This window comes from Entelurus aequoreus, linkage group LG20, assembly GCF_033978785.1.
Source record: "Entelurus aequoreus isolate RoL-2023_Sb linkage group LG20, RoL_Eaeq_v1.1, whole genome shotgun sequence".
In the NCBI taxonomy this organism is placed as follows: Eukaryota; Metazoa; Chordata; class Actinopteri; order Syngnathiformes; family Syngnathidae; genus Entelurus; species Entelurus aequoreus.
Genome location: NC_084750.1, coordinates 15,571,504 through 15,634,003, shown reverse-complemented (window position 1 = coordinate 15,634,003; position 62,500 = coordinate 15,571,504). Strand labels below are relative to the sequence as shown.

At 41.1% G+C, this 62,500-nt stretch overlaps 3 protein-coding genes across 6 annotated transcripts in view; 2 read left to right on the top strand and 1 right to left on the bottom strand.

Annotated features, from left to right (window-relative positions):
- The window catches only part of LOC133635950 (hyccin-like), a 95,074-nt gene extending 78,297 nt beyond the window's left edge, over positions 1-16,777 (top strand). For 2 of the 4 annotated variants that reach the window (XM_062029448.1, XM_062029449.1), the window contains one exon: positions 9,277-16,777. In XM_062029448.1, coding sequence (XP_061885432.1) covers positions 9,277-9,779 — 503 coding nt within the window. In that variant the 3' untranslated portion in view covers positions 9,780-16,777. The remainder of the gene's footprint in view (positions 1-9,276) is intronic. The other 2 variants (XM_062029451.1, XM_062029450.1) reach the window with 1 other exon arrangement.
- A 3,604-nt stretch (positions 16,778-20,381) lies between these two features.
- tomm7 (translocase of outer mitochondrial membrane 7 homolog (yeast)) lies at positions 20,382-29,704 on the top strand. Its single transcript, XM_062028825.1, has 3 exons — positions 20,382-20,554; positions 25,056-25,104; positions 29,085-29,704. Exons 1-3 carry the CDS (start codon positions 20,452-20,454, stop codon positions 29,098-29,100), a joined length of 168 nt encoding a protein of 55 aa, XP_061884809.1. The 5' UTR covers positions 20,382-20,451; the 3' UTR covers positions 29,101-29,704.
- Positions 29,705-35,526: 5,822 nt separating this feature from the next.
- On the bottom strand, positions 35,527-40,412 carry LOC133635598 (interleukin-6-like). Its single transcript, XM_062028823.1, has 5 exons — positions 40,351-40,412; positions 40,097-40,278; positions 39,922-40,020; positions 38,192-38,335; positions 35,527-35,941 (listed from the first exon to the last, which is right to left on the bottom strand). The coding sequence occupies exons 1-5, from the start codon at positions 40,364-40,366 to the stop codon at positions 35,723-35,725; spliced, it is 660 nt and encodes a 219-aa protein (XP_061884807.1). The 5' UTR covers positions 40,367-40,412; the 3' UTR covers positions 35,527-35,722.
- Between the last annotated feature and the right edge of the window lie 22,088 nt (positions 40,413-62,500).

Genomic DNA, 62,500 nt, shown 5'->3' with positions numbered 1-62,500 from the left:
AGGAGGTTTGTGTGTCTTTTGGGTGACTAATTCAACGCAATCACTTCCTTCACTCTTCCTTGGCTTGTACCCTTAGCCACTATCCTTCCCTGTCCTTGGAACAAAACCTGTGTCTTTGCCATTGAACCACTAAGCTAACCTTTGTGCTCAACCTGAAAATGTCTCACAGCAGGTGGCCATACACCAGGGGTCTCAAACTCAATTTACCTGGTGGGGGCAGGTAAATAATAGGATTTAAACCAGACCTGGGCAAAATACATGCGGCCAGAACATACCTAAGTGTCCTTAATTGAGCAATATTGAACTTGTTACTTAGAATAACCATCAAAGAAATAAAGCTATAACCATCTCACATATGAATCAATGTTTACTTCTATAGCCCTAAATCACGAGTGTCTCAAAGGGCTGCACAAGCCACAACATTATCGGCTCAGATCCCACATCAGGGCAAGAAAAAACTCAACCCAATGGGACAATGAGAAACCTTGGAGGGGACCGCAGATGTGGGGACCCCCGCCCCACTGGGCGACCGGTGCAATGGACGTCGAGTGGATCTAGCATAATATTGTGAGAGTCCAGTCCATAGTGGCTCTAACATAATAGTGTGAGAGTCCAGTCCATAGTGGATCTAACATAATAGTGTGAGAGTCCAGTCCATAGTGGATCTAACATAATAGTGTGAGAGTCCAGTCCATAGTGGATCTAACATAATAGTGTGAGAGTCCAGTCCATAGTGGATCTAACATAATCGTGTGAGAGTCCAGTCCATAGTGGATCTAACATAATAGTGTGAGAGTCCAGTCCATAGTGGATCTAACATAATAGTGAGAGTCCAGTCCATAGTGGATCTAGCATAATAGTGTAAGAGTCCAGTCCATAGTGGATCTAACATAATAGTGTGAGAGTCCAGTCCATAGTGGATCTAACATAATAGTGTGAGTCCAGTCCATAGTGGATCTAACATAATAGTGAGAGTCCAGTCCATAGTGTAACTAACATAATAGTGTAAGAGTCCAGTCCATAGTGGATATAACATAATAGTGAGAGTCCAGTCCATAGTGGATCTAACATAATAGTGTGAGAGTCCAGTCTATAGTGGATTTAACATAATAGTGAGAGTCCAGTCCATAGTGGATCTAACATAATAGTGAGAGTCCAGTCTATAGTGGATCTAACATAATAGTGAGAGTCCAGTCCATAGTGGATCTAACATAATAGTGGGAGTCCAGTCCATAGTGGGGCCAGCAGGAGATCATCTTGAGTGGAGACAGGTCAGCAGCGCAGAGATGTCCCCAACTGATGCACAGATGATTGGTCCACCCTGGGTCCCAACTTTGGACAGCTAGCGACTCATCTGTGGTCACAGAGCAGAAAAGAAACGGCAGATCAACTGGTCTAAATATACATACACGAGCCAACTAGTAGTACTACTTGTGGAGTATAATAAACATGTACTTTGAGTAACTATTCACAAAAAAATGCAGGGAGCTGGCATTACTACTGTAGCTCCCTTTTTCCCCAGCATGCTCTGTTGCACTTTGTTGTGAATATTCGCTTAAAGTACATTGCTTAGAGTTGATGTGTGTTTATTATTCCCCATAGTCGAACAGTAGTAATAGTTGCCCTATGTATGTTTGTTGTGCTTTCCTTTTTTGTTTGTTGACACCGCAGTTTAAGGTGGCCTCCGTGTATTTAACGCCGAGTTGGGGTGTGGGAGCTCTTAAATTTAGCGGCTACAATTTTAATGTTCCTGCAGGCTGTGAGTTTGAGACCCCTGCCATAAAGCATTTCTCCAGTTGTGGTGATGAATGCGCATGCGCCACCTGCTGGAATACTGTAGTACAACTCCCTGGTCATGCAGCCCATCAACACAAAATATTTGATCGTTAACATATTAATTATGGGTGTCCTGATCTGATATTAATCTAAATAACTTAGATAACAACTACAGTACAGTAATCCCTCCTTTATTGCATCCAGATATGACTTTAATAAATAAAGTTGGACTCATTAATTATACATTGAAAATGTTCGTAGCTTTAGCATAAAAAAAAAACCTGTTAACTACCTTCTAAATAATTTTTTCAACAATATGATAGTACTCCAGACATGAAATAACACCTTTCAATCCCCTTTACACTCTTTTAATGCTGGCTAAGGCTGAGCCAATCAGTGGCCAGAATTGTCAGGTTCAAACACTGATGACATCTATTAAACAGACAAGAAGCAAGGAATCATGCAGAGACAGCGTTCAATTTGGCTCAATGAGGAGAGACGTTTGGGGCTGCACACTCAGTTACAATCTCCCACCACGCTACTGTAAATAGAAAGACAGTTTGTGTGTTTTGTGTGTCCCGAAAACCGGCTACTTCGACACCGGATACTCTGCCGCCAGTGTGTGAGTGGCAGGAAGAAAAGCTCTGACCGGCACCACCTGCTAGGTTTGCGTGTAAACATCTACACCCCAAATATAAGACGACCAGCCTTTTTTTTTGGGTCAACGCTGTATAATCTCCTGAAAACCGGCTACTTCGACACCGGACACTTTGCTGCCAGTGTGTGCGTGGCAGGAAGAAAATCTCTGACCTGCGCCACCTGCTAGGTTTGCGTGTAAAAATCTACACCCCAAATATAAGACGACCAGCCTTTTTTTCGGGTCAACGCTGTATAAACTCTTGAAAACCGGCTACTTCGACACTGGACACTCTTCCGCCAGTGTGTGAGTGGCAGGAAGAAAAGCTCTGACCTGCGCCACCTGCTAGGTTTGCGTGTAAAAATCTACACCCCAAATATAAGACGACCAGCCTTTTTTTCGGGTCAACGCTGTATAATCTCCTGAAAACCGGCTACTTCGATACCGGACACTCTGCCGCCAGTGTGTGAGTGGCAGGAAGAAAAGCTCTGACCTGCGCCACCTGCTAGGTTTGCGTGTAAAAATCTACACCCCAAATATGACGACGACCAGCCTTTTTTTGGGTCAACGCTGTATAATCTCCCGAAAACCGGCTACTTCGACACCGGACACTCTGCCGCCAGTGTGTGAGTGGCAGGAAGAAAAGCTCTGACCTGCGGCACCTGCTAGGTTTGCGTGTAAAAATCTACACTCCAAATATAAGACGACCAGACTTTTTTTCGGGTCAACGCTGTATAATCTCCCGAAAACTGGCTACTTTGACACCGGACACTCTTCCGCCAGTGTGTGAGTGGCAGGAAGAAAAGCTCTGACCTGCGCCACCTGCTAGGTTTGCGTGTAAAAATCTACACTCCAAATATAAGACGACCAGCCTTTTTTCGGGTCAACGCTGTATAATCTCCCGAAAACCGGCTACTTTGACACCGGACACTCTTCCGCCAGTGTGTGAGTGGCAGGAAGAAAAGCTCTGACCTGCGCCACCTGCTAGGTTTGCGTGTAAAAATCTACACCCCAAATATAAGACGACCAGCCTTTTTTCGGGTCAACGCTGTATAATCTCTTGAAAACCAGCTACTTCGACACCGGATACTCTGCCGCCAGTGTGTGAGTGGCAGGAAGAAAAGCTCTGACCTGCGCCACCTGCTAGGTTTGCGTGTAAAAATCTACACCCCAAATATAACACGACCAGCCTTTTTTCGGGTCAACGCTGTATAATCTCTTGAAAACCGGCTACTTCGACACCGGATACTCTGCCGCCAGTGTGTGAGTGGCAGGAAGAAAAGCTCTGACCTGCGCCACCTGCTAGGTTTGCGTGTAAAAATCTACACCCCAAATATAAGACGACCAGCCTTTTTTTCGGGTCAACGCTGTATAATCGCTTGAAAACCGGCTACTTCGACACCGGATACTCTGCCGCCAGTGTATGAGTGGCAGGAAGAAAAGCTCTGACCTGCGCCACCTGCTAGGTTTGTGTGTAAAAATCTACACCCCAAATATAAGACGACCAGCCTTTTTTTCGGGTCAACGCTGTATAATCTGCCGAAAACCGGCTACTTCGACACCGGACACTTTGCCGCCAGTGTGGGACTGGCAGGAAGAAAAGCTCTGACCTGCGCCACCTGCTAGGTTTGCGTGTAAAAATCTGCACCCCAAATATAAGACGACCAGCCTTTTTTCGGGTCAACGCTGTATAATCTCTTGAAAACCGGCTACTTCGACACCGGATACTCTGCCGCCAGTGTGTGAGTGGCAGGAAGAAAAGCTCTGACCTGCGCCACCTGCTAGGTTTGCGTGTAAAAATTTACACCCCAAATATAAGACGACCAGCCTTTTTTCGGGTCAACGCTGTATAATCTCTTGAAAACCGGCTACTTCGACACCGGATACTCTGCCGCCAGTGTGTGAGTGGCAGGAAGAAAAGCTCTGACCTGCGCCACCTGCTAGGTTTGCGTGTAAAAATTTACACCCCAAATATAAGACGACCAGCCTTTTTTTCGGGTCAACGCTGTATAATCTCTTGAAAACCGGCTACTTCGACACCGGATACTCTGCCGCCAGTGTGTGAGTGGCAGGAAGAAAAGCTCTGACCTGCGCCACCTGCTAGGTTTGCATGTAAAAATCTACACCCCAAATATAAGACGACCAGCCTTTTTTCGGGTCAACGCTGTATAATCTCTTGAAAACCGGCTACTTCGACACTGGATACTCTGCCGCCAGTGTGTGAGTGGCAGGAAGAAAAGCTCTGACCTGCGCCACCTGCTAGGTTTGCGTGTAAAAATCTACACCCCAAATATAAGACGACCAGCCTTTTTTTCGGGTCAACGCTGTATAATCTCTTGAAAACCGGCTACTTCGACACCGGATACTCTGCCGCCAGTGTGTGAGTGGCAGGAAGAAAAGCTCTGACCTGCGCCACCTGCTAGGTTTGTGTGTAAAAATCTACACCCCAAATATAAGACGACCAGCCTTTTTTTCGGGTCAACGCTGTATAATCTCCCGAAAACCGGCTACTTCGACACCGGACACTTTGCCGCCAGTGTGGGACTGGCAGGAAGAAAAGCTCTGACCTGCGCCACCTGCTAGGTTTGCGTGTAAAAATCTGCACCCCAAATATAAGACGACCAGCCTTTTTTCGGGTCAACGCTGTATAATCTCTTGAAAACCGGCTACTTCGACACCGGATACTCTGCCGCCAGTGTGTGAGTGGCAGGAAGAAAAGCTCTGACCTGCACCACCTGCTAGGTTTGCGTGTAAAAATCTACACTGCAAATATAAGACGACCAGCCTTTTTTTCGGGTCAACGCTGTATAATCTCTTGAAAACCGGCTACTTCGACACCGGATACTCTGCCGCCAGTGTGTGAGTGGCAGGAAGAAAAGCTCTGACCTCCGCCACCTGCTAGGTTTGCGTGTAAAAATCTACACCCCAAATATAAGACGACCAGCCTTTTTTTCGGGTCAACGCTTTATAATCTCCCGGAAACCGGCTACTTCGACACCGGACACTTTGCCGCCAGTGTGTGAGTGGCAGGAAGAAAAGCTCTGACCTGCGCCACCTGCTAGGTTTGCGTGTAAAAACCTACACTCCAAATATAAGACGACCAGCCTTTTTTCGGGTCAACACTGTATAATCTCCCGAAAACCGGCTACTTCGACACCGGACACTCTGCCGCCAGTGTGTGAGTGGCAGGAAGAAAAGCTCTGACCTGCGCCACCTGCTAGGTTTGCGTGTAAAAATCTACACCCCAAATATAAGACGACCAGCCTTTTTTCGGGTCAACGCTGTATAATCTCTTGAAAATCGGCTACTTCGACACTGGACACTCTGCCGCCAGTGTGTGAGTGGCAGGAAGAAAACTCTGACCGGCGCCACCTGCTAGGTTTGCGTGTAAAAATCTACACTCCAAATATAAGACGACCAGCCTTTTTTTCGGGTCAACGCTGTATAATCTCCCGAAAACCGGCTACTTCGACACCGGACACTCTTCCGCCAGTGTGTGAGTGGCAGGAAGAAAAGCTCTGACCTGCGCCACCTGCTAGGTTTGCGTGTAAAAATCTACACTCCAAATATAGGACGACCAGCCTTTTTTCGGGTCAACGCTGTATAATATTCCGAAAACCGGCTACTTCGACACTGGACACTCTTCCGCCAGTGTGTGAGTGGCAGGAAGAAAAGCTCTGACCTGCGCCACCTGCTAGGTTTGCGTATAAAAATCTACACCCCAAATATAAGATGACCAGCCTTTTTTCGGGTCAACGCTGTATAATCTCCCGAAAACCGGCTACTTTGACACCGGACACTCTTCCGCCAGTGTGTGAGTGGCAGGAAGAAAAGCTCTGACCTGCGCCACCTGCTAGGTTTGCGTGTAAAAATCTACACCCCAAATATAAGACGACCAGCCTTTTTTTCGGGTCAACGCTGTATAATTTCCCGAAAACCGGCTACTTCGATACCGGACACTCTTCTGCCAGTGTGTGAGTGGCAGGAAGAAAAGCTCTGACCTGCGCCACCTGCTAGGTTTGCATGTAAAAATCTACACCCCAAATATAAGACGACCAGCCTTTTTTCGGGTCAACGCTGTATAATCTCTTGAAAACCGGCTACTTTGACACCGGACACTCTTCCGCCAGTGTGTGAGTGGCAGGAAGAAAAGCTCTGACCTGCGCCACCTGCTAGGTTTGCGTGTAAAAATCTACACCCCAAATATAAGACGACCAGCCTTTTTTCGGGTCAACGCTGTATAATCTCCCGAAAACCGGCTACTTCGACACCGGACACTCTTCCGCCAGTGTGTGAGTGGCAGGAAGAAAAGCTCTGACCTGCGGCACCTGCTAGGTTTGCGTGTAAAAATCTACACTCCAAATATAAGACGACCAGACTTTTTTTCGGGTCAACGCTGTATAATCTCCCGAAAACCGGCTACTTCGACACCGGACACTCTGCCGCCAGTGTGTAAGTGGCAGGAAGAAAAGCTCTGACCTGCGGCACCTGCTAGGTTTGCGTGTAAAAATCTACACTCCAAATATAAGACGACCAGCCTTTTTTCGGGTCAACGCTGTATAATCTCCCGAAAACCGGCTACTTCGACACCGGACACTCTTCCGCCAGTGTGTGAGTGGCAGGAAGAAAAGCTCTGACCTGCGCCACCTGCTAGGTTTGCGTGTAAAAATCTACACTCCAAATATAACACGACCAGCCTTTTTTCGGGTCAACGCTGTATAATCTTCCGAAAACCGGCTACTTTGACACTGGACACTCTTCCGCCAGTGTGTGAGTGGCAGGAAGAAAAGCTCTGACCTGCGCCACCTGCTAGGTTTGCCTGTAAAAATCTGCACCCCAAATATAAGACGACCAGCCTTTTTTCGGGTCAAACGCTGTATAATCTCTTGAAAACCGGCTACTTCGACACCGGACACGCTGCCGCCAGTGTGTGAGTGGCAGGAAGAAAAGCTCTGTGCTGCGCCACCTGCTAGGTTTGCGTGTAAAAATCTACACCCCAAATATAAGACGACCAGCCTTTTTTCGGGTCAACGCTGTATAATCTCCCGAAAACCGGCTACTTCGACACCGGACACTCTTCCGCCAGTGTGTGAGTGGCAGGAAGAAAAGCTCTGACCTGCGCCACCTGCTAGGTTTGCGTGTAAAAATCTACACCCCAAATATAAGACGACCAGCCTTTTTTCGGGTCAACGCTGTATAATCTCCCGAAAACCGGCTACTTTGACACCGGACACTCTTCCGCCAGTGTGTGAGTGGCAGGAAGAAAAGCTCTGACCTGCGCCACCTGCTAGGTTTGCGTGTAAAAATCTACACCCCAAATATAAGACGACCAGCCTTTTTTTCGGGTCAACGCTGTATAATCTCTTGAAAACCGGCTACTTCGACACCGGATACTCTGCCGCCAGTGTGTGAGTGGCAGGAAGAAAAGCTCTGACCTGCGCCACCTGCTAGGTTTGCGTGTAAAAATCTACACCCCAAATATAAGACGACCAGCCTTTTTTCGGGTCAACGCTGTATAATCTCCCGAAAACCGGCTACTTCGACACCGGACACTCTTCCGCCAGTGTGTGAGTGGCAGGAAGAAAAGCTCTGACCTGCGCCACCTGCTAGGTTTGCGTGTAAAAATCTACACTCCAAATATAACACGACCAGCCTTTTTTCGGGTCAACGCTGTATAATCTTCCGAAAACCGGCTACTTTGACACTGGACACTCTTCCGCCAGTGTGTGAGTGGCAGGAAGAAAAGCTCTGACCTGCGCCACCTGCTAGGTTTGCCTGTAAAAATCTGCACCCCAAATATAAGACGACCAGCCTTTTTTCGGGTCAAACGCTGTATAATCTCTTGAAAACCGGCTACTTCGACACCGGACACGCTGCCGCCAGTGTGTGAGTGGCAGGAAGAAAAGCTCTGTGCTGCGCCACCTGCTAGGTTTGCGTGTAAAAATCTACACCCCAAATATAAGACGACCAGCCTTTTTTCGGGTCAACGCTGTATAATCTCCCGAAAACCGGCTACTTCGACACCGGACACTCTTCCGCCAGTGTGTGAGTGGCAGGAAGAAAAGCTCTGACCTGCGCCACCTGCTAGGTTTGCGTGTAAAAATCTACACCCCAAATATAAGACGACCAGCCTTTTTTCGGGTCAACGCTGTATAATCTCCCGAAAACCGGCTATTTCGACACCGGACACTCTGCCGCCAGTGTGTGAGTGGCAGGAAGAAAAGCTCTGACCTGCGCCACCTGCTAGGTTTGCGTGTAAAAATCTACACTCCAAATATAAGACGACCAGCCTTTTTTCGGGTCAACGCTGTATAATCTCCCAAAAGCCGGCTACTTCGACACCGGATACTCTGCCGCCAGTGTGTGAGTGGCAGGAAGAAAAGCTCTGACCTGCGGCACCTGCTAGGTTTGCCTGTAAAAATCTGCACCCCAAATATAAGACAACCACTCTGGCACACCAGCTAAACATACCTAAGTGTGCTAAATCTAAAACATGACATTTGTCAATGTAAAAAAAGTATCAAATAATTAGTTTTATATTACGTATAGATACGAAGTTCCAAAGCCTATTAGAAGGTATCCAGTAACAAACGTGTCCGCATCACTCAACTTAATGCATCATGTGCTTGCTTGATTTAGTTAATTATGTCTATCATAAGGTTAGTGTTTTTTTACATGGCATTGTTCTGTGCCTTTTGTACCATTCCACACTACAAAATAAAAGTATGTGCTATGGTTTGTGTTGATATCGTATCGGATTAATATCAGATAAGTGAAAAAAAGCGACACCCCTGATATTAATATTGACAGCAGTCATTCTCTGCGTGTCCATGTTGTTAACCCCAGTGCTTGGCTCGCCACAGACGCAGTGGATCTGGGTTCCCCGGACGAGCTGATGGATATTTCCGAGGCGGACGAGGGGGTGTGGCCAGGCGGGGCGGGGCCCGACGTGAACCCGCCCACCATCACCATCAGCAACAGCGTGACCACGTTAAACCTGGGCGCCAAGGCCATGAAGAAGTGTCGTCTGGGCGGGCGCGGCAGCAAGGACAAAGAGGCCGGCCCCCCCGCCGGCGGCGGCCGGGCGGCCAGCGAGCACGCCGAGGTCTCCGCCAAGCGCCTCACGCTGACCTCCAGCCAGTCGGTGCCCAAGGCGGGGGCGCTCACCAACCTGACGCGCACCGCCAGCGCCGTATTCTCCCGCTCCTTTGAGCAGGTCGCCCCGCCCCCCAGTAACCACACTGCCTCAGAATCCGGCCACTATCCATGCAGTCTTCAAGAGGAAGGGATGGGGTACTTAAGTCCAGGTCCCAACCACACGCAGCGCTCTCCCAGCATCGGTGTGCACCTTGGCTCGGACCTTTGAGGTATTTTAACATGAACCTTTCCTAACCGACCCTGCCAGTCTACACACCTGGACCTGCCAGCCATGACCACTCCGAGGGACCAGGATCCTTGGCGAGGAACACTGTGGTGGTTTCTCTACGCAAACGGCGTCCATCCCAGACGTGTGTTCTCTGGGACAAAAAAAAAGCCACCTTGCAGCTTTCTCCGACTGGTCCGGTTGTCAGGATCAAATTGCACTCCTCACCTCGTCTAAATAGGTGCACTTGAAGGGGATCTGCCCTTTTTTTGGAATTTTGCCTATCATTCACAATCCTGAGGTAAGACCAGAACACATTTCTTTTTTCGATGCGTTCTAAATAGCTAATAAATGTCATCAAAAGTCCGCTTACAATGGAGCCTAGTGGACTCGCTCTATTCTGCCAACAAAGCCCTTAAAAAAACATCCAATTAAGGTTTTATATACACACTAAGTATATATGTTTAATAACATTTAATATTTACATATTTTGCTCATTCACGACATTCGCTTTTCCCCTCGGCAACATCACTGATTACTACTCACTGCCGACAAACATAATAAAACATCACTTACTGTACAATGTCTGCTCTCACTGGGATGCCAACTGATAGAATGTTGTCATATATAATCCTCGCAAAAAAACAGTAGGGTCTTTTCCTGTCTTTCTCGTCATTTCAGGGTCTAAATTGGCTGTCAAAGTGTACCAACTTGCATGTACGTCCTTCCGCTAGACATTATTTATGATCGAGAATAAACTTGGACAAGCGCGGACGCGAGAAAGCAGCTCACCAGTCCACGATGTCAACGGCGCCGCTATAAATAGTTTGTCTGCGTTAGAGCTTATAATAATATCACTAATACCCAGATAAATGGAGTATTATTGGCACTTTTTGATGAAACCTAATACAACATCACTTACTGTACAATGTCTGCTCTCACTGGGATGCCAACTGATAGAATTATGATTGAATATAATAATTGCAACAAAAAAAAACAGTAGGGTGAACCCTAGCGTCTTTTCCTGTCTTTCTCGCCATTTTCGGGTCTAAACTTGTCGGAATACGTCCTCGTCCTTCCACTATCCAGGTGAGAGACATTATTTATGAATTAGAATAAACTGTCACAAGTATTATTGCCGCTTTTTGGATGAAACATCATAAAACATCACTTACTGTACAATGTCTGCTCTCACTGGGATGCCAACTGATAGAATGTTGTCATATATAATCCTGGCAAAAAAACAGTAGGGTCTTTTCCTGTCTTTCTCATCATTTCCGGGTCTAAATTGGCTGTCAGAGTGTACCAACTTGCATGTACATCCTTCCGCTAGACATTATTTATGATCGAGAATAAACTTGGACAAGCGCGGACGCGAGAAAGCAGCTCACCAGCCGACGACGTCAACGCTGGCACACAAGCCGGTGATCACGGCGCCGCTATAAATAGTTTGTCTGCATTAGAGCTTATAATAATATCACTAATACCCAGATAAATGGAGTATTATTGGCACTTTTTGATTAAACCTAATACAACATCACTTACTGTACAATGTCTGCTCTCACTGGGATGCCAACTGATAGAATTATGATTGAATATAATAATTGCAACAAAAAAAAACAGTAGGGTGAACCCTAGCGTCTTTTCCTGTCTTTCTCGCCATTTTCGGGTCTAAACTTGTCGGAATACGTCCTCGTCCTTCCACTATCCAGGTGAGAGACATTATTTATGAATTAGAATAAACTGTCACAAGTATTATTGCCGCTTTTTGGATGAAACATCATAAAACATCACTTACTGTACAATGTCTGCTCTCACTGGGATGCCAACTGATAGAATGTTGTCATATATAATCCTGGCAAAAAAACAGTAGGGTCTTTTCCTGTCTTTCTCATCATTTCCGGGTCTAAATTGGCTGTCAGAGTGTACCAACTTGCATGTACATCCTTCCGCTAGACATTATTTATGATCGAGAATAAACTTGGACAAGCGCGGACGCGAGAAAGCAGCTCACCAGCCGACGACGTCAACGCTGGCACACAAGCCGGTGATCACGGCGCCGCTATAAATAGTTTGTCTGCGTTACAGCTTATAATAATATCACTAATACCCAGATAAATGGAGTATTATTGGCACTTTTTGATTAAACCTAATACAACATCACTTACTGTACAATGTCTGCTCTCACTGGGATGCCAACTGATAGAATTATGATTGAATATAATTGCAACAAAAAAAAACAGTAGGGTGAACCCTAGCGTCTTTTCCTGTCTTTCTCGCCATTTTCGGGTCTAAACTTGTCGGAATACGTCCTCGTCCTTCCACTATCCAGGTGAGAGACATTATTTATGAATTAGAATAAACTGTCACAAGTATTATTGCCGCTTTTTGGGTGAAACATCATAAAACATCACTTACTGTACAATGTCTGCTCTCACTGGGATGCCAACTGATAGAATGTTGTCATATATAATCCTGGCAAAAAAAACAGTAGGGTCTTTTCCTGTCTTTCTCGTCATTTCCGGGTCTAAATTGGCTGTCAGAGTGTACCAACTTGCATGTACATCCTTCCGCTAGACATTATTTATGATCGAGAATAAACTTGGACAAGCGCGGACGCGAGAAAGCAGCTCACCAGCCCACGATGTCAACGTTGGCACACAAGCCGGTGATCACGGCGCTGCTATAAATAGTTTGTCTGCGTTAGAGCTTATAATAATATCACTAATACCCAGATAAATGGGAGTATTATTGGCACTTTTTGATTAAACCTAATACAACATCACTTACTGTACAATGTCTGCTCTCACTGGGATGCCAACTGATAGAATTATGATTGAATATAATAATTGCAACAAAAAAAAAACAGTAGGGTGAACCCTAGCGTCTTTTCCTGTCTTTCTCGCCATTTTCAGGTCTAAACTGGCTGTCAAAGTGTACCAACTTGTCGGAATACGTCCTCGTCCTTCCACTATCCAGGTGAGAGACGTTATTTATGAATTAGAATAAACTGTCACGAGTATTATCGGCGCTTTTTGGATGAAACATCATAAAACATCACTTACTGTACAATGTCTGCTCTCACTGGGATGCCAACTGATAGAATGTTGTCATATATAATCCTGGCAAAAAAAACAGTAGGGTCTTTTCCTGTCTTTCTCGTCATTTCAGGGTCTAAATTGGCTGTCAAAGTGTACCAACTTGCATGTACATCCTTCCGCTAGACATTATTTATGATCGAGAATAAACTTGGACAAGCGCGGACGCGAGAAAGCAGCTCACCAGCCCACGATGTCAACGGCGCTGCTATAAATAGTTTGTCTGCGTTAGAGCTTATAATAATATCACTAATACCCAGATAAATGGAGTATTATTGGCACTTTTTGATTAAACCTAATACAACATCACTTACTGTACAATGTCTGCTCTCACTGGGATGCCAACTGATAGAATTATGATTGAATATAATAATTGCAACAAAAAAAACAATAGGGTGAACCCTAGCGTCTTTTCCTGTCTTTCTCGCCATTTTCGGGTCTAAACTGGCTGTCAAAGTGTACCAACTTGTCGCAATACGTCCTCGTCCTTCCGCTATCCAGGTGAGAGACATCATTTATGAATTAGAATAAACTGTCACAAGTATTATCGCCGCTTTTTGGATGAAACATCATAAAACATCACTTACTGTACAATGTCTGCTCTCACTGGGATGCCAACTGATAGAATGTTGTCATATATAATCCTGGCAAAAAAACAGTAGGGTCTTTTCCTGTCTTTCTCGTCATTTTCGGGTCTAAATTGGCTGTCAGAGTGTACCAACTTGCATGTACATCCTTCCGCTAGACATTATTTATGATCGAGAATAAACTTGGACAAGCGCGGACGCGAGAAAGCAGCTCACCAGTCGACGACGTCAACGTTGGCACACAAGCTGGTGATCACGGCGCCGCTATAAATAGTTTGTCTGCGTTACAGCTTATAATAATATCACTAATACCCAGATAAATGGAGTATTATTGGCACTTTTTGATGAAACCTAATACAACATCACTTACTGTACAATGTCTGCTCTCACTGGGATGCCAACTGATAGAATTATGATTGAATATAATAATTGCAAAAAAAAAACAGTAGGGTGGAACTGGAAATAAACACAAGACATATATATATACTCTATTAGCCACAACACAACCAGGCTTATATTTAATATGCCACAAATTAATCCCGCATAACAAACACCTCCCCCCTCCCGTCCATATAACCCGCCAATACAAATCAAACACCCACACAGCACACTCAATCCCACAGCCCAAAGTACCGTTCACCTCCGTAAAGTTCATACAGCACATATATTTCCCCAAAGTTACGTACGTGACATGCATAGCGGCACGCACGTACGGGCAAGCGATCAAATGTTTGGAAGCCGCAGCTGCGTACTCACGGTTCCGCGTCTGCGTATCCAACTCAAAGTCCTCCTGGTAAGAGTCTCTGTTGTCCCAGTTCTCCACATGCCAATGGTAAAGCTTGATTTTCATCTTTCGGGAATGTAAACAATGAAACACCGGCTGTGTTTGTGTTGCTGCAGCCAGCTGCAATACACCGCTTCCCACCTACAGCTTTCTTCTTTGCTGTCTCCATTGTTCATTGAACAAATTGCAAAAGATTCACCAACACAGATGTCCAGAATACTGTGGAATTTTGCGAGGAAAACAGTCTACTTAATAGCTGGCCACAATGCTGTCCCAAAATGTCCGCTACAATCCGTGACGTCATCATACCGAAACGTTTTCAGCAGGATATTTCGGCGGGAAATTTAAAATTGCACTTTACTAATCTAACCCGGCCGTATTGGCATGTGTTGCAATGTTAAGATTTCATCATTGATATATAAAGTGTCAGACTGCGTGCTCAGTAGTAGTGGCTTTCAGTAGGCCTTTAAAGTCATACCCAACAATTGCGACAACTTTTTACTGTCAACTGAGTTTCGTTTATTTAATGATTTCTGCTGAGGGTGTGCCTCTGCATTTTGTACAATGTCTGCTCTCACTGGGATGCCAACTGATAGAATTATGTCATATATAATCCTCGCAAAAAAACAGTAGGGTGGAACCGAGCGTCTTTTCCTGTCTTTCACGCCATTTTCGGGTCTAAACTGGCTGTCAAAGTGTACCAACTTGTCGCAATACGTCCTCGTCCTTCCGCTATCCAGGTGAGAGACATTATTTATGATCTAGAATAAACTGTCACAAGTATTATCGGCGCTTTTTGGATGAAACATCATAAAACATCACTTACTGTACAATGTCTGCTCTCACTGGGATGCCAATGTTGTCATATATAATCCTCGCAAAAAAAAACAGTAGGGTGGAACCGGAACCGGGCGTCTTTTCCTGTCTTTCTCGCCATTTTCGGGTCTAAACTGGCTGTCAAAGTGTACCAATTTGTCGCAATACGTCCTCGTCCTTCCGCTATCCAGGTGAGAGACATTATTTATGATCTAGAATGAACTTTCACAAGTGCGGACGCAGCTGAGATAGGCTCCAGCGACCCCGAAAGGGACAAGCGGTAGAAAATGGATGGATGGATGGATGGAAGTGCGGACGCGAGAAAGCCGCTCACCAGCCGATGACGTCAACGTTGGCACACAAGCCGGTGATCACGGCGCCGCTATAAATGGTTTGTCTGCGTTAGCGCTTATAATAACAATATCACTAATACTCTAAGTATTCAAGTTGTGAAATGTAAACACAGCAGCAAAAATGAGTGATTTTCATGATAAAGTACACAATCCCCATTGTTGATGAATGCCTTTTAATGTCGATCCCCTCTGGCTGACACTATTTATTTTTAGTCCCCCGGCTGACCAGCAACTAGCATTGTGGAGCAACTCCCCAGAGCTATTAATATTCACCTCCATTACTGCAAATAAACTGCATTCCTTAGTATTTTAAGTACAATTTATCATCGGAGGATGATGCTAAACATGTTACACACCTAGAGCAAGCCAGGAGCAGCTAAGCTAACTGCTAAACTAGCTTTATTTTTTTATTTTATTTTTTATTTAAAAAAAAAAAAGCTTAACTAGCTTTAAACAACACCAGTGTTTCATAAAGTTTAAAAAGTGTAGCTGGAGTATTATTGGCACGTTTTGGATGGTTATTTAGTGGGTTTTATGGGCGGGAAAATGTAAGCGGACTTTTATTTACGTATATACGAGTTAGTATGCATTAAAAAAAACGAACAATTGGGAAAATTCAAAAAAAAAAAGTGCAGTTCCCCTTTAAAGCTCATGAAAAAACACTGTGTGACAAAAGTATTTGGACTTTCTACCAGTTGTGTGTTGCCTTTGCATGCCTTTTCCGTACCTTCACCTTTACCTTCCCCCTGTTTGGCGGGGTCGATGTTAAGTGTTTAGTCCTCCGAACTGATTTTTAGCGTGGAGGCTGCTGATATGAATGGGAAAAAGTCAAATCTTTGTACGACTTTTCAAAAGATTGCTTTGTTTTCCTCATAGCAATACACATTTTACCTTCAGTGTTTCCCTTCTTTTGGACGCCACTTTGTACAAATATGGAGGGAGAAACCACTCGCTAATAAGGATGCAGATCAGTTCTTGATGTTTACAACGGCGCAGCGAACAAAGTCTAATAACAAGGAAGTATTGCACTGAGAGAAAATATATATTTTTTTGGAATGAACTGTCAGTTGTGGTGCACCAGCAACCCATATTTGGGTTGTACTCTTAAGTGAAGATTCCCACCATATTTGTACTTACTTCCTGTTTTTCCCTTGTGGTAATCACATTGCAGAACATTGCGATTTTCTTTCCAAACAAAACAAAAAAATTCCTATTCTTAATTCAAACACTAAGGTGTACCCTTGTCTGTGCTACTAACCATTGATATACAGTACATATTTTGGTGGGACAATCTTGGTGTTTTGGTAAGTTGCTTTACAGAATGTGACTGGTTCTGCTCTTGTTGTACTAAAGATGTTTTTATTGGCCTTTTTTATGTCACTTCTGGAAATAAAATGTTTCTTTTGACTCACTCTTGAATGGTATGTCATGGGGAAAATATGCAGGTCATTTAAAGCTGGTGATATTTCTGGATATTCCCGTGAAGTAGGCCTGATTTTAGTCTTTGGCCACTCAATTCTGCCCCGAGTCGACTTGGAACATGTCAGTTTCAAACACTGATGACATTTATTAAACAAGACAAGAGGCAAAGAATTAAACAGAGACAGAATTAAATTTGGACTCAATTGAGGAGACACGCCTAGACACACTTCACCCTTTTACAGTATCTCAGCACGCTCTGACGAAAAAGGTTTACGTCTCCTCCTTTATTTGGACACTCCCTGTTTACACCACAACATCTGTGGTGTATGTAAACAGCTCTTGTTTTTGGTCACATTGAAAACAAAAGAAGAAGATGCCTCGGGCTTGGGTTAGTCCTGGATTCAGCTTGGGCAGGTCTTCGATGACAATAGATAACCCCTCCCGTCCCCTCCCATCGTACACAATGAAATTTTCCAAGCCTTTGCTTGGTGCAACAAAGACATCCTCTTGTCTGTTCATTGGGAACTCAGAACGGAAAGTTTTTTGATAATTTAAATACAAATTTACCATGTTTACATTTCTAAAAGATGGTAAGGAAGTTATTGCCATGTAGAACTTGACCGGGCTGCTCAGTATAGTCAACAATAATACGAGAACGGAACGTAAACAAGTCTGTTGTGCTCAGTGATAATGTGAAGAGATTTGCCTCCCAGGCACATTTATAATGTATTCTTGTCAATATTTTAATTTGGAAATAAGGGCAGTTGTGTCTATCGTGGTGCTCTTATTTTGAAGGCTTGACTTCACGAGCCCACATTTCATCAATTTGTGCCTGTTTTTTAACTAATAACGTTTTTAAATACATTTATCCAAAATAAATAAATGAGTGACATTGCAAAATAAAATCTAGTGTGGGAGTGGCAGGATGAAAAGCTCTGAAGTGCGCCACCGGTTAGTCTATAAAAATATGCAACCCAGTTTTAGGGGGTCAAGACTGTATAATCTTCTAAGAACCAGCGTCCTCTGCAATGGACAATAAGACACCGGTGTGTGAGTGATGGGAAGAAAAGCTCTGACCTGCGCCCCCTCCCGGTTTGCCTGTTAAAATCTACAACCCAGATTTAGGACAACCCGCCTTTTTTGGGTCAATACTGTATAATCTCCTGAGAACCAGCGTCCTCTGCAATGGGCACTAAGCCACCAGTGTGTGAGTGATAGGAAGAAAAGCTCTGACCTGCGCCACCTCCTTTTTTGCCTGTACAAATATGCAACCCAGATTTAGGACTTTTTTGGGTCAATACTGTATAATCTCCTGAGAACCAGCGTCCTCTGCAATCAATCAATCAATCAACTCTGCAATGGACAATAAGCAAGCAGTGTGTGAGTGATAGCAAGAAATGCTCTGACCTGCGCCATCTCCTGGTTTGCCTGTAAAAATATGCAACACAGATTTAGGACTTTTTTGGGTCAATACTGTATAATCTCCTGAGAACCAGCGTCCTCTGCAATCAATCAATCAACTCTGCAATGGACAATAAGCCAGCAGTGTGTGAGTGATAGGAAGAAAAGCTCTGACCTGCGCCACCTCCTTTTTTGCCTGTACAAATATGCAACCCAGATTTAGGACTTTTTTGGGTCAATACTGTATAATCTCCTGAGAACCAGCGTCCTCTGCAATCAATCAATCAATCAACTCTGCAATGGACAATAAGCAAGCAGTGTGTGAGTGATAGCAAGAAATGCTCTGACCTGCGCCATCTCCTGGTTTGCCTGTAAAAATATGCAACACAGATTTAGGACTTTTTTGGGTCAATACTGTATAATCTCCTGAGAACCAGCGTCCTCTTCAATCAATCAATCAATCAACTCTGCAATGGACAATAAGCCAGCAGTGTGTGAGTAATAGGAAGAAATGCTCTGACCTGCGCCACCTCCTGGTTTGCCTGTAAAAATATGCAACCCAGATTTAGGACTTTTTTGGGTCAATACTGTATAATCTCCTGAGAACCAGCGTCCTCTGCAATCAATCAATCAACTCTGCATGGGACAATAAACCAGCAGTGTGTGAGTGATAGGAAGAAATGCTCTGACCTGCGCCATCTCCTGGTTTGCCTGTAAAAATATGCAACACAGATTTAGGACTTTTTTGGGTCAATACTGTATAATCTCCTGAGAACCAGCGTCCTCTTCAATCAATCAATCAATCAACTCTGCAATGGACAATAAGCCAGCAGTGTGTGAGTGATAGGAAGAAATGCTCTGACCTGCGCCATCTCCTGGTTTGCCTGTAAAAATATGCAACCCAGATTTAGGACTTTTTTGGGTCAATACTGTATAATCTCCTGAGAACCAGCGTCCTCTGCAATCAATCAATCAACTCTGCAATGGACAATAAGCCAGCAGTGTGTGAGTGATAGGAAGAAATGCTCTGACCTGCGCCACCTTCTGGTTTGCCTGTAAAAATATGCAACCCAGATTTAGGACTTTTTTGGGTCAATACTGTATAATCCCCTGAGAACCAGCGTCCTCTTCAATCAATCAATCAATCAACTCTGCAATGGACAATAAGCCAGCAGTGTGTGAGTGATAGGAAGACAAGCTCTCACCTGCGCCACCTCCTGGTTTGCCTGTAAAAATCTACACCCCAAATTTCAGATGAACAGCCTTTTTTGGGTCAACAGTGTATAATCTCTTGCATGTGAGTGGCAGGAAGAAAAGCTCTGACCTTCCCCACCTGCTGGTTCACTGCTAATGATACTCATGAAAAATCTAAATAAAGCAACATGTTATTTTTGTCAACTGATGGGGTTGTATCATTTTGGGGGGAAAGTTTTAAAACATATTTATTTATTGGGCGGCATAGCTCGGTTGGTAGAGTGGCCGTGCTGGCAACTTGAGGGTTCCACGTTCGATTCCCGCTTCCGCCATCCTAGTCACTGCCGTTGTGTCCTTGGGCAAGACACTTTACCCACCCGACCCCAGTGTCACCTACACTGCTTTAAATGTAACTTAGATATTGGGTTTCAGTATGTAAAGTGCTTTGAGTCACTAGAGAAAAGTGCTATATAAATATAATTAACTTCACATTAATAATTACAATAAATTACAATAATAATATAATATTATTACGATATTTTATATATATATGTAATATTATATATATTATTATATTATATTCTAATATAATATAATATTAATACATTAATAATGTAATAATAACCCATATAAAAAATGTAATATAGTTACAGTGAAAAAATAAGGTAAATAAAATATAAACTTGTTTAAAAAGATGGGTTTTGACCAATAAATAATTATTATACAAGTAGAACCATATGATTGATTTTAGACAATCATACAGTTAATGGAAATAGTAATAAAAATAATACAAAATAAAAAAAGATTACCAATATTATGTTTAATCGTACAAGTGTTCACACAATAATAAATCATTATTAATCCTTCCAAGTGTAGCGTCACAAACGCGCAGTTGCATAATCTGGCCACAAGATGGCGACACATCACAGCGTGTTTTCGCTGCGGTTGTGATCACGTGTTTCCTCTTCCCGTGTCCTTGGTAGCAGGCAGCGGCTTCTTGGCTCCACGGCTGAAGACATTATGACGAAAATAAGCAAAGAGACCAAGCAGCGGCTCCAGCAGCTCTTCCAGTGCGGCCAGTTCGTCATCCGATGGGGTTTTATTCCCACCGTGCTGTACTTGGGTCAGTATGACGACGTTAGAGGAGGTCAGGAAGAGACATGCTGCTCTCGTGTTAGCATGCTAGCTGGTTAGCTTTACTTGTTCACAGTTATTCCGAGTCAGTAGCTACTCCTTATTGTCCTTATTGTCATATTATAAAAAAATATGTTTTAAGTTTATTATTTTAGTTTAATTCGCTTAACTTGATAATACTAACTGCGCTGAGTATTCGTGTCATCTAGTGTGGTGGTCACCCGTCCCGGAAGTCATTTTGTGATTTCAAAACAAAACAACAAGGCGCTTAAATATAATGTAAACACCGTGAGAATTCTAATAAAAGTCACTTGTGCTGAATGTGTCAAACAGACGGGGGGAGTTCATGCGGTCATATTCGTGTCATCATATCCGGTAGGAAATTACGCCCCACTGCCACCTTCATTTTGGAAACGCCAAAGCGGATGTTTTGCTTCCGTAAAAACTATTCTGATTCTGAAATAACCTTCCCCCCTCAATTCTACATTATAGAAACACATCTTAAAGTTAAAGTACCAATGATTGTCACACACACGAGGTGTGGCGAAATTATTCTCTGCATTTGACCCATCACCATTGATCACCCCCTGGGAGGTGAGGGGAGCAGTGAGCAGCAGCGGTGGCCACGCCCGGGAATCATTTTTGGTGATTTAACCCCCAATTCCAACCCTTGATGCTGAGTGGAGGGAGGTAATGGCTCCCATTTTTATAGTCTTTGGTATGACTCGGCCGGGGTTTGAACTCGCAACCTACCCATCTCAGGGCGGACACTCTAACCACTAGGCCACTAAAATGTACAGTATATTGTTGCATGTTCTATTTTATACAATTAAACAAGTATTATTGGCGCTTTTTGGATGAAACATAACAATATGCCCGAATGCAGCTGAGATAGGCTCCAGCACCCCCCGCCACCCCGAAAGGGACAAGCGGTAGAAAATGGACGGATAATAAAACATAATTTACTGCAGTGTTTTTCAACCACTTTGCCGTGGGAGATTATGTAATTTTACCTATTTGGGTTAAAAATATTTTTTGCAAACCAGTAATTATAGTCTGTAAATGATGTGTTGTTGTTGAGTGTCGGTGCTGTCTAGAGCTCGGCAGAGTAACCGTGTAATACTCTTCCATATCAGTAGGTGGCAGCCGGTAGCTAATTGCTTTGTAGATGTCGGAAACAGTGGGAAGCAGTGTGCAGGTAAAAAGGTGTCTAATGCTTAAACCAAAAATAAACAAAAGGTGAGTGCCCCTAAGAAAAGGCATTGAAGCTTAGGGAAGGCTATGCAGAACAAAACTAAAACTGAACTGGCTACAAAGTAAACAAAAACAGAATGCTGGACGACAGCAAAGACTTACTGTGGAGCAAAGACGGCGTCCACAATGTACATCCAAACATGACATGACCATCAACAATGTCCCCACAAAGAAGGATAAAAACAACTGAAATATTCTTGATTGCTAAAACAAAGTAAATATCGCTCAAAGGAAGACATGGAACTGCTACAGGAAAACACCAAAAAAAGAGAAAAAGCCACCAAAATAGGAGCGCAAGACAAGAACTAAAACACTACACACAGGAAAAATGCAAAAAAGTCGAAATAAGTCAGGGCGTGATGCGACAGGTGGTGACAGTACACCTACTTTGAGACAAGAGCTATAGTGATGCATGTTTGGTTATGCTTTAAAGGCCTATTGAAATGGGATTTTCTTATTTAAACGGGGATAGCAGATCCATTCTATGTGTCATACTTGATCATTTCGCGATATTGCCATATTTTTGCTGAAAGGATTTAGTAGAGAACATCGACGATAAAGTTCGCAACTTTTGGTCGCTGATAAAAAAGCCTTGCCTGTACCGGAAGTAGCGTGACGTCACAGGTTGTGGAGCTCCTCACATCTGCACATTGTTTACAATCATGGCCACCAGCAGCGAGAGCGATTCGGACCGAGAAAGCGACGATTTCCCCATTAATTTGAGCGAGGATGAAAGATTCGTGGATGAGGAAAGTGAGAGTGAAGGACTAGAGGGCAGTGGGAGCGATTCAGATAGGGAAGATGCTGTGAGAGGCGGGTGGGACCTGATGTTCAGCTGGGAATGACTAAAACAGTAAATAAACACAAGACATATATATACTCTAATAGCCACAACACAACCAGGCTTATATTTAATATGCCACAAATTAATCCCACATAACAAACACCTCCCCCCTCCCGTCCATATAACCCGCCAATACAACTCAAACACCCACACAACACACTCAGCCCAAAGTACCGTTCACCTCCGTAAAGTTCATACAGCACATATATTTCTCCAAAGTTACGTACGTGCACGTACGGGCAAGCGATCAAATGTTTGGAAGCCGCAGCTGCATACTCACGGTACCGCGTCTGCGTATCCAACTCAAAGTCCTCCTGGTAAGAGTCTCTGTTGTCCCAGTTCTCCACATGCCAATGGTAAAGCTTGACTGTCATCTTTCGGGAATGTAAACAATGAAACACCGGCTGTGTTTGTGTTGCTGCAGCCAGCTGCAATACACCGCTTCCCACCTACAGCTTTCTTCTTTGCTGTCTCCATTGTTCATTGAACAAATTGCAAAAAAAATTCACCAACAAAGATGTCCAGAATATTGTGGAATTTTGCGATGAAAACAGACGACTTAATAGCTGGCCACAATGCTGTCCCAAAATGTCCTCTATAATCCGTGACGTCATCATACCGAAAAGTTTTCAGCAGGATATTTCGGCGGGAAATTTAAAATTGCACTTTACTAATCTAACCCGGCCGTATTGGAATGTGTTGCAATGTTGAGATTTCATCATTGATATATAAACTATCAGACTGCGTGCTTAGTAGTAGTGGCTTTCAGTAGGCCTTTAAAGTCATACCCAACAATTGCGACAACTTTTTACTGTCAACTGAGTTTCGTTTATTTAATGATTTCTGCTGATGGTGTGCCTCCGCATTTTGTACAATGTCTGCTCTCACTGGGATGCCAACTGATAGAATTATGTCATATATAATCCTTGCAAAAAAACAGTAGGGTGGAACCGAGCGTCTTTTCCTGTCTTACTCGCCATTTTCGGGTCTAAACTGGCTGTCAAAGTGTACCAACTTGTCGAAATACGTCCTCGTGAGAGACATTATTTATAATCTAGAATGAACTCGCACCAGCTCCGACGTGAGAAAGCAGCAGACGTCAACGTTGGCACACACAAGCCGGTGATCACGGCGCCGCTATAAATAGTTTGTCTGCGTCAGCGCTTATAATAACAATATCACTAATACTCGGTTAGTATTCAAGTTGGGAAATGTAAACACTGCAGCAAAAATGAGTAAAAAATCAAAAAGGTGTAATGCGAGGAGAAAGAGTTGCAATGGTAATTCCACTAACATTAATAATTGGGATGATGTCGATCCCCTCTGGCTGACACTATTTATTTTTAGTCCCCCGGCTGACCAGCAACTAGCATTGTGGAGCCACTCCCCAGAGCTATTAATATTCACCTCCATTACTGAAAATAAACTGCATTTCTTAGTATTTTAAGTACAATTTATCATCGGAGGATGAGGCTAAACATGTTACACACTTAGAGCAAGCCAGCAGCAGCTAAGCTAACTGCTAAGCTAGCTTTAAACAACACCAAGCAATGAGTATTTCATAAAGTTTAAGAAGTGTAGCTGGAGTATTATTGGCACGTTTCGGATGGTTATTTAGTGGGTTTTATGGGCGGGAAAGTGTAAGCGGACTTTTATTTACGTATATACGAGTCAGAACGCATTACAAAAAATACATCCGTCGACTTGTCTTTCATAATGATTGTGAACGATAGGCAACATTCCAAAGAAAAAGCGCAGTTCCCCTTTAAAGCTCTTCAAAAAACACTGTGTGACAAAAGTATTTGGACTTTCTACCAGGCGTGTGTTGCCTTTGCATGCCTTTTCCGTACCTTCACCTTTACCTTCCCCCTGTTTGGCGGGGTCGATTTGATGTGTTTTTCCAAATGATTTTTAGCGTAAAGGCTGCTGATATGAATGGAAAAGTCACATCTTTATACGACTTTTTAAAGATTGCTTTGCTTTTTTAGTCCCCCGGCTGACCAGCGGCTAGCATTGTGGAGCCGCTCCCACAAGCTATTAATATTCACCTCCATTACTGCAAATAAACTGCATTTCTCAGTATTTTTAGTATCATTTATCACCGGAGGATGAGGCTAAACATGTTACACAACACCAGTGTTTCATAAAGTTTAAGAAGTGTAGTTGGAACCGCGTTGCAGAAGAAAGCAATGAGACATTAACAGGAAATTAACAAAATGAGAGAGAGAGAGAGAGAGAGAGAGAGAATTTCTTGGTAATGTTTACAAAATGGGGGAGTAATTCCCTTGAAATACGCTCTCTGAATCCTTAGACTTTTCAGTATGCGTAGACCTTTTCCTGTATCGTCGTACAAAGGAGCGTTTTGATATGCTCCTCTTCTTTTTTCTTACAGGCTTCAAACGGGGAGCAGATCCAGGAATGCCAGATCCCACAGTGTTGAGGTATGTTAGACACACCGTGCAGGAAAGAACGACCATGACTTTTAAATATGACAACTGTTATGTATCCCTAACACAATGCAGAAGCAAACTACCGTATTTTTCGGACTACAAGGCGCACTTAAATGTATTTATTTTTTTCTCAAAACTCGACAGTGCGCCTTATAACCCGGTGCGCCTAATGTACGAAATAATTCTGGTTTTGCTTACCGACCTGGAAGCTATTTTATTTGGTACATGGCGTAATAAGTATGACCGGTCAAACATAAGAGATACGTGTAGACTGCAATATGACTCAAGTAAACAACACCAACATTTTACATGTTCCATTGAAAATATAGAACATTACACACGGCGCTCAAAAACCTATGAAAATGTTTTAGTAGGACTTTGGTAAGCTATAAAGCCGCACCACTATATATATATATATATATATATAAATATATATATATATATATATATATATATATATATATATATATATATATATATATGTATATGTATATATATTTATATATATATATATATACATGCATTAGGGCTGCAACTAACGATTAATCTGATAATCGATTAATCTGTCGATTGTTACTTCGATTAATCGATTAATAATCGGATAAAAGAGACAAACTACATTTCTATCCTGTCCAGTATTTTATTTAAAAAAAAACAGCATAATGGCACCATACTTATTTTGATTATTGTTTCTCAGCTGTTTGTACATGTTGCAGTTTATAAATAAAGGTTTATTTTATTTAAAAAAAAAATTTAAAAAAAAAAGCCTCTGCGCATGCGCATAGCATAGATCCAACGAATCGATGACTAAATTAATCGGCAACTATTTTTATAATCGATTTTAATTGATGTAATCGATTAGTTGTTGCAGCCCTAATATATATATATATATATATATATATATATATATATATATATATATATATATATATATATATATATATATATATATATATGCATTAGGGCTGCAACTAACGATTAATTTGATAATCGATTAATCTGTCGATTATTACTTCGATTAATAATCGGATAAAAGAGACAAACTACATTTCTATCCTTTCCAGTATTTTATTTTTAAAAAACAGCATAATGGCACCATACTTATTTTGATTATTGTTTCTCAGCTGTTTGTAAATGTTGCAGTTTATAAATAAATAATTATTTAAAAAAAAAAAAAAATTTTTTTTTTTAAGCCTCTGCGCATGCGCATAACATAGATCCAACGAATCGATGACTAAATTAATCGGCAACTATTTTTATAATCGAATTTAATCGATTAGTTGTTGCAGCCCTAATATGCATGCATGTGTATGTATATATATATATATATATATATATATATATATATATGTATGTATGTATGTATGTATGTATGTATGTATGTATGTATGTATGTATGTATGTGCGTGCGTGTTACGGACAGCAAAGCCCTGTCTGTCTGTTATTTCACTTTACCTTTTCCTGTGTTGATTGAGCTGTGTTGAAGCAGCAAAAAAGGACATTATGTTAAATGAAGAGTTTCTGTCTCTGATAGTTGATATAATAATGTAAGTGCATCATTAAGCCTAATGAACTCCATGGTGTTCAGGGATGAATAGTCTCTCATATTGCTATTGTACTATTTTTCCAGCCATAGTTACATTAATCATTAGTAATGCAGCAGCCTAGTTTTGAATGGCAGGGTCCCTGCTATCACATGTTGATACAAATATAACATTTACATAATAAAAATCAACTACAGGCTTCCCAAATGCTGTAATAGATTAAGCATGATGAGTTGACTTGAAATGTTGCACTTTTTATATATAGAAGAAAAGTTTTGTCCTTTTATTTAATCTGAGCAACAACTTGAGGCAGTTTGATGTTGATTAACGTGGGCAGAATTATTATAGTGTTCCCAATGTTAAAAGGATAAAGCCATTGTTTACAAATTTGGTAAATAAATAACCAAAAAATGTATATTTTGTTGTTTTCTTACTGTACCGAAAATGAACCGAACCGTGACCTCTAAACCATGTCAGCGTCTCTGTAAAGTTGCATCAGGGTTAGATACCCTGTGTTGCAATTGGAGTGGAAAATACCACGGACATGTCCTAATAATTCTGTTGAAGGGCCCACAAGTTACGTGATTCCACTGCTGATGTCATCATCTGCCTGTGTCAGCATTTTTTCTCTTGTTAACATGTCATGCTACGTCTGTAATCACTTTTCTTACGTAACTTGTTGGATTTTCTTTGTTTTTAATTCTTGTTTTCCATTTTTATGCATTTTTTTTCTCATCAAAAAGACATTATGGTAGGCTTAAATATAGTCTGCTTCTTCCTACTCCTTTTTTGTGTACAAATGGTGTAAATATAACTTGTTACAAATGTTCAAAACAAATAAATCATGACCATATTTGCTATAAATGGGATGATTTGAATCAGTGGCTGACCTAGCCTTGGTTGGGAACTTGGGACCCCCTCTTGCTGCCGCTGGTCCCCTAGAGCAGTGGTCCCCAACCTTTTTCCCACCAGGGACCGGTTTAATGTAGGCATTATTTTCAGGGACCGACTTCCCACTTGTGAAAAATACAAGTCACTATAAAGCTGAATTTAGTGGGAGCCCTGGGCTTGTTTCTTTGCAATGATGGAAATCAGCCTTTGGCTACAATCTGTCACATTTCTATTTGATATGTCCATTAATGTGCATTGTATCATGTCACAAAGTTAGAACAAATGGCAACTTCCTATGAGGAGTTTATCTAGTACATCTATAAACAAGCTTATTGGTGTGTCTAGTGCACAGGTGTCAAACTCAAATCTGGCCCTCCACCTCATTTTACATGGCCCGCAAAATCCTGGAAATAATATGTCAATAAAATACCTTATATTTTCTTTCTTTACTTTCTTATTTTCTTACTAAAGGTATTAAGTTTTTTTTTCTAGTTTGACAGGGGAAAAAATAGTGTCCAATATTGCAACAAATATTATATTATCTAACTTTGTTGGTCAAAATCCAAATAAATACTTAAATATCTGCTTGATTTATGGTTTTGAAGCAAGTTATCAATCAAAATTGTACACTATAAAAATGACCAATAGATTTTACTGTAAAATTTAGGGAGTTTTTTACAGCATAGTACTGTAAGTTGAAAAAATACCGACCGATGTTTGTTTTTTTACAGTAAAATTCTTTCGACTGAGCTGTCAGTTTATTATTTACGGTTGATGATTTTATGATACCACATTTTATTATGGTAAAAAACTGGCATCTGAGTTGCCAAAATAAAATTAAACAGCGGTACAGTATTTCTATTTACAATAATATGTTGTAAAAATAACAATAATAAAATAACACCATATATTTGACAGTAAAAGACTGGCAACTAAAAGACAAGAAGCAAGGAATTAAACAGAGACAGAATTCAATTTAGCTCAATTGAGGAGTAACGCGTCGTCCCACGCTCTGACGAAAGATTGTACGCCTCCTCTTTTATTTGGACTTTCCCTGATTACATGGCAACAGCTGTTTCTAAGGGAGGGGGGTCGTAAACAGCCATCGCCTTTGGTTACAATACAGTTGAAAGAAAAGGTGCCTGGAGGGGAGTCAGGCCCTGCTTCCTCTCCGCTTTGTAGATCTCGGGTCACGACAAAATCTTCCTGTGGATTACAATACATATCCAAAACCAATAAAAATGATAAGTTTAAGTGCACTTTAACAGAAGTGAACCATTTTAAAACAGAAAGTTAGCAGATATTATAATAGTTTTAAGAAAACAATACAACTGAAAATGTTAAGTTAGCAGCTAAATTAGAAGTCTTCCTAACTTGTTTTGAAATAATTCTAGTATCCTTCATAATTATGCTATATATGGAGCTAATAATTCTAGTGTCAATCATAATTATGATATATATGGAGCTAACTGCAACACACTGCATGTCACCCATGGATTGAAGGAACCAAATGACTTTGTTTTCTTGTTTCTCTAGTTTACTTTGGGGATGAGGACCATCAATAATGCCCTTCCAAAGACCACCACTACCTGCTCCATTAGGCACGGTTAAATGTCTCCCAAGTGACACCGCAGCATCATCTCTGCATCAGCACATGTTATTTATACATTTATTCTCTCCGATGGAAAAATAAAAACATGACTAAAATATAATTGGACTTGATTTGGGGGTCATGGGTGGAAATCCTTTCAGTACGTGTAGTTTTGCTGATAATATTTGTTGTGTTACTCAATTACTCTGGATTTGTTTTTTACAAATGTTTACATTTCAAAGTTCTACTTTTTCCCAGGTGTACTACACACTGACAGTTGCCACAGAGCCAAACAGGACATAAAAGTACTTCATTTTTCAGGGCATTTAAACATTATGGATTTTTTTCTTGCTTCCTTTGCCCAAACAACTTCAGCCCTAAAAAGAAAAAAACCCAAACCTGTCATGTATTTTTTTTTAACTGAAGAACGAGATATTTTTAAGTGTTCTTTCTTAATCCATAGTCATGTTTAAAGCAGCTAGTATTTTCTCATGTCGTGACCTCCTTGCTTTTATCTTATGTCCGCTAGTAAACGCTTTGTTTTGTCTTAACCTCTTAAGGCCCAAGCTGTTTGTTTACATGTATTTTTTTATTTCTCTTTGCTATTTGGACTTATTTGACCTTAATTAGTAGGGATGTCCGATAAATGCGTTAAAATGTAATATCGGAAATTATCGGTATCGTTTTTTTTTATTATCTGTATCGTTTTTTTTTTGTTGTTGTTTTTTTTAATTAAATCAACATAAAAAACACAAGATACACTGACAATTAGTGCACCAACCCAAAAAACCTCCCTCCCCCCATTTCTTTCTGTTATCAATATTCTGGTTCCTACATTATATATCAATATATATCAATACAGTCTGCAAGGGATACAGTCCGTAAGCACACATGATTGTGCGTGCTGCTGGTCCACTAATAGTACTAACCTTTAACAGTTAATTTTACTCATTTTCATTAATTACTAGTTTCTATGTAACTGTTTTTATATTGTTTTACTTTCTTTTTTATTCAAGAAAATGTTTTTAATTTAGTTATCTTATTTTATTATTTTTTTAAAAAAGTACCTTATCTTCACCATACATGGTTGTCCAAATCAGGCATAATAATGTGTTAATTCCACGACTGCATATATCGGTTGATATCGGTATCGGTTGATATCGGTATCGGTAATTAAAGAGTTGGACAATATCGGAATATCAGATATCGGCAAAAAGCCATTATCGGACATCCCTACTAATTAGAATAAAAAATAAGAATCATCTTTTGATATGATGTACTTAGTCCATAAGTACACAAACGTGTACTTCATGTTTAGTGACATGCTAATTCTTATTTTTACACTTATTTTTTTCCAAATTCCATTGTATGTTATACTCTTCTGACACCACCAGATGGCAGTATACGTGTCCACATAAGCGGCCATAAGACCCCACTTCAGTAGTGTACACAATTTTGGAAATAAGAGCTAAAAGGTGCTGTCCACGCATGTGGCCACTAAGCCTTTAGAGGTAAGGGCTCACGTTTGTCTGCTCACAGAGCTGTTTTGGCCAGTTCTCTATCTGTTTTGAAGCAGCAGCTGCGCTCCAGTCTGGGCGACAGGGGCTGTTTTTGCTCTACATAAGCTGACTCCTTTTGTTTGGATTTAGACCTCTTCTTGCTGATGCTATTGTTGCATTGTAAGGGCTGGTCTCCTAAAACTTGACCAAGTACTATTCCGTCTTGGTGGTCCTTCTTACTCGACATATGTCATCCAAAAGAATTTGGGATTGACCAGTGTGTGTTATTCCCTGAGAGGAAGACCGGTCTCGGGCAACAAACCCTTTAAAGGCCTTTTGATGTCACGATTTGTACACATTTGCATAACGTGATTTATTTTGAATAATACAAACCTATGACATCTGATCAAAATGTCTTCAAAAGGGTCGACGTTTCAAGAAAATACGTGTTTGTTATTTTTGTTTAAGACTGATTTATTGGGAAATTTACGGAAATGAATCGGATTCCAAAATGTTTTACAAACCCCGTTTCCATATGAGTTGGGAAATTGTGTTAGATGTAAACATAAACGGAATTCAATGATTTGCAAATCATTTTCAACCCATATTCAATTGAATGCACGACAAAGACAACATATTTCATGTTCAAACTCATAAACTTTTTTTTTTTTTTTGCAAATAATAATTAACTTAGAATTTCATGGCTGCAACACATATGCCAAAGTAGTTGGGAAAGGGCATGTTCACCACTGTGTTACATGGCCTTTCCTTTTAACAACACTCTGGGAACTGAGGAAACTAATTGTTGAAGCTTTGAAGGTGGAATTCTTTCCCATTCTTCTTTTATGTAGAGCAGGGGTCACCAACGCGGTGCCCGCGGGCACCAGGTAGCCCGTAAGGACCAGATGAGTAGCCCGCTGGCCTGTTCTAAAAATAGCTCAAATAGCAGCACTTACCAGTGAGCTGCCTCTATTTTTTACATTTTATTTATTTACTAGCAAGCTGGTCTCGCTTTGCCCGACATTTTTAATTCTAAGAGAGACAAAACTCAAATAGAATTTGAAAATCCAAGAAAATATTTTAAAGACTTGGTCTTCACTTGTTTAAATAAATTCATTAATTGTTTTACTTTGCTTCTTATAACTATCAGAAAGACAATTTTTGAGAAAAAATACAACCTTAAAAATGATTTTAGGATTTTTAAACACATATACCTTTTTACCTTTTAAATTCCTTCCTCTTCTTTCCTGACAATTTAAATCAATGTTCAAGTAAATTAATTGTTTTTATTGTAAAGAATAATAAATACATTTTAATTTAATTCTTCATTTTAGCTTCTGTTTTTTCGACGAAGAATATTTGTGAAATATTTCTTCAAACTTATTATGATTAAAATTCAAAAAAATTATTCTGGCAAATCTAGAAAATCTGTAGAATAAAATGTAAATCTTATTTCAATGTCTTTTGAATTTCTTTTAAAATTTTTGTTCTGGAAAATCTAGAAGAAATAATGATTTGTCTTTGTTAGAAATATAGCTTGGTCCAATTTGTTATATATTCTAACAAAGTGCAGATTGGATTTTAACCTATTTAAAACATGTCATCAAAATTCTAAAATTAATCTTAATCAGGAAAAATCACTAATGATGTTCCATAAATTATTTTTTAAATTTTTTCAAAATGATTCGAATTAGCTAGTTTTTCTCTTCTTTTTTTCAGTTGAATTTTGAATTTTAAAGAGTCGAAATTGAAGATAAACTATGTTTCAAAATTTAAATGTCATTTTTTTTCGTGTTTTTTCCTCTTTTAAACCGTTCAATTAAGTGTAAAATATCATTAATTATTAATAATAACATAGAGTTAAAGGTAAATTGAGCTTATTGGCTATTTCTGGCAATTTATTTAAGTGTGTATCAAACTGGTAGCCCTTCGCATTAATCACTACCCAAGAAGTAGCTCTTGCTTTCAAAAAGGTTGGTGACCCCTGGTGTAGAGCTTCAGTTGTTCAACAGTCCGGGGGTCTCCGCTGTCGTATTTTACGCTCCATAATGCGCCACACATTTTCGATGGGAGACAGGTCTGGACTGCAGGCGGGCCAGGAAAGTACCCGCGCTCTTTTTTTAACAAAGCCACTCTGTTGTAACACGTGCTGAATGTGGCTTGGCATTGTCTTGCTGAAATAAGCAGGGGCGTCCATGAAAAAGACGGCGCTTAAATGGCAGCATATGTTGTTCCAAAACCTGTATGTACCTTTCAGCATTAATGGTGCCTTCACAGATGTGTAAGTTACCCATGCCTTGGGCACTAATACACCCCCATACCATCACACATGCTGGCTTTTACACTTTGTGTCGATAACAGTCTGGATGGTTCGCTTCCCCTTTGGTCCCGGATGACACAATGTCGAATATTTCCAAAAACAATTTGAAATGTGGACTCGTCAGATCACAGAACACTTTTCCACTTTGCATGAGTCCATCTTAGATGATCTCGGGCCCAGAGAAGCCGGCGGCGTTTCTGGGTGTTGTTGATAAATGGCTTCTCTGAACCTTTTGATGATATTATGGTCCGTAGATGTTGAAATCCCTAAATTTCTTGCAATTGCACTTTGAGAAACGTTGTTCTTAAACTGTTTGACTATTTGCTCACGCAGTTGTGGACAAAGTGGTGTACCTCGCCCCACCCTTTCTTGTGAAAGACCGAGCATTTTTTGGGAAGCTGTTTTCATACCCAATCATGGCACCCAACTGTTCCCAATTAGGCTGCACACCTGTGGGATGTTCCAAATAAGTGTTTGATGAGCATTCCTCAACTTTATCAGTATTTATTGCCACCTTTCCCAACTTCTTTGTCACGTGTTGCTGGCATCAAATTCTAAAGTTAATGATTATTTGCAACAAAAAATTTTTTATATGAGTTTGAACATCAAATATGTTGTCTTTGTAGCATATTCAACTGAATATGGGTTGAAAATTATTTGCAAATCATTGTATTCAAATTATATTTACATCTAACACAATTTCCCAACTCATATGGAAACGGGGTGTGTATGTCCTTAGAAGACATTTTGCGTACGTAGGGGATTAATATGTCGCGGTTTACCTGACACATGAAACGTGACAAATTAGGAGTATGCACTATCCAGCGTTTTGTGGCAATTTCTATGTAGAGTGGCGCTTTCCATCGTTTTCAGCAGACTGCATTGCAAAATGATTAACTCGCATAAGAATCCCTTCTCTAACTCTTGGATGATTTCTGATCCCAGCTTTGTAGAGTTGATTTATTACTACTGATATCAAGGAGCTTCATTCAGAAACATGTTGGCAAAAGTGTTTTATTATTACATTGTTTATAAAAATCTTAGGATAGTGAAACCTTAGGATCCTAGAAAACTTAGGATAGTGAAACCTTAGGATCCTAGAAAACTTAGGATAGTGAAACCATAGGTTCCTAGAAACCTTTAAATAGTGAAACCATAGGTTCCTAGAAACCTTAGGATAGTGAAACCATAGATTCCTAGAAACCTTTAAATAGTGAAACCATAGGTTCCTAGAAACCTTGGGATAGTGAGACCTGAGGATCCTAAAAATCTTAGGATAGTGAAACCTCAGGATCCTAGAAAACTTAGGATAGGGAAATCACAGGTTCCTAGAAACCTTAGGATAGTGAAACCATAGGTTCCTAGAAACCTTAGGATAGTGAGACCTCAGGATCCTAAAAATCTTAGGATAGTGAAACCTCAGGATCCTAGAAAACTTAGGATACGGAAATCACAGGTTTCTAGAAACCTTAGGATAAGGAAATCACAGGTTCCTAGAAACCTTAGGATAGTGAAACCATAGGTTCCTAGAAACCTTAAAATAGTAAAACCATAGGTTCCTAGAAACCTTAGGATAGTGAGACCTCAGGATCCTAAAAATCTTAGGATAGTGAAACCTCAGGATCCTAGAAAACTTAGGATAGGGAAATCACAGGTTCCTAGAAACCTTAGGATAGTGAAACCATAGGTTCCTAGAAACCTTAAAATAGTGAAACCATAGGTTCCTAGAAACCTTAGGATAGTGATTACTACTGACATCAAGGAGCTTCATTCAGAAACATGTTGGCAAAAGTGTTTTATTATTACATTGTTTATAAAAATCTTAGGATAGTGAAACCTTAGGATCCTAGAAACTTAGGATAGTGAAACCATAGGTTCCAAGAAACCTTAAAATAGTGAAACCATAGGTTCCTAGAAACCTTAGGATAGTGAGACCTGTGGATCCTAAAAATCTTAGGATAGTGAAACCTCAGGATCTTAGAAAACTTAGGATAGGGAACTCACAGGTTCCTAGAAACCTTAGGATAGTGAAACCATAGGTTCATAGAAACCTTAAAATAGTGAAACCATAGGTTCCTAGAAACTTTAGGATAGTGAGACCTCAGGATCCTAAAAATCTTAGGATAGTGAAACCGTAGGATCTTAGAATTCTTAGGAAACTGAAACCATATGATACTAGAGATCTTAGGACACTGAAACTTTAGGATGCTGGAAACCTGGGATAGTGAAACCATAGGTTCCTAGAAACCTTAGGATAGTGAAACCTGAGGACTCATATGTCGCGGTTTACCTGACACATGAAACATAACAAATTAGGAGTGGCTCTTTCCATCATTTTCAGCCGACTGCATTGCAAAATGATTTACTCACATAAGAATCCCTTCTCTAACTATTGGATGATTTCTGATCCCAGCATTGTAGAGTTGATTTATTACTACTGACATCAAGGAGCTTCATTCAGAAACATGTTGGCAAAAGTGTTTTATTATTACATTGTTTATAAAAAAAAATACTTTCATTACATTTTAACGGCATGAGGTTTTAAATAAATATGCATAAATACAGTCAAGTAGAAAATAGGTCTTCAAAATAAGTACAATAATTGTAATAAATAAGGCATATCCCACATATGTGAGCAATAAATAATTTTCCTTAGAATAAATACTTCTGTCTTAGTGCGTCATTCAGTGAATGAATTACGAAAGCAGCAACTTCCCTAATTCGATCGTTTTTTTTGTTTGTTTTGCACAACTTTCCTACGTGTTTAGGCAAGCATGGACGTGACGCCGTTTCTGGCCGGTCTCCCCTTGTGCCGCTCTCTGCGGCTCAGCGCCCGCTTGCCGTCCACCAGGAAGATGTAGAGCTGCCGCAGGATGCTGTGGGCCGTCATCTTCCTGTGGAAGGTATCTGAGATGTCCAGCGGGCCCAGCAGGCTCTGCTCCTCGCTGCTGCTCAGACCGCTCACCTGTTCTGGCTTCTTCATCTGCCGGAATAAGAGCCCGTTAATTGTCACGTGACCACAGCTCTTTTCTATTCTCAGGCACAATTTGCAGTACTGGGGATGTCAAAATGGGTCTCGATTCAAGATATTATTCGGTATAAAAACGATCATAAAACAGTTTTATAACAGGCAGAAAGTAAGCGCGGAGAAACCTTTTGAAAAACAAAAAAATGTAAAACATTCTTAAATTAAAAATATATATTTTATAGCATTTTTTGTAAAAAGAAAAAATAATAAAAACAATTCTTGAAAATTATGAATCGATTTTAGATCCTAGTAAAACCATAGGATAGTGAGACCTGAGGATCCTAAAAATCTTAAGATAGTGAATCCTTAGGAACCAAGAAAACTTAGGATAGTGAAACCATAGGTTCCTAGAAACCTTAAAATAGTGAAACTGTGGGTTCCTAGAAACCTTAGGATAGTCAGACCTCAGGATCCTAAAAATCTTAGAATAGTGAAAACTTAGGATAGTGAAATCACAGGTTCCTAGAAAACTTAGGATAGTGAAACCACAGGTTCCTAGAAACCTTAAAATAGTGAAACCATAGGTTCCTAGAAACCTTAGGATGGTGAGACCTGAGGATCCTAAAAATCTTAGGATAGTAAAACTTTAGGATCCTAGAAAACTTAGGATAGGGAAATCACAGGTTCCTAGAAACCTTAGGATAGTGAAACCATAGGTTCCTAGAAACCTTAAAATAGTGAAACTGTGGGTTACTGGAAACCTTAGGATAGTCAGACCTCAGGATCCTAAAAATCTTAGGATAGTGAAATCACAGGTTCCTAGAAAACTTAGGATAGTGAAACCGTAGGTTCCTAGTAACCTTAAAATAGTGAAACCGTAAGTTCCTAGAAACCTTAAAATACTGAAACCTATGGTTTCTAGAAACCTTAGGATGGTGAGACCTGAGGATCCTAAAAATCTTAGGATAGTAAAACTTTAGGATCCTAGAAATCTTAGGATAGTAAAACTTTAGGTTCCTAGAAACTTAGGATAGTGAAATCACAGGTTCCTAGAAAACTTAGGATAGTGAAACCATAGGTTCCTAGAAACCTTAAAATAGTGAAACCATAGGTTCCTAGAAACCTTAGGATGGTGAGACCTCAGGATCCTGAAAATCTTAGGATAGTGAAACCTTAGGATCCTAGAAAACTTAGGATAGTGAAATCACAGGTTCCTCGAAACCTTAGGGTAGGGAAATCACAGGTTCCTAGAAAACTTAGGATAGTGAAACCATAGTTTCCTAGAAACCTTAGGATAGTGAGACTTCAGGATCCTAAAAATCTTAGGATAGTGAAACCGTAGGATCTTAGAATTCTTAGGAAACTGAAACCTTATGATACTAGAAATCTTAGGACACTGAAACATTAGGATCCTAGCGAACCTAGGATAGTGAAACCATAGGTTCCTAGAAACCTTAGGATAGTGAAACCTGAGGATCCTAGAAATCTTAGGACACTGAAACCTTAGGATCCTAGAAAACTTGGGATAGTAAATCCATAGGTTCCTAGAAACCTTAGGATAGTGAGAACTTAGGATCCTAAAAATCTTAGGATAGTGAAACCGTAGGATCCTAGAATTGTTAGGAAACTGAAATCTTATGATACTAGAAATCTTAGGACACTGAAACTTTAGGCTAGTGAAACCTTAGGATCCTAGAAAACTTAGGAATGTGAAACCTTAGGATCCTCGAAAACTTAGGATAGTGAAACGATAGGTGCCTAGAAACCTTAGGATAGTGAGACCTGAGGATCCTAAAAATCTTAGGATTGTGAAACCCTAGGATCCTAGAATTTTAAGGAAACTGAAACCTTATGATACCAGGAACCTTAGGCTATAGGCTACTAGGAGCTAGCAGCTACACATCAGTTAAGCAAACAAGCTTATTTTGCATGTCCATGCATAATTAAGTGTACCTAATTGAACAGTATTGCAGTCTAAAACATGACATAAGTCAATATCAACTCATATCAAATCCATCCATCCATCCATTTTCTACCGCTTGTCCCTTTCGAGGTCGCGGGGGGTGCTGGAGCCTATCTCAGCTGCATTATAATTAATTACTTACAAATACAAAGTGTATTGGATTAATATCAGTATCAGCCAATACTTCAAAGCTCCAATATCAGTATCGTATCGAAAGTGAAAAAGTTGTATCGGGACACCCTTCAGATAAACTCACTCTGTTATGTGTATTTTTCAAGAGAAATACTACATTGTACACGTACCTTTTGTCTGATGACACTGAGGGCGAGCACAGTGTTGCGTTTGGCCTCAGACAGGATGGAACTGCTGGGATAGTCCTTCTCCACGTGTTTCAGCAGACTTGTGTAAAAGGACAAACCTTGGGCCAACCTATGAAAGCAGGCCTCCTGAAAGAGAGATGGGTTAAAAAACACTGTCATTTTGTGTCATTGTGGCATTTAAAGTAGTATTCAGTATCCTAAGGCTTCGAGGATCCCCAGACTTAAGTATCCTCTGGGAACTATAATCCCAAGGTTTCAATATCTTAAGGTTTTTACCATCCTAACGTTTCAGGGATGCTAAGTTTTCAGTATCCTAAGTTTTCTATCATCCTAAGGCTTCTAGGATCCTAAGGATCTAACGTTTTAGTATTGTAAGGTTTTCACCATCCTAACATTTCAAGGATGCTAAGTTTTCAGTATCCTAAGTTTTCTATCATCCTAAGGCTTCTAGGATCCTAAGGATCTAACGTTTTAGTATTGTAAGGTTTTCACCATCCTAACATTTCTAGAATCCTATGCTTCAGTATCCTACGTTTTCCAAGAAGATTGTATGGTTTCAGGGTTTCAGTATCCTATGGATTGTAGGATCCTAACTTTTTAGGATACTAAGGTTTCAGTATGTATGTGGGCTCTGTACCGAGGATGTCATTGTGGCTTGTACAGCCCTTTGAGACACTTGCGATTTAGGGCTATATAAATAAACATTGATTGATTGATTGATATCCAAATGTTTCTCTGCTTGAAAGGTTTTAGTATCCTAAGGTTTCGAGGATCCCCAGATTTTAGTATCCTCTGGGAACTTTGATCCCAAGGTTTCAGTATCCTAAGGTTTTTACCATCCTAACGTTTCAAGGATGCTAAGTTTTCAGTATTCTAAGGTTTCTAGGATCCTAAGGATTCAATATCCTAAAGTTTCCGTTTCCTAAGGTTTCTAGGATCTATCGGTTCAGTATTGTAAGGTTTTCACCATCCTAACGTTTCTAGAATCCTATGCTTCAGTATCCTACGTTTTCTAAGATTGTAAGGTTTCAGGGTTTCAGTGTCCTATGGATTGTAGGATCCTAACTTTTTAGGATTCTAAGGTCTCAGTATCCAAATGTTTCTCTGCTCGAAAGGTTTTAGTATCCTACGGTTTCGAGAATCCCCAGATTTCAGTATCCTCTGGGAACTATGATCCCAAGGTTTCAGTGTCCTAAGGTTTTTATCATCGTAAGAATTCAAGGATGCTAAGTTTTCAGTATCCTAAGTTACTATCGTCCTAAGGTTTCTAGGACCCCAAGGTTTCAATATCCTAAGGTTTCTAGGATCTAACGTTTCCGTATCCTAAGATTTCTAAAATCTTAAGGTTTCAGTGTCTTAGGGTTTCAGTAACCTATGGATTGTAGGATCCTAACTTTTTTAGGACTGTAAGGTGTCAGGATCCAAATGTTCCTCTGCTCGAAAGGTTTCAGTATCCTAAGGTTTTTACCATCCTATGGTTTCAAGAAAGCTATGATTTCAGTATCCTAAGTTTTCTATCATCCTAAGGTTTTTACCATTCTAACGTTTCTAGAATCCTATGCTTCAGTATCCTAAGTTTTCTAAGATCTTAAGGTTTCAGTATCCTATGGATTGTAAGATCCTAACTTTTTTAGGATTCTAAGCTTTCAGTATCCAAATGTTTCTCTGCTCGAAAGGTTTCAGTTTTCTAAGGTTTCTACTTCCTTCCTTACCTTGCTGAAGTTAGAGATGGGGCATTTTGCTGGCAGCGAGGATACTTTGTAGTTCTCCAGGACATGATACGAGACCTGATTTTGGAATTCATCATCAAACTGAAAAGAAAAGAAGAAGAATCAGCAATGCAGTTGACAAAAACGAAGAGGAAAACACAACTCAGGTTAAACGTACGGCTTTCTGGTGTTGTTTTGCTGCGTTGATGACCGAGTCCCAAATGGGGGATGCGCTGATCAGGTCCGAGGCTTCCATCTCCTCCTCACCTGACGGAAGCGCGGTGGGTGTGTCTCTAAGCGGGGCTCCTGAGGCACACAGCAGCATGGCGGCCATCACCCCCACGGCGAGGAAGTGTGTGTCTGCGAGGGCAGGAGAAGAGCATGAATGGACTGAAAGAGGAAGAACTGAACTGCGGTCAGAATGTGACTTACGGGCTTCAGTGGGCATGTCGTGTCGTTGGTTGGGTTGAGCTTCCTTTAATGTTGACCGCCTGGACCAGTAAAACTTGTCTTGTCTTCACATTTACTCGGGCATTATATATTCTTCTGACCGCAGGGATTTCCTCATACCTTCCTCCCTCCGGCGTCCACTCGTGTGAGTAATGACGATACTAGTGAATGTTGTGGTTCCTCCTTGCATGTCATCAAGTACCTTTGACATCATTTCATTCATAGCTGCGGTACCATGACATGACATTTTTATTTATATATCGGTTTTATTTATTTATTTGAGATAACTTCATGATCGGAACCTTGAACGTCTCCAGTTAGGCCCGGGTGTCAAATTTGGGACACCAAAACCTTTTATTCAAAACCATACATTTTTACACGCAGAACACTTCGATATTTTACACATATACATGTATATAATTGACATCCCGTCTGGTTGAAGACCGTAGGTAAGGAAGGAAGTAGAAACCTTAGGATACTGAAACTATAGGATCGTAGAATTGATTGAACACAAACATCTTAGGATATAAAAAATATTAGGCCACTGAAACCTTAGGATCCTAAAAAACGTAGGATAGTGAAACCACAGGTTCCTAGAAACCGTAGGATAAAATCTTTGGATAGTGAAACCGTAGGATCCTAGAATTCTTAAGAAACTGAAACCTTATGATACTAGAAATCTTAGGACACTGAAACCTTAGATCCTAAAAAACTTAGGGTAGTGAAACCACCGGTTCCTAGTAACCTTAGGATCCTAGAAATCTTAGAAATTGAAACTTTATGATACTAGAAATCTTAGAACACTGAAACCTTACAATAGTCAAAACTTAGGATCCTAGAAAACCTGGAATAGTGAAACCATAGATTCCTAGAAACCTTATGATAGAGACACCTTAGGTTCTAGAAACCTTAGGATAGTGAGAGCTGAAGATCCTAAAAATCTTAGGATAGTGAAACCATAGGTCCCTAGAATTTGTTTGGACACAAAAACCTTAGGATACTAGAAAAATTAGGACACTGAAACCTTAGGATAGTGACACCTTAGGAACCTAAAAAAAACTTAGGATAATGAAACCATAGGTGCCTTAAAACCTTATAATAGTGAGACCTGAGGATCCTAAAAAAATCTAGGATAGTGAAACCGTAGGATCCTAGAATTTTTAGGAAACTGAAACCTTATGATACCAGAAATCTTAGGACACTAAAATCTTACGATAGTCAAACATTAGGATCCTAGAAAACTTGGAATAGTGACACCATAGACTCCTAGAAAACCTTAGGATAGTGACACCTTAGGAAACTAGAAAACTGAGGATAGTGAAACCATAGGTTCTAGAAACCTTATGATAGTGAGACCTGAGGATCCTAAAAATCTTTGGATACTGAAATCATAGGTTCCTATAATTGTTTGGACACAAAAACTTTAGGATACAAGAAATCTTAGGACACTGAAACCTTAGGATAGTGAAACCTTAGGATCCTAAAAAACTTAGGGATAGTGAAACCATAGGTTCCTAGAAACCTAAGGATAGTGAGACCTGAGGATCCTAAAAATCTTAGGATAGTAACACCGTAGGATCCTAGAATTCTTAAGAAACTGAAACTTTATGATAATAGACATCTTAGGACACTGAAACCTTATGATAGTGAAACCATAGGTTCCTAGAAACCTTAGGATAGTGAGACCTGAGGTTCCTAAAAAGTCTTAGGATAGTGAAACCGTAAAATCCTAGAATTCTTAGGAAACTGAAACCTTATGATACTAGAAATCTTAGGGCACTGATACCTTACGAAACTCAAACCTTAGTATCCTAAAAAACTTGGAATAGTGAAACCATAAATTCCTAGAAACCTTAGGATAGTGAAACCTGAGGATCTTAGAAATCTTAGGACCCTGAAACCTTAGGTTACGGGAACCGTAGGATCCTAAAATCCTTAGGATAGGGAAACCTTAGGATCCTGGTAACCTTAAGCCTGGGATATGCACTCGTGTTACGTAGCTTGCGTCCCCTCTGACTGGGTCTTGGTTTGTTTACAGTTCTTCGCGGGGTCTGGCGCATGACTTGCAATTGTCTTTCCAAAGTTCTTCTGCGTGAATAACCACAACTCTTGCTCACAAGAGAGCTTTCCTGTGTAGAGTAGTGCTTGTAAACCTGTGGTAAACAATGGCGTCTGAAACCACACCTACTTTAATACTTTAATTCTCCTTTGTAATGTTACGCCTTCACAATCATTTACTCTCAGGGTTTAGTCACTGATGAAAAGGAAAAAGAGAAAATAGTTTGATATACTTACTGTATGTGACTCACGTTTGAATTTTCTCTCTTGATCTCTAGTCTGGGTTGACCTTTAGTCCACATGAAAATGTTAATTGTCTCGTGAAACTAATTCTGCAAATTTTATGTTAGGATGACACAGTCAGTCATCAGTGAGAGAAAACACCCACTAAAAAAAAAATCCTGTTAAATATACAAGACTGATGAACCGTACAATAATCCACATTCAATAAGAATATGATACAGTAATGAACAAACAACTAAATAGTGTGTTTAATCTCACATATGTTGATGTACAAATAGGGGAATAAAAGTTCTGACATGAATAACAAAACCTGAATGTTTCAACAACTCCAATGTCATCATCGGAAAAAGTCAATATTGATATTGTAAGAACATTTAAAAAGGTCACCAATACAATTCATAATGAGCCGATATATAAGAATATTTAGTGTCATAAATACACTCGACAAAAATATAAACACTTTTGCTCCCATTTTTCAGGAGTTGAACTCAAAGTTCTAAAACTTTTACACAAAAGACTTATTCCTCTGAAATATTGTTCACAAATCTTTCTAAATCTGCGTTAGTGAGCATTTCTTCTTTGCCAAGATAGTCCATCCTGTCATAACGTGGGGGTTTTGGCAACTTACTGCGAGGATTGTTCTCCCAGGAAGCAAACTGACTTTTCCGGACAAAGGTAGTAGGTAGGAACATATTTATTAATTAATAAATCCTACACAGGGCACAAGTCAGGAACTAAAACAAAAGGAAAGCGTGCCGATTGCACGTGAGGCTAAGGGACATAAAACAGAAAACATACGCTAACACTTGGCCTGAACTATGGACATGAAACAAACAAAACTTACTGTGGCAAGAAACGAGCAGCATGAACTAAGCATGAAACAATGAGCATGAACTATGGTATCTCCAGAAAACAAGCAATGACGCCAGGACGACTAACTGGCAAAGACAGGCTTGAATACTGGTCTCTTGATTAGAGACAGGTGTGACCCGAACGCAAGAGGCAGGTGAAAATCATAAGTCGTCATGGAAACTAAAACAAACAAGGGTGCACAAAAACAGGAACTAATGGAGTCTTAAACTAGCAGAAAATAACAAAAAACATGATCCAGACCAGCGATCATGACACATCCCACCTCACAGGTGTGGCATCGAACAGCATGATTAACGCACAGGTGTGCTTTAGGCTGCCTACAGTAAAAGGTCACTCTGAAATGTGCGGTTTTATCACACAGCACAATGCCACAGATGTCGCACGTTTTGAGGGAGCGTGCAGTCGGCAGGAACGTCCACCAGCGCTGTCGCCCGTGAATCGAATGTTCATTTCTCTACCATAAGCCGTCTCCAAACGCGTTTCAGAGAATTTGGCAGTACATCTAACCGGCCTCACGACCGCAAACACACCAGCCCAAGACCTCCACGTCCAGCAGGTGCATCCATGCTCGTCTGAGACCCCGCCACCCGGACAACTGCTGCAACAATTGGTTTGCATAACCAAAGAATGTCTGCACAAACTGTGAGAAACCGGGCATTTCAGAGAATTTGGCAGTACATCTAACCGGCCTCACGACCGCAAACACACCAGCCCAAGACCTCCACGTCCAGCAGGTGCATCCATGCTCGTCTGAGACCCCGCCACCCGGACAGCTGCTGCAACAATTGGTCTGCATAACCAAAGAAACCGTGCCAGGGAAGCTCATCTGCATGCTCGTCGTCCTCATCGGGGTCTCGACCTGGCTGCAGTTCCCATATCCAGGTCAAATTATTCAGCATTATTTTGTACTTTCCTCTTTCTAGACGTTTTTCCATTTCAGTTCCTATCACTTCTATTGAAATGTTATTACAGTATTAGAGAGAGAAATTAAAATAGCTTGACGTTCTTCCCATTTGTCACCTCATTGTGTAGGGATGATGTTTGATAAGAAATTATCGAGTTCGAGCACATTATCGATTCCTCTTATCGAACCGATTCCTTATCGATTCTCTTATCGAATCCAGATAGGTGGTTGTATATGGAAAAAAACCCACAATATTTGGTTTAACAAAAGCTCACTTTTATTTTATAAGAAAAAAATAAAATAAAATAAATATTGACTGTTACCCCCCTAAAAAAATAAAATAAATAAATATTGACTGTTGTTACCCAAAGTATATTAAGTGGGATTTTTCAGAAAAACAAATATATACAGTAGCACAAAAACCACCTGTCTCCGGGATCACTATAGGTGAATAGCCATGCCTTGAGGGGTTTTTTCCGGTCCATTGTTTTTGCTGCTTGTGTGACATCACAGGCAGGCCTGGCCCTAACCAATCTGGCGCCCTAGGCAAGATTTTAGGTGGCGCTCCCCCCCCCCCCCCCCCCCCCCACATCGGCAGTGAAGTGTATATACTCACAAGAAACCGAACAGCTTTGTCTTTGACCTTTTTTTTTTACTTAAAGAAAGCAAATTAACATATCATATGAGAATGTTATGTTATGGATTATCTTTAACCGAATCACAGCAGTGCTCAAATTCAAAAAACAGCATTCCCTCTCATGTGATATTGCTTAATTAACATTAATGATGTGCACTTTAACAACTAGGCTTACAACTATACCTAATATATAAAGGGGTGGAAAAGTGACTGTTACCTGCAGGGCAAACATTAGCTAACCAGAAGGCAATAACAATGTCAACAAAAAACACCTGCTTAAAAGATCTAATACAAATGTCCCTGAGGAATGTAAGGTGGGAGTACTGTAATGACCTAACGTTACATTATTATTTTCCATAACAATTTAGCCCCCTCCACAATATTAACCCGACGTTAAAACAGAACTCGCTATTTATTGATTAGCAATTGCCGAATCATGTAGCATTAGCTTAATGCTAAAAAGCCAGGTTACTATCACATTCTGTAACAGACAAATAATTTAATGTAGGCTAACGTTACCTACCTGCTACCTCTGTCTTTTTCTCGTTTCTCCTCTTCTTTTCTCTTTTTTCTTCCCTGGGTACCTGACAGTTTTGGCCGTTTTGACATCTTGTGTTGATTTTTTGACGTGGTGAGTCCAAAAAGAGTCATGACACGGGAAGGGAGGGGGCGCACCGTAATGTTGTAACAAATAATATTTCTATTAAATAGGCTTTACTTTGCATTTTAAATAACGTGGGATTATTTTTTGTATTTAGAAATAATAGTACCAACTTGTATTTTTTTTCTCCAACATTTGTGGCACTGGCGTGGCGCCCCCTGATGGACGGCGCCCTTAGCATTTGCCTATACGGCCTATGCCACGGGCCGGCCCTGATCACAGGAAATGACATAGCTCAGTCTAATGACAGAGCTACATCATTTCCTGTGATGTCCCACAGGGCATTTCTTGTGGGACAGGATTCGTTCCCAGGGATTCGAATAAAGAACCAACTCTTTTTCTTTACTATAGTGGCCTCGATAACGGGAACCGGTTCTCAAAAAGGGATTCGAGTCCATGGAATCGGTTCTTTTCTTATCGAACGGTTCTTTTCTTATCGAACAACCGGGAGAACCGGTTTCGAACATCATCCCTATCCTTGTGTCCAAATATTGCTGTGTCATCGTTCAATTTACGACCCCCACCGACTCTTCCTCATTTTAGTCTTTCGTTATCAATGAATAACCTTTTTTGGGGAAGTTGGTTTATTTTTGTTTTTGTGTAATATGTTCTCTGAGCACACGGGGAAAATGAAAGTGTCATCACTGTAGGATTAACCTGAAAATCTTTGATGTTGGGGTAGTGTTTGATGCACGTACAGGAAGTATCATACAGCATTCTGTCTCATCAGAACAAACCGTTTTGATTTTTGAAGCTTAATAATTTCTTATAAATCAGTGTTTCTCAATTAATGCGAGCAGCGGGGGAGTATTTCATCACTTGGGTCTTCACGCTGCTATTCAATGTTATACAAACCGATTGTTGCAGCAGCTGTTCGGGTGGCGGGTCTCAGCGGTATTCAATCCAAGCCAGCTATCTAAGTACACAGCAGCACTTGTGTACAGCGCTAAAAGGCGTAAAAATGGAGACGTTTGTGACCGGAATGAACTGGAAAAAGAGTATTTGTTTTCAATAGTGATTTAAAGTGACAGAAAATAGAGAAACATTGTTGTAAAAGATCATTCTGTAAACATAAATACTATTATTAAAGTTGACTTCATGTAATACTATAGTTTGTGTGGACTACACATTCAAGCAGGTATTTTTTTTAATTCAATAATGAACATGGATTTCAAAGGCAGGAGCTTGAGTGTAAGCTGCAGTTTACTAGTTGTACCGCTAGATGGCAATGTTGTCCTATTGCACGCTAGAATGTAAGGTTGTCTCCATACCAATATTTGGTACTGGTACCGTATTTCGATACTTTTCTAAATAAAGGGGACAACAAATAATGACATTATTGGCTTTATTTTAACAAAAAATCTTAGTGTACATGAAACATATGTTTATTATTGCAATTTAGTCCTTAAATAAAATAGTGAACCTACTAGACAACTTGTCTTTTAGTAGTAAGTAAACAAACAAAGACTCCTAATTAGTCTGCTGACGTATGCAGTAACATATTGTGTCATTTATACACCTATTATTTTGTACACATTATAGAGGACAAACTGTAAAAAAAAATATTGTTTATTTACTGTTAATATATGCTTACTTTCTCTTTTAACATGTTCTATCTACACTTCTGTTAAAATGTAATAATCACTTATTCTTCTCTTCTTTGATGCTTTACATTAGTTTTGGATGATACCACACATTTAGGTATCGATCCGATACCAAGTAGTTACAGGATCATACATTGGTCATAATTTAAGTCCTCATGTGTCCAGGGACGTATTTCCTGACTTTATGAACATAATATGAATTTGAAAATTTGGTGACGATAAAAAATATCCATGTAATCATAGTAGCATCGACTAGATACACTTGTACTTGGTATCATTACGGTGGATGTCCGGTGTAGATCCACCCATGGCGTTTGTTTACATTGTGACGCCGGTGAGCTATTGTATCCTCCTACGGTGTGTAGTGAAGCATGTTTAGCTATTCCTCGTCCTCCAGTGATAACTTTACTTGTAAGAAACGTACTTTATTTGTCGCCACGGAGACGAGGATTAGTGATTTAGAAGTAGCTAAAACACTGCTGACTGCGGATGGATGTTAGCTGGTAGCTCTATATATATATATATATATATACATATATGTATATATATATACATATATGTAGTATATATATACACACATATATACATACATATATGTGTGTATATACCCCTTCACTGTTGCCATTTTTTAACATGAATGAGTGTATATTTTGGACTTACATCTGTCAGTACACTTCATATGGAAGCGCCAAAAAACGACAACAAAGATCAATCAATCAATCAATCAATGTTTATTTATATAGCCCTAAATCACGAGTGTCTCACGGGGCTGCACGAGCCACAACGACATCCTCGGTACAGAGCCCACATACAAGATGGCGGGGAGAAGGCGCTGTCGAAGTGGAGGCACGTAAATAGGACGTCCTGAATAGACGGTCAAAAAGGGGGTCTGTAAAACATCATGAAGAAGCTCCATGACATGTCATGTAGACCAGTGGTCCCCAACCACCGGGCCGCGGAACGATTGGTACCGAGGCCGCACAAAAAATTAAAAAAAACAAAAAAAATATTTTTATTTTTTATTAAATCAACATAAAAAACACAATATATACATTATATATCAATACAGTCTGCAGGGATACAGTCCGTAAGCACACATGATTGTATTTCTTTATGAAAAATTGGGACAAATTTTCATAAAGCAGCTACAAAAAGGTTGGGGACCACTGATGTAGACCACAAGTTACGGTTTTAAATCATAATATGACCGCTTTAAATGCTGACTAAAAAGTGAGTCCATGCAAGAGTTTGTGCACAACACAAACTTTGTAATGATTCTTAAAACAACGTCAACGTGTTTGCTCTCATCGTGTCTTCTCCTCTGTTGGCAGGTTGCATTCTGTCAGAGACATTGTCTTTCTTTCTTTTCACTCCATTAGAAGTGCACCCTTTAATATTTCATCACCACTGCATTTGTTTGACGAGAGCACTCAGTGTGTGTGTGTGTGTGTGTGTGTGTGTGTGTGTGTGTGTGTGTGTGTGTGTGTGTGTGTGTGTGTGTGTGTGTGTGTGTGTGTGTGTGTGTGTGTGTGTGTGTGTGTGTGTGTGTGTGTGTGTGTGAGAGAGAGATAAAGGCACATGTGTTAGTCTGTGCAGATGCTGAGTTTATATGCAGGACACGGGCTTGGGGAGGGGTAAAAATAGGAGTACATACAATTGTCTGTGTGTGTGTGTGTGTGTGTGTGTGTGTGTGTGTGTGTGTGTGTGTGTGTGTGTGTGTGTGTGTGTGTGTGTGTGTGTGTGTGTGTGTGTTCTTGTATTTCTAGCCTTCTTGAGACATGAAGAAGGAAAAGTATCTTCCATATGAGGAGGTGTGAACAAGTGATGACATAAATCATGGTCCCAATAACATTGCATCTAATAGAGCAGGGGTCACCAACACGGTGCCCGCGGGCACCAGGTCGCCCGTAAGGACCAGATGAGTAGCCCGCTGGCCTGTTCTAAAAATAGCTCAAATAGCAGCACTTACCAGTGAGCTGCCTCTATTTTGTAAATTTTATTTATTTACTAGCAAGCTGGTCTCGCTTTGCCCGACATTTTTAATTCTAAGAGAGACAAAACTCAAATAGAATTTGAAAATCCAAGAAAATATTTTAAAGACTTGGTCTTCACTTGTTGAAATAAATTCATTACTTTTTTTTACTTTGCTTCTTATAACTTTCAGAAAGACAATTTTAGAGAAAAAATACAACCTTAAAAATGATTTTAGGATTTTTAAACACATATACCTTTTTACCTTTTAAATTCCTTCCTCTTCTTTCCTGACGATTTAAATCGATGTTCAAGTAAATTAATTGTTTTTATTGTAAAGAATAATAAATACATTTTAATTTCATTCTTCATTTTAGCTTCTGTTTTTTCGACAAAGAATATTTGTGAAATATTTCTTCAAACTTACCGGTATTATGATTAAAATTCAAAAAAATTATTCTGGCAAATCTAGAAAATCTGTAGAATCAAATTTAAATCTTATTTGAAAGTCTTTTGAATTTCTTTTAAAATTTTTGTTCTGGAAAATCTAGAAGAAATAATGATTTGTCTTTGTTAGAAATATAGCTTGGTCCAATTTTTTTATATATTCTAACTAAGTGCAGATTGGATTTTAACCTATTTAAAACATGTCATCAAAATTCTAAAATTAATCTTAATCAGGAAAAATTACTAATGATGTTCCATAAATTCTTATTAAATTTATTTAAAAAAGATTCGAATTAGCTAGTTTTTCTTTTCTTTTTTTCGGTAGAATTTTGAATTTTAAAGAGTCGAAATTGAAGATAAACTATGTTTCAAAATTTAATTGTCATTTTTTTCGTGTTTTCTCCTCTTTTAAACCGTTCAATTAAGTGTAAATATCATTAATTATTAATAATAACATAGAGTTAAAGGTAAATTGAGCAAATTGGCTATTTCTGGCAATTTATTTAAGTGTGTATCAAACTGGTAGCCCTTCGCATTAATCACTACCCAAGAAGTAGCGCTTGCTTTCAAAAAGGTTGGTGACCCCTGTAATAGAGAATGTCTCATTTGCACCCCCTGCTGGTGACATCTATCAAAATGAGGGTGGTCCCAAAAAGGAGGGATTTTTCTAATTGTCCGTGTGTCGCTTTTAAAAGTGCTCCCCCTCTGGTCAACATATGTAATAACAAGTGTGTGTAAGAAATTGAAATGCGCCCCCTCTGGCCAAAATTAATAAAACTAAAAAAATAAATATTAAATATAAATAAATAAATAAAAAAGACATACTGTAATAACTTGAAGTAAATAATCAAGATTAAAAACCAATTACAAACAAAAAATAATAATAAATTAACGAAAATCAGTCTTTTTCTCACAATGTGTTGACTTTTTGCTTATGAAATTGGGAACAATTTCTCATATTCTTTCTGTTTCTGTAATACTGCAATATTTTCTCGTAAAATTATTACTCTTTTTACGTAAAATCATTACTTTTTAATGCAAAATGGTGACATTTGTCGTATAAAATTCTGACCTTTATCACAATATTGCCAATGTTTTTGTTGTTCTTGTAAAATAGTGACATTTTTTGAGTAGAATTATGACTTTTGTCATCATTTTGCCAAGTAAAATCCCGATTATTATTGTTATACTGGCAACATTTTAAAGTGTTCTTATAAAATTGTGACTTTTTCACAAAGTTGCCAAAATTTTAAGCTTTTCTTGTGAAATTGCGACCGTTATTGAGTAAAATTCCAACTTTTATCATAATGTTGCACAAATGTTCAGTTTTTCTTGTAAAATTTTGACTTGTGTTGAGTAAAATGATGACTTTTATTACAATATTGCCAAAATTTTAAGTTTTTCTTGTGAAACTGCAACCTTTTTCTTGTGAAATTCCAATTTATTTTTCACAACAAGCTTTTTTATATTTGCATAGTATGTATATATTATTAATGTTGTAAATACACATCTTTATATATCTAGAAAGGCTGGTCATAAAGAGGTAGGCATTTTTCTCAGGTCTCAAGAAGGTAACAAATACAAGAATGTGTGTGTGTGTGTGTGTGTGTGTGTGTGTTCTTGTATTTATACCCTTCTTGAGACATGAAGAAGGAAAAGTATCTTCCATATGAGGAGGTGTGAACAAGTGATGACATAAATCATGGTCCCAATAACATTGCATCTAATAGAGAATGTCTCATTAGCACCCCTGCTGGTGACATCTATCAAAATGAGGGTGGTCCCAAAAAGGAGGGATTTTTCAAATTGCTCCCCCTCTGGTCAACATATGTAATAACAAGTCTGCGTAAGAAATTGAAATGCGCCCCCTCTGGTCAAAATTAATAAAACAAATAAAATAAATATTAAATATACATAAATAAATAAAAAAAGACATACTGTAATAACTTGAAGTAAATAATGAAGATTAAAAACCAATTACAAACAAAAAATAATAATACATTAACGAAAATCACTCTTTTTCTCACAATGTGTCGACTTTTTGCTTATGAAATTGGGAACAATTTCTCATATTCTTTCTGTTTCTGTAATACTGCAATATTTTCTCGTAAAATTATTACTCTTTTTACGTAAAATTATTACTTTTTAATGCAAAATGGTGACATTTGTCATATAAAATGCTGACCTTTATCACAATATTGCCAATGTTTTTGTTGTTCTTGTAAAATAGTGACTTTTTTGAGTAGAATTATGACTTTTGTCATCATTTTGCCAAGTAAAATTCCGATTATTATTATTATACTGGCAAAATTTTAAAGTGTTCTTATAAAATTGTGACTTTTTCACAAAGTTGCCAACATTTTAAGCTTTTCTTGTGAAATTGCGACCGTTATTGAGTAAAATTCCAACTTTTATCATAATGTTGCACAAATGTTCAGTTTTCCTTGTAAAATTTTGACTTGTGTTGAGTAAAATGATGACTTTTATTACAATATTGCCAAAATGTTAAGTTTTTCTTGTGAAACTGCGACCTTTTTCTTGTGAAATTCCAATTTATTTTTCACAACAAGCTTTTTTATACTTGCATAGTATGTATATATTATTAATGTTGTAAATACACATCTTTATATATCTAGAAAGGCTGGTCCTAAAGAGGTAGGCATTATTCTCAGGTCTCAAGAAGGTAACAAATACAAGAGTGTGTGTGTGTTTGTGTTCTTGTATTTATACCCTTCTTGAGACATGAAGAAGGAAAAGTATCTTCCATATGAGGAGGTGTGAACAAGTGATGACATAAATCATGGTCCCAATAATATTGCATCTAATAGAGAATGTCTCATTTGCACCCCCTGCTGGTGACATCTATCAAAATGAGGGTGGTCCCAAAAAAGGAGGGATTTTTCTAATTGACCGTGTGTCGCTTTTAAAAGTGCTCCCCCTCTGGTCAACATATGAAATAACAAGTGTGTGTAAAAATTCGAAGTGCTCCCCCTCTGGTCAACATATGTAATAACAAGTGTGTTTAAGAAATTGTTATGCGCCCCCTTTGGCCAAAATTAATTTGAAAAAAGTAATAAAAAATATGTATATAGAGACATACTGTAATAACTTGAAGTAAATAATGAAGATTAAAAACCAATAATAAAAAATTTAACTAAAAGCAGTCTTTTTCTCACAATGTGTCGACTTTTTTTCTCATAAAATCGGGAACAATTTCTCATATTCTTTCTGCTTCTATAATATTGCAATATTTTCTCGTAAAATTATTACTTTTTTTTTAAAGTAAAAAGATTACTTTTTAATGCAAAATGGTGACATTTGTCGTATAAAACTCTGACTTTTATCACAATATTGCCCATTTCATTTGTTGTTCTTGTAAAACAGTGACATTTTTGGAGTAAAATTATGACTTTTTGTCATCATTTTGCCAAGTAAAATTCTGATTATTATTATAATATTGCCAACATTTTAAAGTTTTCTTATAAAATTGGGACTTTTGTCGTGTAAAATTACGACTCTTTTCATAAAATTGCCAAAATTGTAAGCTTTTCATGTAAAATCGCGACTTTTATTGAGTGATATCCCAATTTGTATCATAACATTGCACAAATGTTAAGTTTTTCTTGTAAAATTTTGACTTGCGTTGAGTAAAATTACGACTTTTATTATAATACTGCCAAAATTCAAAGTTTTTCTTGTGAAATTCCAACTCATTTTTCACAACTAGCTTTTTTATATTTGCATAGTATGTATATATTATTAATGTTGTAAATACACATCTTTATATATCTAGAAAGGCTGGTCATAAAGAGGGGGGGGGGGGCATTTTTCTCAGGTCTCAAGAAGGTAAGAAATACAAGAGTGTGTGTGTGTGTTTGTGTGTGTGTGTGTGTGTGTGGGTGTGTGTGTGTGCGTGTGTGTGTGTGTGTGTGTGTGTGGTGACAGTTTTGGGATGAAAGGCTTTGCCAAGTCCTAAGGTAATTATTTCTTCACTCTCTCTCCTTGCTTCATCTCGCTCGTCCCTCACCTTTCTTGTGCTCCTCATCTCTTCTTGCCGCTCTCCCCAATAATCCCCGTGCAAGCTGCAGGTTTTATGCTGCGTTCTACATTCACACCATCAGCTTTATTTGCGGTGTGTGTGTCGTAGAGGAGTCCCCAGGGTGCACCGAGCAGCTTATTTCTCATCTCCCTCCACTGCGGAATCACCTTCTCAGCAGTTTGGCAAGAGATGAACCAGCCTCCGCTTTGTTGACACTCGAGTGGCTTTGTTTTGCTGGAAGACAATATTATGCCGTCAAAAGTGTTGTTTGCGTCAAGTACCAAGTTATACGACTTTGAAGCATTTGCGTGCCAAATTAGCTATAAAAAAAGTTAGCATGCTAACACACAGAATGTGTCAAGTACCAAGTTATATGACTTTGAAGTGTATGCATGCGAAATTAGCTATAAAAAGTTAGCATGCTAAAAGTTACAATGTGTCAAGTACCAAGTTATATGACTATGAAGCGTATGCATGCAAAATTAGCTATGAAAAACTTAGCATGCTAACACACGGAATGTGTCAAGTACCAAGTTATATGACTATGAAGAGTTTGCATGCAAAATTTACTATAAGAAGTTAGCATGCTAACAGCTAGAATGTGTCAAGTGCCAAAATATATGACTTTGAAGTGTATGCATGCAAAATTAGCTATGAAAAACTTAGCATGCTAACACACGGACTGTGTCAAGTACCAAGTTATATGACTATGAAGTGTATGCATGCGAAATTAGCTATAAAAAGAGTTAGCATGCTAAAAGTTACAATGTGTCAAGTACCAAGTTATATGACTATGAAGCGTATGCATGCAAAATTAGCTATAAAAAACTTAGCATGCTAACACACGGAATGTGTCAAGTACCAAGGTGAATGACTATGAAGAGTTTGCATGCAAAATTTACTATAAGAAGTTAGCATGCTAACAGCTAGAATGTGTCAAGTGCCAAGTTATATGACTTTGAAGTGTATGCATGCAAAATTAGCTATGAAAAACTTGTCATGCTAACACACAGACTTTTTCAAGTACCAAGTTATATGACTTTGACGTGTATGCCTGCAAAATTAGCTATATAAAAGCTAGCATGCTAACAGCTAGAATGTGTCAAGTACCAAGTTATATGACAATGAAGTTTTTCATGCATAATTATGTTTTTTAAAAAGTGCTATTTTGTTGTTGAGTCCTCCAAAGTGTTACAAGCACACACCAGTTGTTTGATTGTAACGAGCATTTTAGTTGTAGTTTTCATTATTCAATTTGAAAGTGTTAAATTCGCCATGTAAAATTGCTCATGCTAATCGGTAGCATGTCAATGGAAAATCCAATGTAAATTAGCATTGAGTTAATGCACTTTGAAAAGTAGAGCCTTACTGTACTTTTGAGCGCCTTCTTTTGCTTTGTTGGCATGGACAATTGTAACGCTAGCGAGAGACAGTCCGCTCTGCCTGTTTCCCAGCCAAGTGCTTGAGCCGGACGTCATGTAAACAGACGCCGATACTGTACGTCTGCTGGCTTTTAATCTCTGACGGTGTCGGCGTAATCTGTGCTAATCATCCCAGATTACAAATCCCATCAGAGAAAGTAGAGCCGACATGTTGAGTTCTACGAGTGCACTTGAGATGAACCTGCTCCATGGTCATGACATCCACACAAGCCTCCCTGGTCGTGACATCCACACAAGCCTCCGTGGTCGTGACATCCACACAAGCCTCCGTGGTCGTGACATCCACACAAGCCTCCGTGGTCATGACATCCACACAAGCCTCCGTGGTCATGACATCCACACAAGCCTCCCTGGTCGTGACATCCACACAAGACTCCGTGGTCGTGACATCCACACAAGCCTCCGTGGTCGTGACATCCACACAAGCCTCCGTCGTGGTCGTGACATCCACACAAGCCTCCGTCGTGGTCGTGACATCCACACAAGCCTCCGTGGTCGTGACATCCACACAAGCCTCCGTGGTCGTGACATCCACACAAGCCTCCGTGGTCGTGACATCCACACAAGCCTCCGTCGTGGTCGTGACATCCACACAAGCCTCCGTGGTCGTGACATCCACACAAGCCTCCGTCATGGTCGTGACATCCACACAAGCCTCCGTGGTCGTGACGTCCACACAAGCCTCCCTGGTCGTGTCGTCCACACAAGCCTCCGTGGTCGTGACGTCCACACAAGCCTTCTTGGTCGTGACGTCCACACAAGCCTCCGTGGTCGTGACGTCCACACAAGCCTTCTTGGTCGTGACGTCCACACAAGCCTCCGTGGTCGTGACGTCCACACAAGCCTCCGTGGTCGTGACGTCCACACAAACCTTCTTGGTCGTGACGTCCACACAAGCCTCCGTGGTCGTGACGTCCACACAAGCCTCCGTGGTCGTGACGTCCACACAAGCCTCCGTGGTCGTGACGTCCACACAAGCCTCCGTGGTCGTGACGTCCACACAAGCCTTCTTGGTCGTGACGTCCACACAAGCCTCCGTGGTCGTGACGTCCACACAAGCCTCCGTGGTCGTGACGTCCACACAAGCCTCCGTGGTCGTGACGTCCACACAAGCCTCCGTGGTCGTGACGTCCACACAAGACTCCGTGGTCGTGACATCCACACAAGCCTCCGTTGTGGTCGTGACATCCACACAAGCCTCCGTGGTCGTGACATCCACACAAGCCTCCGTCATGGTCGTGACATCCACACAAGCCTCCGTGGTCGTGACGTCCACACAAGCCTTCTTGGTCGTGACGTCCACACAAGCCTTCTTGGTCGTGACGTCCACACAAGCCTCCGTGGTCGTGACGTCCACACAAGCCTCCGTGGTCGTGACGTCCACACAAGCCTCCGTGGTCGTGACGTCCACACAAGACTCCGTGGTCGTGACGTCCACACAAGCCTCCGTGGTCGTGACGTCCACACAAGCCTCCGTGGTCGTGACGTCCACACAAGACTCCGTGGTCGTGACGTCCACACAAGCCTCCGTGGTCGTGACGTCCACACAAGCCTCCGTGGTCGTGACGTCCACACAAGCCTCCGTGGTCGTGACGTCCACACAAGACTCCGTGGTCGTGACGTCCACACAAGCCTCCGTGGTCGTGACATCCACACAAGCCTCCGTGGTCGTGACATCCACACAAGCCTCCGTGGTCGTTTCATCCACACAAGCCTCCGTGGTCGTTTCATCCACACAAGCCTCCGTGGTCGTGACATCCACACAAGCCTCCGTGGTCGTGACATCCACACAAGCCACCGTGGTCGTGACATCCACACAAGCCTCCGTAGTCGTGACATCCACACAAGCCTCCGTGGTCGTGACATCCACACAAGCCTCCCTGGTCGTGACATCCACACAAGCCTCCGTGGTCGTGACATCCACACAAGCCTCCCTGGTCGTGACATCCACACAAGCCTCCGTGGTCGTGACATCCACACAAGCCTCCGTGGTCGTGACATCCACACAAGCCTCCGCGGTCGTGACATCCACACAAGCCTCCGCGGTCGTGACATCCACACAAGCCTCCCTGGTCGTGACATCCACACAAGCCTCCCTGGTCGTGACATCCACACAAGCCTCCGTGGTCGTGACATCCACACAAGCCTCCCTGGTCGTGACATCCACACAAGCCTCCGTGGTCGTGACATCCACACAAGCCTCCCTGGTCGTGACATCCACACAAGCCTCCGTGGTCGTGACATCCACACAAGCCTCCGCGGTCGTGACATCCACACAAGCCTCCGCGGTCGTGACATCCACACAAGCCTCCGCGGTCGTGACATCCACACAAGCCTCCGTGGTCGTGACATCCACACAAGCCTCCGTGGTCGTGACATCCACACAAGCCTCCCTGGTCGTGACATCCACACAAGCCTCCGTGGTCGTGACATCCACACAAGCCTCCCTGGTCGTGACATCCACACAAGCCTCCGTGGTCGTGACATCCACACAAGCCTCCGCGGTCGTGACATCCACACAAGCCTCCGTGGTCGTGACATCCACACAAGTCTCCGTGGTCTTGACATCCACACAAGCCTCTGTGGTCGTGACATCCACACAAGCCTCCGTGGTCGTGACGTCCACACAAGCCTCCGTGGTCGTGACATCCACACAAGCCTCCGTCGTGGTCGTGACATCCACACAAGCCTCCGTGGTCGTGACGTCCACACAAGCCTCCGTGGTCTTGACATCCACACAAGCCTCCGTGGTCGTGACATCCACACAAGCCTCCGTGGTCGTGACATCCACACAAGCCTCCGTGGTTGTGACATCCACACAAGCCTCCGTGGTCGTGACATCCACACAAGCCTCCGCGGTTGTTTCATCCACACAAGCCTCCGTGGTCGTGACATCCAAACAAGCCTCCGTCGTGGTCGTGACATCCACACAAGCCTCCGTGGTCGTGACATCCACACAAGCCTCCGTGGTCGTGACATCCACACAAGCCTCCGTGGTCGTGACATCCACACAAGCCTCCGTGGTCGTGACATCCACACAAGCCTCCGTGGTTGTTTCATCCACACAAGCCTCCGTGGTCGTGACATCCAAACAAGCCTCCGTCGTCGTCGTGACATCCACACAAGCCTCCGTGGTCGTGACATCCACACAAGCCTCCGTGGTCGTGACATCCACACAAGCCTCCGTGGTCGTGACATCCACACAAGCCTCCGTGGTCGTGACATCCACACAAGCCTCCGTGGTCGTGACATCCACACAAGCCTCCGTGGTCGTGACATCCACACAAGCCTCCGTGGTCGTGACATCCACACAAGCCTCCGTGGTCGTGACATCCACACAAGCCTCCCTGGTCGTGACATCCACACAAGCCCCCGTGGTCGTGACATCCACACAAGCCTCCGTGGTCGTGACATCCACACAAGCCTCCGTGGTCGTGACATCCAAACAAGCCTCCGTCGTGGTCGTGACATCCACACAAGCCTCCGTGGTCGTGACATCCACACAAGCCTCCGTGGTCGTGACATCCACACAAGCCTCCGTGGTCGTGACATCCACACAAGCCTCCGTGGTCGTGACATCCACACAAGCCTCCGTGGTCGTGGCATCCACACAAGCCTCCGTGGTTGTGACATCCACACAAGCAAAGGTCAACTCCCTGCAAATCTCTCCGTTTCAAATATATGATCTTTGAAAGCTTCAATTGTTTCTCCCTCTTCCACAACAAGGTGAAACATCCTCGACCAGCAACAACTTCCTATTTGTCAATTGGCTCATTCCGAGTAATAACGAGTACTATTCCTTGCCCAGGTGTGCTGTAAAGGTGTGCACTTTATGCCAAAGTGTTGAGGGAGCGTTGAAGAAAAGGTGCTGATGCAGGAATGTCCGTCAGAGCTTTCATCCTCTTTTCTTTTCCTCGTCTCCAAAGGCCTTCTGGGAAGTTGTCTGTTCAACAAACGACCACACGGCAAAGATGGAGAGAAGGACCGTGAAAGAGAGGATGAAGGTAAAGATGGAGAGAAACAAAGAATGGAGGTAAAGATGGAGAGAAACAAAGAATGAAGGTAAAAATGGAGAGAAAAAGCGGATGAAGGTAAAGCTGGTGAGAAGGACGGAATGAAGATGGGGTGAATGAAGGTAAAGAAGAAGAAAATGAAGGTATAAGATAAAGGGGCAAAAAGAATGAAGGTATAGATGGAGAAAATAAAAGAATGAAGGTGTAAGATAAAGAAAAAAGAATGAAGGTACAGATGGAGAGAATGAGAGAGTGAAAGTAAAGATGGAGAGAATGAAGGTAAAGATGGAGAGAATGAAAGTGTAAGATAAAGAAAAAAGAGAATGAAGGTAAAGATGGAGAGAATGAAGGGAACGATGGAGAGAAAGAGAGAGTAAAAGTAAAGATTGAGAGAATGAAGGTAAAGATGGAGAGAATTAAAGTGTAAGATAAAGAAAAAAGAGAATGAAGGTAAAGATGGAGAGAATGAAGGTAAATTAGGAGAGAGAGAATGAAGGTAAAGATGCAGAGAATGAAGGTAAAGATGGAGAGAAAGAGAGAATGAAGGTAAAGATAGACATGGAGAGAGTGAAGGTAAAGATGGAGAGGATGAGAAAATGAAGGTAAATATAGAGAAAATGAAAGAATAAAGGTAAAGATGAAAAGAATGAGAGAATGAAGGTAAAAATGAAGAGAATGAGAGAATAAAAGTGAAGATGAAAAAGCGAGAGAATAAAGATGGAGAGAATGTAAAAAGCGGAGTGGTGCTGGCTGCCATCATACACATCTATATACTCTTTGAAAACATATCTATATATATATATACACACATATATGTGTATATATATACATATACATGTATATATATGTATATATACTGTATATATATATATATATATGTATATATATATACATATACATCCACACAAGCCTCCGTGGTCGTGACATCCACACAAGCCTCCGTGGTCGTGACATCCACACAAGCCTCCGTGGTCGTGACATCCACACAAGCCTCCGTGGTCGTGACATCCACACAAGCCTCCGTGGTCGTGACATCCACACAAGCCTCCCTGGTCGTGACATCCACACAAGCCCCCGTGGTCGTGACATCCACACAAGCCTCCGTGGTCGTGACATCCACACAAGCCTCCGTGGTCGTGACATCCAAACAAGCCTCCGTCGTGGTCGTGACATCCACACAAGCCTCCGTGGTCGTGACATCCACACAAGCCTCCGTGGTCGTGACATCCACACAAGCCTCCGTGGTCGTGACATCCACACAAGCCTCCGTGGTCGTGACATCCACACAAGCCTCCGTGGTCGTGACATCCACACAAGCCTCCGTGGTCGTGACATCCACACAAGCCTCCGTGGTCGTGACATCCACACAAGCCTCCCTGGTCGTGACATCCACACAAGCCCCCGTGGTCGTGACATCCACACAAGCGTCCGTGGTCGTGACATCCACACAAGCCTCCGTGGTCGTGACATCCACACAAGCCTCCGTGGTCGTGACATCCACACAAGCCTCCGTGGTCGTGACATCCACACAAGCCTCCGTGGTCGTGACATCCACACAAGCCTCCCTGGTCGTGACATCCACACAAGCCCCCGTGGTCGTGACATCCACACAAGCCTCCGTGGTCGTGACATCCACACAAGCCTCCGTGGTCGTGACATCCAAACAAGCCTCCGTCGTGGTCGTGACATCCACACAAGCCTCCGTGGTCGTGACATCCACACAAGCCTCCGTGGTCGTGACATCCACACAAGCCTCCGTGGTCGTGACATCCACACAAGCCTCCGTGGTCGTGACATCCACACAAGCCTCCGTGGTCGTGACATCCACACAAGCCTCCGTGGTCGTGACATCCACACAAGCCTCCCTGGTCGTGACATCCACACAAGCCCCCGTGGTCGTGACATCCACACAAGCCTCCGTGGTCGTGACATCCACACAAGCCTCCGTGGTCGTGACATCCAAACAAGCCTCCGTCGTGGTCGTGACATCCACACAAGCCTCCGTGGTCGTGACATCCACACAAGCCTCCGTGGTCGTGACATCCACACAAGCCTCCGTGGTCGTGACATCCACACAAGCCTCCGTGGTCGTGACATCCACACAAGCCTCCGTGGTCGTGACATCCACACAAGCCTCCGTGGTCGTGACATCCACACAAGCCTCCGTGGTCGTGACATCCACACAAGCCTCCCTGGTCGTGACATCCACACAAGCCCCCGTGGTCGTGACATCCACACAAGCGTCCGTGGTCGTGACATCCACACAAGCCTCCGTGGTCGTGACATCCACACAAGCCTCCGTGGTCGTGGCATCCACACAAGCCTCCGTGGTTGTGACATCCACACAAGCAAAGGTCAACTCCCTGCAAATCTCTCCGTTTCAAATATATGATCTTTGAAACCTTCAATTGTTTCTCCCTCTTCCACAACAAGGTGAAACATCCTCGACCAGCAACAACTTCCTATTTGTCAATTGGCTCATTCCGAGTAATAACGAGTACTATTCCTTGCCCAGGTGTGCTGTAAAGGTGTGCACTGTATGCCAAAGTGTTGAGGGAGAGTTGAAGAAAAGGTGCTGATGCAGGAATGTCCGTCAGAGCTTTCATCCTCTTTTCTTTTCCTCGTCTCCAAAGCCTTCTGGGAAGTTGTCTGTTCAACAAACGACCACACGGCAAAGATGGAGAGAAGGACCGTGAAAGAGAGGATGAAGGTAAAGATGGAGAGAAACAAAGAATGGAGGTAAAGATGGAGAGAAACAAAGAATGAAGGTAAAAATGGAGAGAAAAAGCGGATGAAGGTAAAGCTGGTGAGAAGGACGGAATGAAGATGGGGTGAATGAAGGTAAAGAAGAAGAAAATGAAGGTATAAGATAAAGGGGCAAAAAGAATGAAGGTATAGATGGAGAAAATAAAAGAATGAAGGTGTAAGATAAAGAAAAAAGAATGAAGGTACAGATGGAGAGAATGAGAGAGTGAAAGTAAAGATGGAGAGAATGAAGGTAAAGATGGAGAGAATGAAAGTGTAAGATAAAGAAAAAAGAGAATGAAGGTAAAGATGGAGAGAATGAAGGGAACGATGGAGAGAAAGAGAGAGTAAAAGTAAAGATTGAGAGAATGAAGGTAAAGATGGAGAGAATTAAAGTGTAAGATAAAGAAAAAAGAGAATGAAGGTAAAGATGGAGAGAATGAAGGTAAATTAGGAGAGAGAGAATGAAGGTAAAGATGCAGAGAATGAAGGTAA

What these genes read in the sequence shown, in the direction of transcription:
- tomm7 (XM_062028825.1), top strand. Translation starts at nt 20,452, where the DNA reads ATGACGAAAATAAGCAAAGAGACCAAGCAGCGGCTCCAGCAGCTCTTC. An exon ending in TCCCACCGTGCTGTACTTGG is followed by an intron (nt 20,555 to 25,055) that starts GTCAGTATGACG and finishes TTTTTCTTACAG; the next exon opens with GCTTCAAACGGGGAGCAGAT.
- LOC133635598 (XM_062028823.1), bottom strand. An exon ending in CCATCTCTAACTTCAGCAAG is followed by an intron (nt 38,336 to 39,921) that starts GTAAGGAAGGAA and finishes TCTCTCTTTCAG; the next exon opens with GAGGCCTGCTTTCATAGGTT. An exon ending in TCAGTGTCATCAGACAAAAG is followed by an intron (nt 35,942 to 38,191) that starts GTACGTGTACAA and finishes TTATTCCGGCAG; the next exon opens with ATGAAGAAGCCAGAACAGGT.